The 54,664-nt window shown below is 42.5% G+C and overlaps 1 protein-coding gene and 1 pseudogene across 1 annotated transcript; both read left to right on the forward strand.

Moving 5' to 3' along the window:
- The first annotated feature begins 14,697 nt into the window (after window positions 1–14,697).
- Window positions 14,698–54,453, forward strand: LOC119618168 (thioredoxin reductase 1, cytoplasmic-like). The gene is made up of 3 exons (XM_037996610.2): window positions 14,698–14,844; window positions 48,327–48,478; window positions 54,349–54,453. The coding sequence occupies exons 1-3, from the start codon at window positions 14,754–14,756 to the stop codon at window positions 54,430–54,432; spliced, it is 327 nt and encodes a 108-aa protein (XP_037852538.1). The 5' UTR covers window positions 14,698–14,753; the 3' UTR covers window positions 54,433–54,453.
- LOC103238987 (large ribosomal subunit protein uL6-like) lies at window positions 40,805–43,585 on the forward strand (annotated as a pseudogene).
- Window positions 54,454–54,664: the final 211 nt, after the last annotated feature.

Below are 54,664 nucleotides of genomic sequence, written 5' to 3' on the forward strand. Positions count from 1 at the left end.
ACATGGATAAGTTCTTCAGTGGTGATTTCTGAGATTTTGGTTCACCCAACACTTGAGCAGTGTGCACTGTAGTAAATATGTAGTCTTTTATCCCTCACCCCACTCCCACCCTTTCCCCAAGTCCCCAAAGTCGATTGCCTTTGTGTCCTCATAGCTTAGCTCCCACTTATAAGTGAGAACATACAATGTTTGGTTTTCCATTCCTCGGTGACTTCACTTAGAATAATGGTCTCCAACACCATCCAGGTGAATGCCATTATTTAATTCCTTTTTATGACTGAGTAGTATTCCATGGTGTGTGAGTATGTATATATATAACATTTTCTTTATCCACTCATTGATTGATGGGCATTTGGGCTGGTTGCAATATTTTTGCAATTGAAAATTATGCTGCTATAAACATGCATGGGCCAGGTACGGTGGCTCACGCCTGTAATCCCAGCACCCCGGGAGGGTGAGGTGGGTGAATCACGAGGTCAGGAGTTCAAGACCAGCCTGATCAACATGGTGAAACCCTGTCTCTACTAAAAATACAAAAATTAGCCAGGCGTGGTGGCACATGCCTGTAATCCCAGCTACTTGGGAGGCTGAGGGAGGAGAATCACTTGAACTCGGAAGGCGGAGGTTGGAGTGAGCAGAGATCTCGCCATTGCACTCCAACCTGGGTGACAGAGTGAGACTCCAACTCCAAAAAAAAAAAAAAAAGGTTTCACTCTACCACATGTCCTTAGGCAAGTCATTTCACCTCTCTGGACCTCATAGGGTTTCTGGGAGACATAAATGAAATAATAAATACAAAATGGCTGGAAAAACAGATAAAGAGTGAAGCAGGAATAATAATTGTATAGTTGCTTGACTCCTTTTCCCAGTCCCTGGCATGAGGGAGGCCTGGAACATCGTAAATGTTCAATAAATATCTGCTAAATAAATGAATTCTAGAGTCAACCAAGGTAAAATACACATGCTATTATATGGAATTAGATTTGTTCTTACTCGGTGCACGCCATGTTCTTCATTGGATGAATCAAATTTAAATACTACATTGAAAATTCTAGAGTCAACTTATTCCTCGATTGAGTTGATTCATTTCTTAAATTGCTTTCTTTGTAAGAGCATCATTAAATTGTGAAAACGATTATGTCCCATCTTTTTCCTTTTATTGCTGTGTAGATAAAGATTTCTCAGGGCTATTTTTCAGATAGCAAACAATATTGCTTTTAGTATAGAATCCAGTCACAGGAGTGTCTTTCCATGGGACACCTAGCTCCAGAAACTCAGAGTAGAAAGTCCATTTTAATAAAATAAAAATCAAATTTTTCCCCAAGCTGGTTGTCGTTTAGTCATTCTTAATCCTCAGTGTTTTTTTTTTTTAGGCTAATCTGATTTTCACTCCCAGAAGTTGACTGATTTGTTATATCATTGAAACAAATTCCTCATTTGCTTGACACAGGAAAAGCATCCTAATTTTCATCTTAAAGCTGTCTTTTGTTTGTAAATGCAAAGATTCTCTCTAGAAAGATCCATAAGAACATGCTAATAATAGTTGCCTCCAGGTAGAGGAATTTGGGGCATGGGGTAAGGTGGGAAAGAGTTATTTTTTAGTGTAAACTCGTGTGTGTGTGTGTGTGTGTGTGTGTGTGTGTGTGTGTGTGACAGAGTCTTGCTCTGTCGCCCAGGCTGGAGTGCAGTGGCATGATCTCGGCTCACTGCAGCCCCTGCCTCTGGGGTTCAAGTGATACTCATGCCCCAGCCTCCCGAGTAGCTGGGATTACAGGCATGCACCACCATGCCCAGCTAATTTTTGTATTTCTAATAGAGACGGGGTTTCACCATGTTGGCCAAGCTCATCTCGAAATGATCTGCATGCCTTGGCCTCCCAAAGTGTTGGGATTACAGGCGTGAGCCACCATACTCGGCCTCTTTTGTATATTTTGGGGGAAAAAAAAAGTATGTATGTATTACTTTTTTTAAAAACCCACTATTCTTGAGGCAAGAATCAGTACTAGCCATGTGTTTAACCAACTCTGAGTCACTGGGGGGAAAAAATTAAAATGGCAGAGAAAATTGTTGTTGTATTAGAAGACAAAGCCAGGCCCTAAGAAAATTATAAACTATATGAAGTTTCTTTACAGGGACTCATTAGTAGGATTTCTCAACACTGTGGGACTCAGAAAAAATTGCAAACAATTTCTAGTTTTGTTTTGTTTTGTTTTGTTTTGTTTTGTTTTGTTTTGTTTTTTGAGACAGTCTTGCTCTGGTGCTGGAGTATAAAATGGTGCGATCTCGGCTCACTGCAACCTCTGCCTCCTGGGTTCAAGCAATTCTCCTGTCTCAGCCTCCTATGTAGCTGGGACTACAGGTGCCCGCCACCATGCCTGATGAATTTTTGTATTTTTAGTAGAAACAGGGTTTCACCATGTTGGCCAGGCTGGTCTTGAACTCCTGGACTCAGGTGATCCACCTGCCTTGGCCTCCCAAAGTGCCAGGATTATAGGTGTCAGCCACCGCACCTGGCCTCATTTTGTATAAAGGAAAAACATATTGTATCTCGGTTGTTAACGTTTAGAGATTAAATCAACCAAGTAATTGTGGAACCCTTCGTTTAGGAGCAAAACGTTTTGTCCCTGTTTAGACTTGAAGTCTCAATTTCCTCACTTGCCAATAGGGGTAATGAAATGGGAGAAGCTTCCTTATCCCCCTCTCAGGGCATGCGACAGGGATGTGGCTCACTTCTTTGGTGTCCCACTGCTCAAACCCCTAGTGGGAGCACGCAAATGGGCAGATCCTGGGGAATGTTTTTTGGGCTCCGACCCTATGGCAGCATCCAGGGTTGAGTGTTTACAGCTCCTGAAGCCCCAGTTGGCGTATGTTACAGTGCGCTCTTTCAGCTTTGCTGTCTGTAGGTGGCTTGTGTTAATCAGCTCAGTTAGACCCTTTCCTTATCCCAAGGACAGAGGGCTTTCTGTATCCCAGGTCTGTGCTCTAACGTACTGGAAAAATCAGATCACACGGGGGCTTGGAGGATGAGTGCAAGATTTTATTGGGTGGTGGAAGTAGCTCCCAGCAAGATGGATGGGAAGCCAGAAGAGGGAAGATGGATGGGAAGAAGGGGGAAGATGGATGGGAAGCCAGAGTGTGAAGGTTGTCTTCCCCTGAAGTCAGGCCGCCCAGAGGACTCTCCTCTGACTGCCCTCGGCCGAATTCCCCTTGGCGTCCATGTCGTTCTGCTGTCACTGGCCTGCTGATGTCTGCTGGTGTCTGTTGGTGTGCTCCTCTGTTCCTCTTGATGTCCAGCCACTTGTGCGTGTGCCCACTACGATCCTGGGTTTTTATGGGCACAGGATGGGGGCGTGTGGTGGGCCAAAAGGCAAGGCGTGAAAACAGAAATGCCTGTCCTTATCTAGGCCTGTGGGCACAGGCCTGAGAGTGGAGCCCTTGCCAGGGACCCTGCCCTTTTCTACCCAGCATTTCCCTGCCCTCCTCCCGTATCAGCAACAATGCCAAATCCTGTAAGAGTATTTGGAATTTTTCACAGGAGACCTTTGTAGAACACAGCCAACAGGGAAAGGCAGAAAACATTCATTTCTTGAGTGTCTACTGTGTGCCATTTACCATGCTGATTGCTTGCTTTTAATTTTTTATCTTCACAGCTATCATGCCACATAGGTATTATAATAGTTCCCATTTTATTTTAGAGGCAGGGTCTGGCTCTGTCGTGCAGGCTGGAGTACAGTGGTGCCATCATAGCTCACTCCAGCCTTGAACCCCTGGGCTCAAACTGGTTGGCTTTTAATCACCTCCAGGGTAACTGGGACTACAGGTATGTGCCACCACGCCTGGTGAATTGCTTTATTTGTTTTTTTGTTTTTTTGTTTTTAAAGACAGGGTCTTGCTATATTGCCCAAACTGGTCTCAAACTCCCGGGCTCAAGCAATCCTTTTGCTTTGACCTCCCAAAGTGTTCAGATTACAGGCATGAGCTGCCATGCCTAGCCTATAGTTCTCATGTTATAAGGAAGATGGAACCTCAAAGAAGTTCAGTAACTTACTCAAAATCACAAGCTAATGAATGCAAGAAGTAAGACTCCAATTTAGGCCTGTATGATAAAAAGAAAAAGCCTGGCTTCCTGGGGCTGGGCATAGTGGCTCACGCCTGAAATCCCAGCACTTTGGGAGGCAGAGGTGGGCGGATCACTTGAGGCCAGGAGTTTGAGACCAGCCTGGACAACATGGTGAAACCCTGTCTCTACTAAAAATATAAAAATTAGCCAGGAATGGTGGCACATGCCTGTAATCCCAGGTACTCAGAAGGCTGAGGCAAGAGAATCACTTGAACCCGGGAGGTGGAGGTTGCAGTGAGCCAAGATCATGCCACTGTACTCCAGCCTGGGCAACAGAGTGAGACTTTGTCTCAAAAAAAGGAGAGGAAAAAAAAAAAAGCCTGGCTTCCCACTCTGCTTCCCTAGGATTTCAGTGGTGCCAGGACAGGCACCTTTTGAGGCACAGACTGATCCTGACTGGACTGCATTAGGTGCAACAAACCCTTCAGGTTCCTCTTCCATTGACCCACCACAGGTGGTTTGGAGTCCACCTTCCCATTCATCAAACTATAATAAAAGAAACCAACATTCATTTCATCTTTATGTTGTCTGCATATTTGGTTGAGTGACTAGACCACAGATGGTCTTACAAATAGGTGACTAAGTTTTACAATCACTTTTAAAATGTAACACAGTTTGTGTGTGACTCAAGCAAAAAATTTGAATATTAGAGAAATTAGATCTAGGGAAATGGCCCTAAAGTCTAAATTTCGGTGCAAAATTCAAACAACCAGAAAGTTCAAATAACTAGAACGTTTTGTTTTCTTTTATTCTCCTTTCCTTTCCTCTCCTCTCCTCTCCTCTCTTTTCTTTTCTTTCCTTTCTTTTCTTTTCTTTTCTTTTCTTTTCTTTTCTTTTCTTTTCAGACAGAGCCTTGCTGTGTCCCCCTGGCTGGGATGCAGTGGTGTGATCTTGGCTCACTTCAGTCTCCACCTCCCAGGTTCAAGAGATTCTCCTGCCTCAGCCTCCCGAGTAGATGGGATTACAGGTGCGCACCACCACACCCAGCTAATTTTTTTTGTTTTTAGTTTGTTTGTTTGTTTGTTTGTTTGTTTTGTTTTTGAGATGGAGTTTTACTCTTGTTGCCCAGGTTGGAGTGTAATGGCGCAATCTCAGTTCACTGCAACCTCCGCCTCCCAGATCCAAGCGATTCTCTTGCCTCAGTCTCCTGAGTAGCTGGGATTACAGACATGTACCACCACGCCTGGCTAATTTTGTATTTTTAGTAGAGACGGGGTTTCTCCATGTTGTCCAGGCTGGTCTTGAACTCCTGACCTCAGGTGATCCACCTGCCTTGCCCTCCCAAAGTGCTGGGATTACACGTATGTGCCACCACGCCCAGCCTAGAATTATTTTCAATATATAATTGGTGATTAATGTTTTGCTGTAGGCTGTTTACATAATTCTCCTAAGCACTTAGCTGGGTCCCAGGGACACAAGATGAATTAGACACAGGCTGCCCTTAACAAGTTCACAATCTTATAGGTAAAACCGTAATGGTATCACAGGGTAGCTTGGGGGAACTTTAGTTGTTCCCTCCTCCCAGCCTCCCAGCCACAGCTATTTCTTGATATAGAGTTTTCACGATCTCATGTGAAGTACTTGGTCAACCCAGCTTCAGGTTCTTTCTCTATCCAGTCTCTGCCCTTTGAAGTCCTCTATAAGAGACATTCTGCAGCTGCTCTGAGGAATAAATATCATGCAGCCCAAGTGCAACGATAGGAGGACAGAATGTTCTGGAAGCACCTGGCCCAGCAAGCCCATTGCTGAAAGAGGGGTAGAGATAAGTCAGCCCAGGAAGGGCAGCCCACAGGTGATGTGGCTTTACAGTACACTTCGCTTTAGGGAAAGCAGTGGGAGACGCAGACTAATGAAGGGTCAACTCCTGTGCCATGCTTAGGAATTCACATGTTGGTTTTTGTGTCTCTCCTCTCTTCCATCCACACTAAGATGGCAGGAAGCTTGTTTTGTTTTATTCTCCTTTGGAGTCCTGGCTCTTCCCACAGTGACTTATTGGCCTGGAACAGGTGTTGAATATGCGTGCTGAATGGATGCAGGTTTTGGGAGCTGCATGAGGCAGAAATGTCACAGAAGGACTTGTGGGCATCCACGCAGAGGAAGGATGTGATGGGGACAAGACTGAAGGTGGAAAAGACACTGTGGTTAGGACTATCATCAAGGTGGGGTGTGGGGAATGAGGGGTGGGGAGACCAAGATACTGGCTGTAGGGCTGGGGAGCAGCAGAAGGATTAGAGAGAGATTTAGGAGGTAGAATGAGCAGAACTTGGCTGGCTAGGGATAACTGTAACCATGAATGATGGTACAAGGAGCAGGCAGGAGGAGGGAAGTCCATGTAAGGCCAACAGATTTAACTAGAACAGAGTATTCCTCAAACCCATTCCAGGAATGCACTGTATCTGAATTGCCAGCACTTAGAGATTAACCAAGTAATCGTGGAACCTGATCTTGTTGAGACTTTAGGGTCTTATTGATAAAACTCCAACTGTGGAGAGGTCCTTTGAGGTGTACTGATGGTTTATTTTAAATGGCATGTTCTGAATATGGTCTGATGGTGGCTTTTCCATCAGTCATCTCATGCTGAAAATTATGGTAGAGGTGGAAGGAGGGTGGTGAATTCTATAAAGTATTATCCTGTGGCAACTAGAATAGTGGCCTGCACACAGCAAGGGCTCCATAAGTAATTTTTTTTTTTCTTAGAGACAGGGTCTCACTTTGTCACCCAGGCTGGAGTGTAGGGGTGTGATCACGGTTCACTGCAGCTTTGAAATCCTGGGCTCAAGTGATCCTCACACCTCAGCTTCCCAAGTAGTAGCTGGGACTACAGGCAGGTGCCACCACATCCAATTAAGTTTTTTTTTTTTTTAAGTTTTTTTGTAGAGATAGAGTCTTATTATGTTGCCTAGGCTGGTCTTGAATGCCTGGGTTCAAGCAACCCTCCCGCCTCAGCCTCCCAAAGTACTGGATTATCAGGGGAACCCACCCCCGATAATTCTTCATGGGTTCTTTTCTATTTCCCTAAGGGTCAGCCAGTCTGAGAAATAAAGGGAAAGAGTACAAAGAGATAAATTTTAAAGCTGGGTGTCCGGGGGAGACATCACATGTCAGCAGGTTCCATGATGCCCCCCAAGCCACAAAACCAGCAAGTTTTTATTAGTGATTTTCAAAGGGGAGGGAGTGTATGAATAGGGTGTGGGTCACAGAGATCACATGCTTCACAAGGTAATAAAATATCACAAGGCAAATGGAGGCAGGGCAAGATCACAGGACCGCAGCGAAATTAAAATTGCTAGTGAAGTTTCGGGCATGCATTGTCATTGCTAACATCTTATCAGGAGACAGGGTTTGAGAGCAGACAACCAGTCTGACTAAAATTTACTAGGCAGGAATTTCCTTGTCCTAATAGGCCTGGGAGTGCTGTGGGAGACCGGGGCTTATTTCATCCCTTATCTGCAACTGTATAAGACAGACATTCCTACAGCAGCCATTTTAGAGACCTCCCCATAGGAACACATTCTCTTTCTCAGGGCTATTCCTTGCTGAGAAAAATAATTCAGCGATAGTTCTCCTATTTGCTTTTGAAAGAAGAGAAATATGGCTCTGTTCCATCTGGCCCACAGGCAGCCAGGCTTTAAGATTGTCTCCCTTGTTCCCTGAACATTGCTGTTATCCTGTTCTTTTCTCAAGGTGCCCAGATTTCATATGGTTTAAACAATTTGTGCAAGTTAATGCAATCATCACAGGGTCCTGAGGCGACATTCATCCTCAGCTTACGAAGATGATGGGATTAAGAGGTTAAAGTAAAGACAGGCATAGGAAATCACAAGAGTATTGATTGGGGAAGTGATAAATGTCCATGAACTCTTCACAATTTATGTTCAGAGATTGCAGTAAAGACAGGTGTAAGAAATTATAAAAGTATTAATTTGGAGAACAAATAAATGTCCATGAAGTCTTCACAATTTATGTTCGTCTGCCGTGGCTTCAGTCAGTCCCTCCATTTGGGGTCCCTGACTTCCCGCAACAGGATTATAGTCATGAGCCAATGCTCCCAGCCCACAAATAACTTCTGAGTGAATGAATGCTGTTCCTGCCCTGACGAGTGTCCATTATTTTGGGGAGGGCAGACAATAACCAAGATGGTTATGTAAAATGTCTACAGCATAACATATCAAATTATTATGCTATATTACAGGTTACCTTATGTTGTTATAATATTATTACCATTTTGCATTATATAGAAGGTCTTTTCTTCCTTCCTTCCTTCCTTTCTTTTTTTAGATAGAGTTTTGCTCTTATTGCCTAGGCTGGAGTGCAATGGTACGATCCCGGCTCACTGCAACCTCCGCCTCCTTGATTGAAGTGATTCTCCTCCCTCAGCCTCCTGAGTAGCTGGGATTACAGGCATGCACCACCACACCTGGCTAATTTTGTATTTTTAGTAGAGATGGGGTTTCTCCATGTTTGTCAGGCTGGTCTCGAACTCCCGACCTCAGGTTATCCACCTTCCTCAGCCTCCCAAAGTGCTGGGATTACAGGCGTGAGCCACCACGCCCAGCCAGAAGGTTATACTTTCTAAGGAGAAAATTAAAGCCTGGAAGAGGAAAGAGGGGCATTGGAGTCAGCAGCAGAGCTGGGGGGCTTTCAAGTTTAAAATGAGTGGCCAGGGAAATCTTGATTGAGAAGGTGCATTTTGAGTCATATCTGAAGAGGGCAAGAGAGTGAGCCATGTGGATATGTGAGGGAAGAGCAGTTCCGGCGGAAGGAACAGCCAATGCAAAAGCTTGAGATGGGAGTGTGTTTGGTGGGTCTTAAGGAAGAAAGGAGTCCACTGCGGCTGGAAGCGGGTGAGCATAGAGGAAAAAGCAAAAAGGAGGTCGCTAAGGGACAGGCTCGCGATACCTCTTATTAGGACCTTTTAGGCCACTGGTTTCACTTTAAGGACATTGAGAGCCATGGAAATTTCTAAGCAGAGGAGTGACATAATTTTAACAGGATCCCTCTGGTTGACCTACTGCAATAGCAGGAAGGGAGAGGGGAGAAAAGTGGGGGGCAGGGGACAGGGCAGAAGCAGAGACCTTCAGGAGGCTGTTGCAGTAGGCAGGTGATGGGTGACAGTAGCAGCGAAGATGCTGAGAAGTGATCAGGTTTTAGATACCTTTTTAAGACTTCTTATTATGGAAAATGTCCAACATATAAATTAGAGAAAAAGTGGAATGAATCCCCATGTACCTAGCAGCCAATTTCAACAACTACATTTGACCAATCTTATTTTATCCTTATCTCCACCCAATATATTAGATTATTTCGACTATTTTTTCTTTCTTTTTTTTTTTTTTTTTGAGATGGAGTTTCATTCTTGTTACCCAGGCTGGAGTGCAATGGCACAATCTTGGCTCACTGCAACCTCTGCCTCCCAGGTTCAAGCAATTCTCCTGCCTCAGCCTGCCGAGTAGCTGGGATTACAGGCATGCACCACCACACTCAGCTAATTTTGTATTTTTAGTAGAGACGGGGTTTCTCCAAGTTGGTCAGGCTGCTCTCAAACTCCTGACCTCAGGTGATCTGCCCGCCTCGGCCTCCCAAAGTGCTGGGATTATAGGCATGAGCCACTGCACCCAGCCTTTTTCTTTTCTTTTTTTAAATTTTCTTTGAAATAGAGTCTCACTCTGTCGCCTAGGATGCAGTGCAGTGGTGCAATCTCAGTTCACTGCAACCTCCACCTCCCAGGTTCAAGCGATTCTCCTGCCTCAGCCTCCTGAGTGGGTGGGATTACAGGCGTGCACCACCATGCCTGGCTAATTTTTTTTGTATTTTTATTAGAGATGGGGTTTCACCATGTTGGATAGGCTGATCTTGAACTCTTGACCCAAGTGATCTGCCTGCCTCAGGTTCCCAAAGTGCTGGGATTACAGGCTTGAGCCACCATGCCTGACCTATTAGATTATTATTTTTTAAATCCTAGGTATATAATAATTTCAGTTGTGACTATTTCAGGATGTATCTCTAAAAGAAAACTACTTTTCAAAAACCTTACTACAAAAATAGAATCACAAATAAAACATTAACAATATTAAGTATCCAGTCCATATTCAAAATGTTTTCATATATAAATATACAATTTTTTTTTTTTTTAAAGACAGAGTCTTGCTCTTGTCACCCAGGCTAGAGTGCCATGGTGTGATCTCGGCTCACTGCAACCTCCGCCTCCTGGGTTCAAGTGATTCTCCTGCCTCAGCCTCCCGAGTAGCTGGGATTACAGGTGCGTGCCACCACGCCTGGCTAATTTTTGTATTTTTAGTAGAGATGGGGTTTCATCATGTTGGCCAGGCTGGTCTCGAACTCCTGACCTCAGGTGATCCACCCACTTTGGCCTCCCAAAGTGCTGGGATTATAGACGTGAGCCACCACGCCCAGCCAATTTATTCATTTTAAAATATCATTTGTCTCCCAGGCTGGAGTGCAGTGGCTCAGTCTTGGTTAACTACAAGCTCCGCCTCCCAGGTGCACTCCATTCTCCTGCCTCAGCCTCCCGGAGTCGCTGGGACTACAGGCACCTGCCACCACGCCCGGCTAATTTTTCCAGCTAATTTTTTTGTATTTTTTTTTTAATAGAGATGGGGTTTCACTGTGTTAGCCAGGATGGTCTTGATCTCCTGACCTTGTGATCCAGCCACCTCAGCCTCCCAAAGTGCTGGGATTATAGGTGTGAGCCACCGCACCCAGCCAATTTATTCATTTTAAAATATCATTTGAAGGTAGAGTAGACAGGACTTGCTGGTCAATTGAAGGTGGAGTGTGAGAGAGAAGAATCAAGGATGATGCCAAGGTTTTTGGCCTGAGCAACTGGAAGAATGGAGTTGCCATTTTCTGAGATGGGGAAGACCATGGGAGTAGGTTTGGGAGGGGACAATCTGCTTGGACATTTTAGGCTTGACATGTTTATTAGACACTCAAGTGGAGATGCCAGGTGCCAGTGGAATATGTGAGCCTGGAGTTCATGGAAGTGGCTGCGGCAGGAAATATAAGTTTGGGAGTTGTCAGCAGAGAGATGACATTTAAAGCCTTGAGACTAAAAGAGATCACCAGAGGAGCAAATGCAGATTTTAAGAGAGAATGGAGGGGAGAAGTTCGAGGACTGAGCTTTAGCACTTCAATATTAAGTGCCAGGAAAATTGAGGAGGAACAAGCAAAGGAGACTGAGGAGGGGCATCCAGCACAATAGGAGAAAATCTAGGTTAGTGTGGTACCCTGGAAGCGAATCATTCTAAGGAGGAGATTATGAAACATGGGTCATATGCCATGGATAGGCCAAGTAAGATGAGGACTGGGAATTAATTATTATTGGGTAGAAAAGAGATGCCCTCCCCCAGGCACGGTGGCTCATGCCTGTAATCCCAGCACTTTGGGAGGCCTAGACGGGTGGATCACCTGAGGTCAGGAGTTTGAGACCAGCCTGGCCAACATGGTGAAACCCCGTCTCTACCAAAAATATAAAAACTTAGCCCAGTGTGGTGGCACACACCTGTAATCCCAGCTACTCAGGAGGCTGAGACAGGAGAATTGCTTGAACCCGGGAGGCGGAGGTTGCAGTGAGCTGAGAGTGTGCCACTGCACTCCAGCCTGGGCAAGAGTAAGACTCCATCTCAAAAAAAAAAAAAAAAAGAGAAAAAAGAAAAGAAAAGAGATGCCTTCCCTTTTGACGCTCTTTAAACAAATCATGTTTAATTAAATTAAAACTAAATGGCCAGGCACGGTGGCTCACGCCTGTGATCCCAGCACTTTGGCAGGCCAAGGCAGGCAGATCACCTAATGTCTGGAGTTCGAGACCAGCCTGGCCAACGTGGTGAAACCCTGTCTCTACCAAAATACAAAAAAGTAGCCGGGTGTGGTGGCGTGCACCTATAGTCCCAGCTACTCAGGAGGCTGAGGCAGGAGAACTGCTTGAACCTGGGAGGTGGAGGTTGCAATGAGCCAAGATGACGCCAGTGCACTCCAGCCTTGGTGACAGAGTGAGACTCGATCTCAAAAAAAAAAATTTCCCAGAGAAACATTCTTTTCATGTATAGGAACTAGTGGAGTGCAATGTCATAGTAATAAGAGAGGTCAGTGGTTAAGAGCAGAGGCTTGGAAATCAGGAAACCCGGATTTCAGTATCAAGCTGTGTGATCCTGTACAATTAATCCCCCGAGCATCAGGATTCTCCTCTGTAAAACAGGAATAATAAGAGACCCTTCTAAATGTGGCTCTTGCAGGAATAACATGAGATGAGCATACTTTTATGCCAGTAAAGGACTTAGCAGGATGCCTGACTCATCTTAAGTACCCAACAAATTGTTGGCTATTATATGTATGATAGGATGACAAAGGTAGGCACATGACTCTCAGATACTTTTGCCTAGGTATTTAAAAAAACAGGAAAGCCATCATTTTAGTTAAATATATGTACTAAATAGAGAAAAAGACATGACAGCCACAGCTGGAATTTTGATGATAAAATGGTAATTTCAACAAACTGAATAGCATATTTTTAAAAAGATCTCTGAAACAGTCATTCCAATGAAACCAAGGAATTGTAGACCTGGCTTGCAGAGGGAGAGAACTTTGCTTTTAAAGGGTTCTGGCTTAGTTGCATTAGTTACTAGAGACAACAACCACTTGGAAGAAGTTGTTATTAGGATTTACTTTAGGGCCAGGCACAGTGGCTCACACCTGTAATCCGAGCACTTTGGGAGACTGAGGCGGGTGGATCACCTGAGGTCAGGAGTTCGAGACTAGACTGACCAACATGGTGAAACCCTTTTTCTACTAAATACAAAAAATTAGCCAGGCATGGTGGCTGATGCCTGTAATCCCAGCTACTTGGGAGGCTGAGGCAGGAGAATCACTTGAACCCGGGAGGCAGAGGTTACAGTGAGTCAAGATCGTGCCATTATACTCTAGCTTGGGCAACAAGAGCGAAACTCCATCTCCCCCCGCAAAAAAAGAAAAAAGAGATTTACTTTAGCTTTATGCAATGTCTATTATTAAAAGCCTTTGGTTCAGTTTTATTTGTTTTCTGTGTTTAAGCAAATAAACACCCAGTGTTTTCTAAGAGCATTTTGACTCTGGGCTTCTCTCCAGAGAAGCAGGATACAAGCTTGTCCACAAACCCAAATCAAAACAAAGGGCCCACACCATTGCCACGCATCTGGTGACCGGACAAGTTCACTAAATCTCAGCTGGGGTGGAAGTTCCTTGAGACCAGGGAATTTGAGTTAGTCATCTTGTAACCCTAGAACAAAGCCAGGCATAAGGTGGATGCTTACCATATGTTAGTTAATTGAAAGAACGAAAAACAGAGCACTGCACTGATTGAGAACAGTGACTGTGCACCTGATGTGCTGCAATGGGTTTTGGTGTTAAAAAATCACTCTCATTCATTAGTAGTAGGAGTTCAAATGGGAACTCCAGATAAGCAATTTTGGCAATGTGTAACGAAAGCCTTAAAACTGTAAACACAAAGATGTTCCCTGCAGCCTTATCCATAATTTTTTAAAATAAAAAACAAACTAAACATCTAATAATAGATTACATAATCATCCAGTAGCTCTATTGGATGGACTATTACATTATTATAATTATTCAAATTAATGTTTCCCTGCTTCTTCCCTGCTTTCCTTCAATACTGAATTCCTATAATGGCTCAGGCACTATTCAAGGAGGTGGGGGAGGCCACCTGGCCCAAGCTGAAGGCCAAGGGCATTTGGGATACAAGAAAATAATGCAAATGTGCTATTTTGGCAGCGTTTACATGGGCAGGGTGTCGTGGGGAGGCTGGCGGAGGGAGTGGGAGCAGGTGACAGAGAATATAGGGTAAGTTAGAAGGCTCTCAGTGCTGGTAAAAATAAAATAGAGTAAAGTAAAGGGTGGGGGTAGAGTTGAGGGTGCCATGACCAGATTTCTTTTTAAATAGGATGGTCTTTTTGCTGTGAACTTAAGATTGCTCTAAAAAATAAAGTGTATTAAAAAAAAAAAAAAACTACGATGTTCAGTGTATGCTTCATCTACGGTCAAAGAGGCAAAGGCTGAAGTGAGAGTGGAAGCCAGGTGGTTATCTGGGAGGCTTACAAGACTATGTAATAGTATGGAAAATACTAGTATTAAGTGAAATGCTGGATGCCAAACTATGCATTGAGGTGAAAAACTTCAAAGAAATAGTAAACACAGCAAAAGTAGTTTGTTTGAAGGATAAATTTTTTAAAATTATTTTTTGTAGAAACGGGGTTACCCTACATTGCCCAGGATGGTCTCGAACTCCTGGGCTCAAGCTATCGATTCTCCCACCTCGGCCTCCCAAAGTGCACAAGCGTAAGCCACCACGCCCGGCCGAAGGATAAGATTTTGGGTAGTGCGCTTTCTCTTTTCTCTTTTCCATTTCTGCATTTTCCAATTTATCTTTAGCAACCGATCTTTCCTGTTTTAAAAAAATTCACGACCTTGAAGATACATGGGCTGTTACTTCGGGGATGTCACCGAGCGCCCCGCCCACCGCGCGCCCCGCCCACGGCGTTCTCCGGCCCGCGGCCGGCAGGGGGCGCGCGGCCTCCGCCAGGCGTCCTTCGTCCCCGTCAGTTCCCACAGGGCCTTGTGCGATATGGGCTGCACCGAGGGCAAGGCGGTGGCGGTAGCCGCCCCACCGGAGCTGCACACCAAAGGCAAGAACGGTGGTGGCCGCCGTACGTCAGGTACGACCAAGGGCGAAGGCCTGGTCCCAGGTCGGTGGGCCGAAGCGGGCCTTCCGGCCGGGGTTGGGGATAAAATGCCCCGGAGCCCTGGCCTTGAAGCCTCTCACTGGAGTCAGTGACGGACCGCACGCCACGCTGGAGACCCCCGAAACGCTCCCCCGGGTCACCGCGGGAGACGGAGGCCGGCGGCCGGCTGAGGGCTGCCCCGCCCGCTGGCTGTGAGAGAGGTGGGAGGCGGAAGGAGGAGTGGGCCCGCCGCTAGGACCTACCCGGAAACCTGTCGGAAACCGAACCGAGAGGCAGCGACCCGCCTGATTTCGCTCAGGGGCAGTGAGGGTGTCCTCTTCCTACATGCACCGTGTTTCCAAAGAAACGTTACGGGGGAAGCGCCCAAACCGCCAGCCGAGTCCGGGGGTGCCCTTTCACCTCTCCAGAAGCCCCCGGCCCACTCCCAGCATCCTCCTCCATGGAGAATCTTGTCCCACACGCCTTCCCTGCCCCCTTTCTCCATCCCCTTGAATTTTGGGCACATTTGCCCCACGATCGTCCTGCTTTATCCTTTCACTTGTTCTTCAAGACAGAAAGCTCCCAGTCTCTTCTCCGTTGTCCGGATAATGCCAATAATGGCTAGTGGTTACTAAGCACTGACATGAGAGGGGCCTTTGGTGGACGTGGGTAATAATCTCGGTTCATCTTTCCAGCCATACTGAGGGATTTATCATAAACCCCATTATACAGAAAAAGAAACTGAGAAGCAAAGAGGTTATAAAACTTACCCAAAGCACACAACTAGTAAGTGGAAGAGCTAGGATACAAGTTGAGGCCATCTGACTCCAAAGCCCTGGCCATCATCATATTGCCGCCTCCACCTTTTCTATAGCCTTGAGAAAGTGAGTCTCCAAAAAGTGCCTTGCCCAATGGCTGGAATTATTAAATGCTGTAGGATCTGTCTCTTTCAAGGGCTTACAATTTGGTTACAAGGCAGCATATGGTGGAGGGCTAAGAGTAGTGGTAAAAACAGCCAAGTGGGGATGGCAGCTTCCATAGATGAGGCACGATTTGGCAGAGGTGTCTGAAGGAAGAACATTCTTGTTAGGGGAAGCAGCCAATGAGACCATGCCAGAGATAGGAGAGCCTGCATATCCTCCTGGAGTTGAGGACTTGGATTGCGGGAAGGGAAGAATAAAGGAACAGGGTAGGAGCAAGGTCAGGCAAGGTCAAGGTCAGGCAGCTAATTTGTGGCCATTAGTACAATGAAGGAGTTTGAGCAGGTGCATCCCAAATTGACCTTTCATGTACCGTCCTCAGGATCTTCTTGATATCTATGTCCTGCCATTTATTTACTGTTTTTCATTAGCTACATTCTTTTTGTGTTGGTAAAACAACACAAAAATTTACCATCTTAACAATTTTTTTTTTTTTGAGACGGAGTTTTACTCTTGTTGCCCAGGCTGGAGTGCAATAGTGCTATCTTGGCTCACCTCAACCTCCACCTCCCATTCTCCTGCCTCAGCCTCCCAAGTAGCTGGGATTACAGGCATGCACCACCATGCCTGGCTAATTTTGTATTTTTAATAGAGACAAGTTTTTGCCATGTTGGTCAGGCTGGTCTTGAACTCCCAACTGCAGGTCATCCGCCTGCCTCGGCCTCCCAAAGTGCTGGGATTACAGGCATAAGCCACCGAGCCCGGCCCATCTTAACCATTTTTAAGTGTACAGTTCATCGGTATTAAGTATATTCACATTGTTGTGAAGCAGATCCCCTGAACTTTTTCATCTTGCAAATCTGAAACTCCATGCCAACTTGGTAACTTCTCATTTGCTGTTTCCCCCAGCCCCTGGTATCCATTCTACTTTCTATTTCTGCGAAATCTGGCTACTTTAGATTGCTTATATAAGTTGGTATCATACAGTGTCTGTCTTTTTGTGACTGGCTTATGTCACTTAGCATACTGTCTTCAAGTTTCATCTATGTTGTAGCATGCAACAGGATTTCCTTACTTTTTAAGGCTGAGTAATATTCCATTGTGTTTGTGTATATATATATATACACACACACACATATATATACACACATACACAATGGAATATATATATACACACACCACTTTTTTATCATCCCCCGAGATGGAGTCTTGCTGTGTCGCCCAGGCTGGAGTGCCATGGCATGATCTTGGCTCACCACAATCTCTGCCTCCTCCCTCAGCCTCCCGAGTAGCTGGGATAACAGGTGCCCACCACCACGCCTGGCTAATCTTTGTATTTTTAGTAGAGACCGGGTTTCACCATGTTGGCCAGGCTGGTCTTGAACTCCTGACCTTGTGATTCGTCCGCCTCAGCCTCCCAAAGTGCTGGGATTACAGGCTTGAGCCACCGCGCCCGGCCTGAACTATTTTATACAGAAAAGCTTACTCATTATAATACAACTTGCTAAATTTTTACAAACGAAATATATGCATGCAGCCCACACTCAGCTGAGGAAATAAATGTTTCTAGCACCCCGGGAGCCCCTCTAATGTCTCTTATCCACATGCCAAGGGCAACCACTACTCTGATATCTAACAGCATAGAAGAATTTCACCTATTTACATTTACTTTTTGAAACTTAAATTTAGGCATATTTTAAGCATTAATCTATGAAAGCACTGCTTTATTCTAGATATTTTTCTTTTTCTTTATTCTAGATATTTTTCTTTTTCTTTATTCTAGATATTTTTCTTTTTCTTTCTTTCTTTTTTTTTTTTTTGAAATAGGGTCTTGCTCTGTTGCCCAGGCTGGAGTGCAATGGCCCAATCATGGCTCATTGCAGCCTCAACCTCCTGGGCTTAAACAATCCTCCCACCTCAGCCTCCTGTGTGGTAAAGTGTGCCACCAAGCCCAGCTAATTTTTTTATTTTCTGTAGAGATGAGGTCTTGCCGTGTTGCCCAGGCTAGTCTCAAACTTCTGGGCTTAAGCGATCTTCCCACCTTGGCCTCCCAGAGTGCTGGGATTACAGGTGTGAGCCACTGTGCCCAGTACACATATATATATGTGTACTATATATACACATACACATATACATAATTATGACGATTATTTTTCTAGAGATGGGGTCTCACTCTGTTGCCCAGGCTAGAGTGCAGTGGCATGAATCATAGCTCACTGCAACTTTGAACTGCTGGGCTCAAGTAATCCTCCTGCCCCAGCCTCCTGAGTAGCTAGGATTATAGGGACACACCACCATGCCTAGCTCAATTTTTAAATTTTTTGTAGAGATGGATCTCACTAAACAATAGCCCAGTCTGATCTCAAACACCTGGCCTCAAGTGATCCTCCTGCCTCAACCTCCCAAAGTATACCATGCCAGGCCCATATTATACATAACTATGACATTAAAAATGTTCTTTTGTGTGTCATCTATAAACACTCTAGCCACCTTCCTTAAGTACCATATGATCTCTAAGTTCCTTCTCAAATTAAACTCTGTGGTTAGGTTTCAAGAAACTAATTTTGCTTGAATGACTCTTCAACCAAGCATCTATTATTTATCAGGCACTGGGAACTCAGGGATAAACAAGACCTCATCTCAGTCCTTGAACATAGAGTCTCATGGAGAAGAATGGCATAGAAAATGCAGTGTCATAATGTGTAATCATAAAAGTAGATGGGTACACACTTCAGGAGAATGGCAGAGGGAGTTAACATCTTGGCATTTAGCATTTAGTATTTCTTCTGTGACACACATTCCATTCTATTTTAATGAGCTTGCAAACATTTTTCCTTCTGGATGTTTGAGGAGCACGAATGTGTCTTGTTCACTATCTTATCTTCCGCAGTCCTTGGCATACTGCCCTACAAATCAGTAAATGTGTTTATATGACTCATATGGCAAAGGGCAATTTTTTAAATAAGTGAGGAATCTTCCAAAAGCCAATGCTATTAACATTGACCAGCTTCTCTAGTAAGGAGAGGAGATAGTATTTTTTCAAAGTGTGGTCCTAAGACCACCTGCAAGAGAATTAATTACATGCTGGAGATGTGTAGATTAAAAACTCATTTTCCTGTTCTCCATTTCAGACCTACTAAATCAGCTTCAGGGTGTTGGGCCAGGAAGCTTCATTTTTGGTGTCTCAAGTGACTATTTGAACCAAGGCCTGAGAACACTGCAGTGAGGTGTTTAGGCCAGCATCAGATCACCTATTTCTGGGCAAAGGTGCCTATCCTTAGCAATGGGGTTGAGTCTGGGGTGGAGGTGCCTACTGCAGATCATTGAGGCTGATAAGGGTGAGTCAGACGCCCCAAGAAGAAATTGAAAGCTTTGCAGTGGAAGCAAAGATCGTGACTGACTTGCAGTCATGCAGTCTGCAGTCAGAAGTTAGTATTACACGATGTGCTAGATAATTGTAGTGTAATCTTGCCTTTTGTTGGTTTTAACCAGGTAAATTAAAGTCATTACTCATTATTTGGATTTTCAAACTTGAATGTTTACTTCTTTGTATTAATGTGTACTGAGTATTTAAAGTTTTTTAATTAGCTTTTTTTAAAGTGTATTTTAGGCCAGGTGTGGTAGATCATGCCTGTAATCCCAGCACTTTGGGAGGCCAAGGCGGGTGAATCATTTGAGGTCAGGAGTTCGAGACCAGTCTGGCCAACATGGTAAAACCCCATCTCTACTAAAAAAAATACAAAATTAGTTGGGTGTGGTGGCACACGCCTGTAATCCCTGCTACTCAGAAGGCTGAGGCAGGAGAATTGCTTGAATCTAGGAGGCAGAGGTTCGCCATTGCACTGCAGCCTGGGTGATGAGAGCAAAACTCTGTCTATAAAAAAAAAAAAAAGGGTATTTTAGATTTACAGTTGGATTAAATTCTTGAAAGAACTTGCAAGAAGGAATTAATCTGTTAATGCCTTTTCTTTACCTTCATAAAACATCAGGGAATATTTCATGAATATTCCTTATATCCTACTTTCTAGCTCTGAGCATTACTTTGCTGGTAGAAACTAGTCTACATGTATATAACTATAAATGACTATCACAAATTACTCTTTGGTGTTAAAAACAAACTATCTGGCTGGGTGTGGTGGCTCATGCCTGTATTCCTAGCACTTTGGGAGGCCCAGGTGGGAGGATCGCTTGACACGAGGAATTCAAGACCAGCCTGGGCAACAAAGTGAGCCTCAGTATTTGCAAAAACAAATAGCTGAGCATGGCGGCGTGCGCCTGTTAGTCACACCTACTCAGGAGGTTAAGGTGGGAGGATCGCATGAGCATGGGAGATCGAGGCTGCAGTGAGCCATGATTAGGCTCCTGCACTCCAGCCTGGGTGACAGACGGAGACCCTGTCTCAAAAAAAAAAAACAGTAACAAAACTACCTGTTGGGTTTTTTGTTTGGTTGGTTTTTTTTTTTTTGGTTTGTTTTGTTTTTTGTTTTGTTTTGTTTTGTTTTTTTTAAGACAGAGTTTCACTCTTGTTGCCCAGGCTGGAGTGCATTGGTGTGATCTTGGCTCACTGCAACCTCTATCTCCCGAGTTCAAGCGATTCTCCTGCCTCAGCCTCCCAAGTAGCTAGGATTACAGGCATGCGCCACCACGCCCAGCTAATTTTGTTTTTTTTTTGTTTGTTTGTTGAGACAGAGTCTCACTTTGTCACCCAGGCTGGAGTGCAGTGGCTGGATCTCAGCTCACTGCAAGCTCCGCCTCCCGGGTTCACGCCATTCTCCTGCCTCAACCTCCCGAGTAGCTGGGACTACAGACGCCCGCCACCTCGCCCAGCTAGGTTTTTGTATTTTTTAGTAGAGACGGGGTTTCACCGTGTTAGCCAGGATGGTCTCAATCTCCTGACCTTGTGATCCGCCCGTCTCAGCCTCCCAAAGTGCTGGGATTACAGGCTTGAGCCACCGCGCCCGGCCTAATTTTGTATTTTTTGTAGAGACAGGGGTTTCTCCATGTTGGTCAGGTTGGTCTTGAACTCCTGACCTCAGGTGATCTGCCCACCTCAGCCTCCAAAAGTGCTGGGATTATAGGCATGAGGCACTGCACCTGGCTACCTGTTGGTTTTAGTGGTAGTGCAGTGGTTTTCAGCTTTCAACATTCAAGTATGCTCCCAACTTTGACAAATACAGAAAAGTTATTTTTGCCACAATTTAGTGTGTTTATGGAAGAAACTTCAGATGACAGTGTCTGTTAGATGAAAAACTGAGCTGGGCAGGTGGTGGGAAGTTGTATAGACCCAGAAATAACTTGTTATGGGAAGAATTAAGAGGCCACAATTAATGGGTCAAAAATTAAAACTCTACAGGGACAGGCATGTCATATAAATGAGTGAACCAGGCAGGTAGTAAACAACAGGGCGTGGTGGGGACTGGGGTGCACTGAGGAGAGAATGCCGTACTGATGGGGCAACTTCTACTGAACTTCCCTTTCTTTGGGTGGGAAAATGAGTGTAGTGTTGCCAGACCTGCTTTTTTTCAAGAGAAACTACAAATCTCTATTTATTATTTTTGTGACTTTCCCAGTTTGTGAATGTCAGCAGTAATGCAATTAAGCAAAATACTGAGGGTCAAACAAGATGTGATTGCAGGTAAATATGGTCTGTGATTGCAGGTAAATATGGTCTGTGAATGTGTAGAATAATGTCAAGCTGGCTCATATTTAAAAAATGAGAAAAAGATGGTGTCTTTTGAATGTATAGAAGTGGAGTGGCTAGGACAGAAAACAGTTTTTCTTAGACAGTAACACACTGCAGAGAAGTGTCTGAGTGAACAGTGTAAATGACAACTGTCAAAGTATGGTTTTCAAAACGTTAAAAACATGATCTTTTACGGAAAAAGAACATGTATCAAAACTTATTAATTAAACCAATAAATGAAAGAACCAATAAAATGGTAAAGCTAATTTAAAGGCAAATTCAAAGACTAGGGACATATAATCAAAGAAATGGTTAATTGAATTTGCTAGTACAGTAGTTACAAAGCTGGTTAACGTCCCACAGAGCAGTAAAACTAACTTTTGGGCCAGGTGCAGTGGCTCACGCCTGTAATCCCAGCACTTTGGGAGACTGAGGCAGGCAGATCACTTGAGGTCAGGAGTTCGAGAACAGCCTGGCCAACATGGTGAAACCTCATCTCTACTAAAAGTATAAAAATTAGCCAGGTGGTGGGATGCACATGTAATCCCAGCTACTCAGGAAGCTGAGGCAGGAGAATCGCTTGAACCTGAGAGGCAGAGTTGCAGTGAGTCGAGATTGCCGCTGCTGCGCTCCAGCCTGGGCAAAATAGTGCGACTCTATCTCAAAAAAAAAAAAAAAAAAAAAAAGAAAAAGAAAAGAAAAACAACTAACTTTGGGGATTATTGAGCAGAAATGTACAAGTTCACATGAAACTTCAGTGTCTAGGCTCTAATAAAATAGTAAATAGGAAAGTCAAGTACAGATACACTCTCTTAAGAAAATTAAATGATCCTTGGGTGGGCTTGTTAAATATGGTACAGTATGACATTGAAAGGGCGTTTAGTCAACTTCCTTTATTTCCAAGTTTGGACATTTTTCTTAAGATTGTGGTTGTTACAGTGTAACTATGGCTGCCTTGAGATTATTGCTCACTTATATAGTAGTATTTTAAGCTGATTCATCCCTCAAATGTGCTGCCAAAATTCTACTTTTTCAAGTATGTGCAGCAGCTTTTCTCAAGTATGTGCATTTAAACTTCTAAAAATTTAAACTTTTAAAAATGTTTAAAACAACTGTGAGCAAATGGAAGGCTTTGTGTGACCTCTGTGTGGGTCAATGATTGTTTCATGGACTGCTTTATCACAAAGATTCGTTTAGAAATGGGCACAAGGCTCTTGGTCATCAAATTCGTTTTAGGTTTAGAGAAGTAATCTTACCTCTTGGAGCCAGAGCTAGATTTCACTCCTTTATGTGTAGAGTGAGATCAAGGAAGAAGGGGAATAGAAGGAATGTAACTTAGCAAACAACTCCCCACCCCAAGTTAGGTTTGTCAGAAATATAACTTTGAATTACCGTTGTTGGGAGAGCAAGGAGCATGGTTTCGCTGTACCATTCCTTTCACAGCATTCCATGGGATCTTTCTAGATATGCTGGACTGGTAAAAATCCTCAGGATTTGGCCAGGCTGATGTGGGTAGAGAGGGCGTGTCCAGTTAAAGCAGAATAAAAGGAAAGCTAAACCGGGATATGACCCTTGATCGAACACTGGGAAAAAGTGGTAAAAGCCGTTAAATCATTCACTGAGAGGCAGCTGAAGGTGGGGACTGGTGAGGAGGGAGCATGAACTGCTGCATCTTGCAGCTGGCTTTGGGCTCCAGTGGCTGGTGCAGACTTGCTAAGGAGTGTTAATGGTGTTTATTAAAACAAGAACAAAGGCAACTTAGTTACTCTGGCCCTGGGTGTGGGCAGAGTAGTGTGGGAAGGGGAGAGGGCAGATTGCAAAGGGAATATATGTGAGGTTGTTTCTTTTTGCATAAGCACTGATGCATAATCATCCGCACTGGATTAGTCAAAGCTGTAACTCTTGATGAAATTTCCTTTAAGGATGAAGGACATTTGACAAGTTTAGGTCTCCTTTTAAGCTTGTGGCACAAGTTGTTTTTCCCTGTCCCCTGACCTTGCCAGGCTCCCTCACTCATCTGTTGAGGAATGCTTGTTCTCTTTTACCTAGAATATCCTTCCCTCTCTTTGCTGGGCAAACTCTCCTCATGCATCAAGACCCAGTTCAAATGACAGTTTTGTAATTCCCCAAGTAGAGATCGTTTTGCCCTTTCTGGACATGTGTGGCCCTTCTCATTTTTTTCATAGGACATATAGTGTATTGTGTAGCATTATACCAGACTGAGCTCCTAGGGGTAAGGATGTTGTGTTTGTTTGTTTGTTTGTTTGTTTATTTATTTATTTATTTATTTATTTGAGATGGAGTCTTGCTCCGTCACCCAGGCTGGAGTGCAGTGGCACCATCTCGGTTCACTGCAACCTCTGCCTCCCAGATTCAAGCAATTCTTCTGCCTCAGCCTCCTGAGTAGCTGAGATTACAGGCAGCCACCACACCCAGCTAATTTTTGTATTTTTAGTAGAGACGGGGTTTCACCATGTTGGCCAGGCTGGTCTCAAACTCCTGACTTTGTGATCTGCCCACCTTGGACTCCCAAAGTGCTGGGATTACAGGCATGAGCCACCGCGCCTGGCAGATGTCTTGTTTAGATTTGAATTTCCTGTTTGGGATAGTTCATAGCACATAGTAGATGCTCAGTAAATGTTCAAATATAGTTGCATCAAGTTATTCCCTCCTGATTTTCTCCCCCACTGTTTGATCAACCCAGGAATCTCTCTCCCCCTTGGAAACTTCTTTTATCTACCTCACTTGCCCCTGATTCATTGGAATCCCACAAATGGGACATCTCGGGCAGGGAAAATTGCCATTGTTATGAAGGTGAGAGAATGGAGTTTTTTTTTTTTTTTTTTTTTTGAGACGGAGTCTCACTCTGTTGCCCCAGTTGGAGTGCAGTGGCGCAGTCTTGGCTCACTGCAAGCTCCACCTCCCTGTTCACACCATTCTCCTGACAGCCTCCCGAGTAGCTGGGACTACAGGTGCCCATCACCACGCCCAGCTAATTTTTTATATTTTTTAGTGGAGATGGGGTTTCACCATGTTAGCCAGGATGGTCTCGATTTCCTGACCTCGTGATCCACCCGCCTCGGCCTCCCAAAGTGCTGGGATTACAGGTGTGAGCCACTGCGCCCAGCCAAGAATGGAGATTTTTTACAGGGTATTTCCAGCGTCCCATATGGAACACTGTATTTCCCAGTAATACAGTTTTTTTGAAAGAGGGGATAACACCAAAGTAGTCTTGTTAATTAGATAATATTTATTCATTTAATACTAACCATCTTCCATATGTTAGGCATTGTTGTAGGTGCTGGGATCTGTGAGTATATATGCCCATATGGAGTTGTTTTCTAGAGTAATGTAGAACTTCTGAGAGCTTTAACGAAAAGGAGTAACATTTACTGAATGCTCATTATGATCCAGGTACTGTGCTGAGTGCTTTATATGTATTAACACGTTTAATCCCTGCAACAGGCAAATGAGGAAAGTGAGGCCCAGAGAGGTAGCAAGCATACACCTGTTAAGTAGTGGAGCCAGGATTCTCATGCTGGAAGCTAATGTACTTAACCTACTACTACTGCCTCGCTTAATAGAATGATTGGGCACGTCTAATGAAAACCTTAGTGATATGGTTTGGCTCTGTGTCCCCACTGAAATCTCACCTTGAATTGTCATAATCCTCAAGTGTCAAGGGCAGGACCAGGTGGAGATAACTGAATCATGGGGGCGGTTTCTGCCATGCCTGTTCTCGTAATAGTGAGTTCTCATGAGATATAATGGTTTTATAAGGGGCTTCCCCCTTTGCTCAGCACTCATTCTCTCTCCTGCTGCCATGTGAAGAGGTGCCTTCTGCCATGACTATAAGTTTCCTGAGGCCTCCCCAGCCATGCAGAACTATGAATCAATTAAACCTCTTTTTTTTTTTTTTTTTTTATAAATTACCTAGTCTCAGGTATGTCCTTATAGCAGCGTGAGAATGGATGCTGGATTTCTCTATCCCTTCATAAGACCTGAACATAAAGCATTGTTTCCCATGAAAATAAGCAGTTGAATTAAAATCAAACTTTTTAGTGGATTACCAGTATCTGGAAACAATAGAAAAAGGGGCTTATGTGGGACACGGTGTCTCACACCTGTAATCCCAGCCCTTTGGGAGGCCAAGGCTGGCGGGTCACCTGAGGTCGGGAGTTCAAGATCAGCCTGACCGACATAGAGAAACCCCATCTCTGCTAAAAATACAAAAAATTAGCCGGGCATGTGGTGGGCACCTGTAATCCCAGCTACTCAGGGGGCTGAGGCAGGAGGATCACTTGAACCCTGGAGGGAGAGGTTGCAGTGAGTCGAGATTACGCCATTGCATACCAGCCTGGGCAACAACAGTGAAACTCTTGTCTCAAAAAAAAAAAAAAAAAAGAGAGAAAAAGAAAAAGGAGCTTATTCAGAACAGTTTAACCTTGTATTTAGGGACAGGTAGACCAAAAATCATTATAGGAATGCTGACGACAGCCAAAAATGTCCAGCTTAGGTCGTAGATGCTGAATGCTGTGGGCTTACTGACCCTTACCTATGAAGCACTGTAGAATACCTTTATCACTTCATTTCCATAAGTTCAGTCATGTCCCTGGAACATAATCTTGAAGCAGAAGAGCCTGATATAATAACAATTTAGCCTCTAAAGTTGATCCCCAATGGAAGATGATCTTTACAGAGATCTCCTATTATATTTCAGGCTACTTATTTAGATTATGGCTCCACAAGTCATTTGAAGCAAAGTGGAAAGAGTGAAGAGAACAGAATTCTAGTTTCTGTTATATCCTTAAATAGCTGTGTGATTTTAAATAAATTCCAAAGCACTATGTGCCTTAGTTCCCTCATTTGCAAAATAAAGTGAATGGATGAATATTAAGTCCTCTCAAACTGTAAAATTCTGTAGGTCTGTCTCCCATAAAATTAAAATTAGGCCCATAAATGCATAGAAGATGTAATAATTCCAAATAAAAATACCTAGCATTTTTGGATTCCACAATACGAAAGGTAATTTCACATGTATTATCTAAGACGTGTCTTTTTTTCCTGTCTTGGCTCCTGGAATGCATGCCTGAATGACTACTAAGGTTTTAAGCCATTCACTTTACTTTATATGGTAAGTCAGTAGCTCAAGATCGTAAGGAATAACTTGCTTTAAAGTAATAAATATATTAAGACCCAAAATACTGTCAATTGTATTTGGGAAAGATTTGGATAGAAGAATTTGCTACATTCAAGTACATTTCTGGAACCAGTTCTCTGAAAGCAGTGATCCTTAAATTCATGTCCTCCTCTTATGTATAGGATCTCTAGTGCAGTCTTGTCTTTTATAACAACTGCTGAGTAATGACTATATCTAGTAGGATATCTTTTTAATTTAATTTTTAAAATTGGTATACAAATAAAATAGACTTTTTGGTGTCCTCTTAATTTTTTATTATTTATTTTAATTTATTTCTTTTTGGAGAGAGGGTCTTGCTCTGTCACCCAGGCTGGAGGGCAGTGGTGTGATTATAGCTCACAGCAGCTTCAAACTCCTGGGCTCAGGTGATCGTCCTGCTTGAGCCTCCTGAGTAACTATGACCACAGGCGAGTGGTGCCATGCCTTTGTTTTTATTTTTGTAGAAATGAAGTCTGTTATGATAGCCAGGCGGCTGGTCTCAAACTCCTGGCATCAAGCCATCCTCCCTCCTGGGCCTCCCAAAGTGCTGTGATTATGGGTGTGAGCCACCGTGTCTGGCCTTTGGTGTTCATTTTATGAATTTTGACACATATATACACGATCGGGATACATAACAGTTCCATTACCCCACAAAATTTCCCCAATGCTATCCCTTTGTGGTTACAGCCTCCCCAGTTGATTAGGATACAACTGTATTCCAATCTCTGGAACCACTGATGTGTTCTCCATCAATATAGTTTTGTCTTTTCAGGAATGCCATATAAATGGAATCACAAAATAATGTAACATTGAGATTGACTTTTTCACACAGCATAATACTTTTGAGATTCATCTAATTCGTCTAATGTGTATCTATAGTTTACTTCATTTTATTACTGAGTTGTATTACATTATACAAATATACCATAATATTTTTGTCCTTTCATTCATTGAATGATATTTGAATTTTTTCCATTTTTTAGTGATTATAGAGTTGCTATAAACATTGGTGTAGGTATATACGTTTTTTAAAAGTTGATACATAAAGTTGAGTACAGTGGCTCACGCCTGTAATTCCAGCACTTTGGGAGGCCGAGGGGGGTCTCCCAGCCTGAGGTCAGGAATTTGAGACCAGCCTAACCAACATGGAGAAACCCCGTCTCTACTAAAAATACAAAATTAGGTGGACCTGGTGTTGCATGCCTGTAATCCCAGCTACTTGGGAGGCTGAGGCAGGAGAATCGCCTGAACCTGGGAGGTGGAGGTTGCAGTGAACCAATCCACTGAGGGCTCAGCGGATTGGTTTGATCAGGCATGTCATTCACGAAGCCCCTGAAAAATCTGGCCCTCCCACCCTAGCCTTTTAATATGCAAATACAGGGCGCCATGATGTTTCACATAGTGGGGATATATGGGAGTGACCATGTTGCCAGGCACATGTGGGGGCAAGGTCAAGAAGAAGAGGGTGGGAGTCACCAAGTGTGGGTGGACCTAGTTTCTAATGGCCTGCATTTGCATATCAAAGGTTGCCTGCCTGCTCTTTCCTGCTGGAGAAACGTTTCTGGAGCTGCTTTAAAAGAAAAAAAAAAAACTTCCCAAAGACCCCTTTTCTTGTCTCTCTGCCTAAAATAATTTCTTAACTCCTCTAACATTCTCCCCTTTGAGAAAGGACTGATACACCTGGATGCCTCCATCCCCTCATAAGACCTGAACATAAAGCATTATTTCCCATGAAAATAAGTAGTTGAATTAAAATCAAACTTTTTAGTGGATTACCAGTATCTGGTAATGTCACCCTAACTGCTGTTAGGGGGTTTTGGGCAACAACTCTTTCTGGCTACTTCCTGTTGAAAAGGGGTGTCAAATGGGGAACAGCAGCTAGGGCCCCTCCTGGGGTCGATTCAAGGGTCCTCAGAAGAATGGTGTGTTCATGCATGGTTCAGTTTGCAGCACCAATTGGAGTTGGATTGCTTCTAGGCAAGAGGAAACAATCTGAGTTATAGTATTGAGTATACAGGGTTCAAATATTAATATAAGACATAGAAGCAACAGAGGGCTTAATAAAGGGGTTAACCAGTTCCATAAAGAAGACTGGAATTCGTTAAAGAGGGATTGTAGCCACCCGGGGCTGAAGCCTGCATTTTCCCTCAGCCTGTCAATAATTTTGATTTGATCTTTAAGTACCTGTAACCCTATTGCAAATAGCAGAGTGAGTATAGCAATTCCCATCAGTGTAGTATAATAAATAATTTTCATCTAAAATTTTACTTGCCAAGATATAGAATTTCTCTCTGGGGGGTCTATGAAGTTCCTTGGTTTTATTTTCCCAAACAAAGAAACCTCTGGGGTATGGGCACCCTACTTACTTTCATTACCTGGCAGAATTTGCAGGATAGTTGCCCAGAACTAGCATATTGATCCAGATTTTTACGTTACCCATCCCTTTTTGTTTCTTCCAAGCTGCAGGAAATCACCACTTGATCCACAGGAATAAGCAGGGTTAGTTTAAAATGTAGGCAAAAAGCATAAAAACAATTAATGAGACTAGGTTTTTTTTTGTTTGTTTTTGTTTTTGTTTTTGTTTTAAAGATGGAGTCTCGCTCTGTCGCCCAGGCTAGAGTGCAGTGGTGCAATCTGGGCTCACTGCAAGCTCCGCCTCCTGGGTTCACACCATTCTTCTGCCTCAGCCTCCCAAGTAGCTGGGACTACAGGCGCCTGCCACCATGCCCGGCTAACTTTTTATATTTTTAGTAGAGACAGGACTTCACTGTGTTAGCCAGGATGGTCTCAATTTCCTGACCTCGTGATCCGCCCACCTCGGCCACCCAAAGTGCTAGGATTACAGGCGTGAGCCACCGCACCTGGCCAAGACTAGGATTTAATGACAAATATATGATAAACTTTGGTGAACAATTTCTCTCTCCAGTCCTTATTTTTGGTAAAAACAAATTATTATAGGACTGTGTGTGTTGTTCATAGAATAAACTTTAGTCTTATACTTGGCCTGATTATTTGCATAAAGTGCAGCAAGAATGGTTATTTCTGCGTAGGACTTTTGGATTGGTTTGATGAAACACTATTCCACAAGGAATTTCAGATAAGACTTTTAAAGCCAAGCCCAGCCATGGGATTGTATCCTCAAATATCTGTAAGTTCGGTGATCCTCTCCTCTTTGACGTCCCAAGATAAACTTGGAGCTCCTGGTCTATTAGAAAGTGACATTCTTAGGCTGGGCACGGTGGCTCACACTTATAATCCCAACACTTTGGGAGGCTGAGGTGGGCAGATCACAGGTGAAGAAATCAAGATTATCCTGGCCAACATGGTGAAACCCGTCTCTACTAAAAATACAAAAATTAGCTGGGTGTGGTGGTGCACACCTGTAATCCCAGCTACTTGGGAGACTGAGGGAGGAGAATTGCTTGAACCTGGGAGGTGGAGATTGCAGTGAGCCGAGATTGAGCCACTGCACTCCAGCCTGGGTGACAGAGTAAGACCCTGCCTCAAAAATCAAAAAAAGACAGTTAGGAACCCTGTGCCGGGACTGGGTAGACATGACATGAGGCCAGTTCTCCCAAAGGGCTTTTATTGGCTTTGCATGTCAAGCTTGATTCCTTAAAGAGAAACTCACCTTTCAGCCAAAGCCTTGGTCATGTTAGAAATAAATTTTCGGGCTGGGCGTGGTGACTCACACTTGTAATCACAGCACTTCGGGAGGCCGAGGTGGGCGGATCATGAGGTCAGGAGATTGAGACCATCCTGGCTAAAACTGTGAAACCCCTGTCTCTACTAAAAATACAAAAAATTAGCCAGGCCTGGTGGCGGGCATTTGTAGTCCCAGCTACTTGGGAGGCTGAGGCAGGAGAATGGTGTGAACCTGGGAGGCGGAGCTTGCAGTGAGCTGAGATGGTGCCACTGCACTCCAGCCTGGGTGACAGAGCAAGACTCCATCTCAAAAAAAAAAAAAAAAAATAGGAAAGAAATTTTCAGAACTGCAAATAGCACTCGAATATGAATTTACTCAGCAAGGTAACTTTACTTTTCTGCAGAAAGGCTGCTTCTAAGAAGCCTGATTGTCACGAGAGCATACCAAACAAAGAAAAGCAGAGGTTTTTATCCCTGATACATTGGGTCCTTACTGCTGTGTCCTACCTCCATTGGCTGGAGCTGGACCACACAATCTAGACTGATCCTGATTAGCTAAAAACTTAAAACTTTCCTAAATAGGTAAACACACAATAGAGAACAAAGAAAGGAAGGGGATTGTTTACAAACTAGGAGAGTATAACATTTCCAAGTAAGGAAGAGATGTAGGCTGTAAGCCAGGAATACCTGGGCATTTTTGGGCATGTCTGAGCAGCTTATAAGCCAGAACAAATAACTTGGTTAAAGTTCAAGGACATAGAATGTTCTTATTCCCTTACTAGATTTAACAGCTACACAGGGCTTAACAGTTATTAGCAAAAAGCAAGGAAACTTGAAGGAAGTTAGTTTTTAAAATAAACTTTTATTTCTAACACTTATTATTTATTCTTTAACAAAAAGGGAAACTTCGAAGAGGAACTTTCTGCTTTTCACAGTAAAATAACCAGTTTTTCCAATTGTCCTGTTGACAAAGAAAAATGGATTTTTGTTTCACTGATGCAAACAATTATATTGCCATAAGTTAAGAGTGCTCACAGAAAGTTTCTGAATTCTAGAGGAACCAGACAGAGAAAAATAAAAATGCTCCAAATCTTGTTCACAGGAGTATACTTTACTCATTTTTTTTTTTCTGGATGGAGTTTCGCTCTTGATGCCTAGGCTGGAGTGCAATGGCGCAATCCTAGCTCACTGCAACCTCCGCTTCCCAGGATCAAGCGATTCTCCTGCCTCAGCCTCCTGAGTAGCTGAGATTACATGTGCCAGCCACCATGCCTGGCTAATTTTTGTATTTTTAGTAGATATGGGGTTTCGCCATGTTGGCCAGGCTGGTCTTGAACTCCTGACCTCAGGTGATCTGCCTGCCTTAGCTTCCCAAAGTGCTGGGATTACAGGCATGAGCCACTGTACCTGGCCACCTTACTCAATTATTTAAGGCTGTAAATATTTCAAAATAAGTTTCCTTAACTCTGAAAGTCAAAACAAGGATCAGCAATATTTCAAGCAAAAGTCAAAAAGGTTGCTTTAACTTTCTGAGTGCAGTCCATTTAGTTAACTCTTATTCTGCTTGATATTTGTGAACATGTCAGTTCTTTATGAGTCCCATACATTCTTCTTCTATTTCAATATTACAATCTTCAAAGCTATTAAAAACCTGTGTTTGAGAACACCTGTTAAGGTCCTTAATATAGCTTGATTATAAACTGTCATTGAGAAGGAACAAAGCAAGACAATTGTCTGTCAATGACAAAGTTTGCAGGATTTACAGTTTAAAACATGGCTGTAAACTACCTATTTGCATTTTGATGACACTTGCATTTTACCAATAATCCTTGAGACTCTTTTTATTTCTTAAAGTCACATGAACTAAAAAATACTTGATTTAAGCACATCTTTTTCTTTTTTGGAGAAAAAGTCTCGCTCTGTCACCCAGGCTGGAGTGCAGTGGCGTGATTTTGGCTCACTGCAACCTCCACCTCCCAGGTTCAAGTGATTCTTCTGCCTCAGCCTCCCAATTGGCCGGGACTACAGGCACGTGCCACCATGCCTGGCTAATTTTTGCATTATTAGTGGAGAGGGGTTTTACCATATTGGCCAGGCTGGTCTTGAACTCCTGACATCATGATCCACCCACCTCAGCCTCCCAAAGTGCTGGGATTACAGGTGTGAGCCACCGTGCCTGGCCAAAAAGCAACTAATTTTTTAAAGAACAAACATTTTAAAGTCGGGGAAAATAAAAAGAAAGAAGCTTTCCAAGATTTAACTCAGGTATTTGACCTCTCATGGAGGAACGTTATTCTGCTCCTGAGTCAAACCCTAACTGAAGCTAAAACAGGCAGCTCTACAAGCAGAGGAAAATTTTGGAGATGAGCAGTATGTCTCCTATAGCAGGCCAGAAGGGAAAAGTAAAAATAGGGAAGGCAAAGAAATAGGGGGAACACTATTCCCAATAGGAAAAGAGGCAATACCTCTTGATGACCCTCAATTGGAACTCCTTTCTGTGGTGTTTTTCCTTCTTTTGCAGTTGAAAATGGCTTCTATCTCTGATATAACGTTCTTCCAACCTGGGAAAAGTTTATTTTCCAAATCTTAAAATGCTTGGCTTAGAGTTGAGCTAGGGGAAGGTGTTGGAAATAAGAACTCTGAGTCATAAAGAAAATGAGCACTCAAAGAATTTCTCAGCAAGGCAAATTTATTTCTGCAGAAAGGTGCTACTCATTCTTCTGGTCACTGTGAGAGCACACTGGACAAAGGAGGGAAGGGTTTTTATCCCTAATGCAGTCAGTCCTTGCTACTGTTTCTGATCCCCATTGGTCAGGGTTGGACCGCACAATCTAAACTGATCCCGATTTGCTATTTCAAATAGAGCAGGGGTGGGGGCTACAGAAGTAAAGGTGCCAAATAAGGAACAGATGTGGGTTGTTACAGATTGGGAACGGATGTGGGTTAATGGACATGGGTTACAGATTGGGAACAGCTGGAAGGTTGTTTACCATAACTAGGGGCAAGGAGGCAAGGAAGTTAGGCTTTGAAAATAGAGGACAAGTGGAACCTTTGAAGAGGAACTCACTGTTTCCAACAAAGGGAACCCAGAAGCCTGATATGCTGGCAAGAGGGTAAAAATGTTTACCAGTTGTGCTTTTGGCTTCTCTCTCCCTGTGCAAACTGGTAAAAGGGATAATAAGGATCATTGTTTATATTCTCTGTAAATTTATAATTAATGGAAAAGGATTTGTGAGGTTGGTCTTAATCTGTAGACAATCTGGTGTGCTTTGCATGTCTTTCTGAATGGTTCTGTTGAAGAAGGGGTATCTTAAGTTAAAATGCAGGCCCAGAAACCCATAAGCCTGCTGTTCAAGCCACCCCAACAAAGCAATCAGTAAAAAACCTGGCTACAAGCCTCCATGTTGTTTCATGTCCTTGGGAACATAACCTGTAACCACGTGGCAATACTTTATTTTAGTCCCTGCCGTTTTTATAATGGTGGCTGTCTTCTTGTGCTCAGTGTTCCTGGGTGAGGGCCACAAAAATCAGGTAAACCAGTTTGTCAATCTGGGTGGTGCCAGCTGATCCATCAAGGGCAGGGTTTATAAAATATCTTAAGCACTAATTTTAAGAGTGGTTTAGGGAGGGTCAAAATCTTGTAGCCTCCAGCTGCATGGCTCCTGGGCCATGGTTTCTAATCTTGTGGCTAGTTTCTTGGTCTGGTCCCAGGCAAGAGGGAAGTATATCTTGGGAAACAGCTGTTATCTTTGTTTTAGACTATAGACTGTAAAACCGACTACTCCCAAAGTTGGTTCGGCCTACACCCAGGGATGGGCAAGGACAGTTGGGGCTTGAAATCAAAATGGAGTTGTTTGGGTCCGATCTCTTTCACTGTCTCAGTCACAATTTTGCAATGACAGTTTCAAAAGCTTCCTATCGCTCCTTTGAAAATACCTTGTACACTTGCATTAAGTCATAACCTAATTAAGGCTCATTAGTTTCACCTGTGAGGTTATGTAAAGTTCAAAAGCCAAAAATCTTAACTGCTTGGCATGGCTAAAGTCGAGTAACAAGGGATTTTAAAGGATTTTCTTAAAGAGCGCTCAGCTTAATTAAAAGTTCAGGTACGGTGGCTCACACCTGTAATCCCAGCACTTTGGGAGGCCGAAATGGGAGGCTCACCTGAGGTCGAGAGTTTGAGACCAACCTGACCAACATGGAGAAACTCTGTCTCTACTAAAAATACAAAATTAGCCGGGTGTGGTGGTGCATGTCTGTAATCCCAGCTACTCGGGAGGCTGAGGCAGGAGAATCGCTTGAACCCAGGAGGCGGAGGTTGCGGTGAGCTGAGATTGCGCCATTGCATGCCAGCCTGGGCAACAAGAGTGAAAACTCCGTCTCAAAAAAAAATGTGGATATTCAAGTTACAAGGTTATAGGTATATTTAAAAGGCCTTTATGTTTTTCTCTTCTTCGATCTTGTTTTTCTGGAAAAAGGCTCTTTTCTTCTCAGTTGACTGAATTATTTTTCTCCATTTTTTGTCTTACCACTCTTAATGCATGCACGAGAGGCCCTAACTTCTGGTAACGTGGGACTCCTGGCGAAAAAGAGAGGAGGCACCACAGACTCCATTCTGGGGGGGAAAAAAACAAAAAACACAACAAGAAACAAATCAAAAAAACCTCTGTTTTCCTCATGAAACTCTCCAGATTAAAAGCAGATAGTTCCCTCAAAATCAAAGGCTCTGTTCTGTTATGTATTGTGTTATCTACCGCTTTTGAGTTTTGGGGATATCAAATTACTTCACATTGTGGGAGAGCTTTGGTGTGTAATAACTAGGTAGAAAATACACTGTAAGGGGTGGCTAATAGTAGTTATAAATCAGAGAAGCATGCTCTTGGCCACCTGAAAGATATGGAAGCATTCCCACCGCCCATTAAGAGATGAGACTCCCTTGGGGGATAGGCTAATTACAAAATAAGCCAATTAGCTTGGGGTTGCCTTGCAGTGAAATGCGTGGTAGAAGCACTACACTGTCTTCTCCCATACTATCTCCCTCCTTTTGGGGACCCAAAATCCAGTATAAAATGGCACCCTTAATTTTAGGGGTCTGTCTTTGCCTTCAGCTGTGCCTGCTTATAGGTCCTAAAAAATGCATGCTACCTGGCCCTGTTCCTCCAAGAGTTTCACCCTAAAGCCAGTAATACAATTAAGAAACTGGCAAATGAAAAATCTTAACAAGTGCTGAATATTCTGTCTGTGTTGTTATGTATGTGTTGTGTGTAATGTCTATAAAAAGAGCTCTAATTGATTGGCTTAAAGAAAAATAAGCAGTAGGCGAGGTGTGGTGGCTCACACCTGTAATCCCAGCACTTTGGGAGGCTGAGGCAGGCAGATCATGAGATCAGGAGTTGGAGACCAGCCTGACCATTATGGTAAAACCCTATCTCTACTAATAATACAAAAATTAGCCTGGTGTGGTGGCCCATGCCTATAGTCCCAGCTACTCAGGAGGCTGAGGCAGAAGAATCGCCAGAACCTGTGAGGCGGAGGTTGCAGTGAGCCGAGATCGCGCCACTGCACTCCAGTCTGGGTGACAGAGTGAGACTTCATCTCAAAAAAAAAAAAAAAAAGAAAAAAGAAAAATAAGCACTTAAATAAAATATTTTCTAGTTCACATGACTGTAAGAAATAAAAATAGTCTCAAAGATTATTGGTAAAATGCAAGTGTCATCAAAATGCAAATAGGTGGTCTACAGTCATGTTTTTAACTGTAACTATCCTGCAAATTTTGTCATTCACAGACAATTGTTGTCTTGCTTTGTTCTTTCTCAAAAGATGGTTTATAATCAAGCTATATTAAGGACGTTAACAGGTGTTCTCAAATGCAGGTTTTTAATAGCTTTTTTTTTTTTTTTGAAACCAAGTCTCACTTTGTTGCCCAGGCTGGTGTGCAGTGGCGCGATCTCAGTTCACTGCAAGCTCCGCCTCCAGGGTTCGGGCCATTCTCCTGCCTCAGCCTCCTGAGTAGCTGGGACTACAGGCGCCCGCCACCATGCCCGGCTAATTTTTTTGTATTTTTAGTAGAGATGGGGTTTCACTGTATTAGCCAGGAAGGTCTCGATCTCCTGACCTCGTGATCCGCCTGCCTCAGCCTCCCAAAGTGCTGAGATTACAGGCGTGAGCCACTGTGCCGGGCTTTAATTAATAGCTTTTAAGATTGTAACATTGAAATAGAGAAAGAATGTGTGGGACTCATAAAGAACCGACATGTTCACAAATATCAAGCACAACACAAGTTAGCTAAATGGACTGCACTCAGAAAGCTAGAGCAACCTTTTTGTCTTTTGCTTGAAATATTGCTGATCCTTGTTTTGTTTTTCAGAGTCAAAGAAACTTATTTTGAACTATTAACAGCCTTAAAAAATGATGTTGTGGGTATTTCATAGATGGCCTTTATCAGGTAGAAAATTACCTTTTATTCCTAGTTTGTTGAGTGTTTTTATCATGAAAGGGTATCATCAAATGTTTGCATCTGTTGAAATAACCATGTGGTTTTCGTTCTTTATTCTGTTAGTATGATGTATTGCATTGATTGATTCTCATATGTTTAATCAACCTGTGCAAGGTTTATCCTGGGACAAATTTCACTCAGTCATGGTGTGTAAAATTTATATATTATTGGATTTGGTTTGTTAATGTTTTGTGGATAATTTTTTTTTGTCTATATTTACAAAGGGCATTGGTCTGTGGTTTTCTCTTCTGTTTTTTGAGACGGAGTCTTGCACTGTCGCTTAGGCTGGAGTGCAATGGTGCCACCTCAGCTCGCTCCAATCTTGGCCTCCCGGGTTCAAGCGATTCTCCTGCCTCAGCCTCCCAAGTAGCTGGGATTACAGGTGCCCGCCACCACACCCTTTTCATGTGATGCCCTTGTCTGATTTTGGAATCAGGGTAATACCAATCTCATAGAATGAATTGGAAAGTATCCCCTCCTCTTCTGTTTTTGGAAAGAGTGTGAAGAATTGGTGATAATTCTGTGTTAGACATTTGGGAGAATTTATCAGCAAATCATCTGAGCCTGGGCTTTTCTTTGTGGGAACTTTTTTTTTTTTTTTTTTGGAGACAGAGTTTCACTCTCGTTCCATAGGCTGGAGTGCAATGGCGCAATCTCGGCTCATTGCAACCTCTGCTTTCCGGGTTCAAGTGATTCTCCTGTCTCAGCCTCCCGGGTAGCTGGGATTACAGGCGTGTGCCACTACACCCAGCTAAGTTTTTGTCTTTTTAGTAGAGATGGGGTTTCACCATGTTGGTCAGGCTGGTCTCGAACTCCTGACCTGGTGATCCACCCGCCTCAGCATCCCAAAGTGCTGAGATTACAGACATGAGCCACTGTGCCCGGCCGCCAATGATATCTCTCTCACAGATGAGAAAAGTCTGATTTCTATTCTTTGAGATGGAGTTTTGCTCTTGTTGCCCAGGCTGGAGAGCAATGGCAAATTTCGGCTCACCACAAACTCTGTCTCCCAGGTTCAAGCGATTCTCCTGCCTCAGCCTCCCGAGTAGCTGGGATTACAGGCATGTGCCACCACGCCTGGCTAATTTTGTATTTTTAGTAGAGACGGACTCTCCATGTCTCGAACTGGTCTCAAACTCCTGACCGCAGGTGATTCGCCCGCCTCAGCCTCCCAAAATGCTGGGATTACAGGCGTGAGCCACCACACCCAATCAGTCTGATTTCTTTTTAAATTTTACTTTTATTTATTTATTTTTGTAGAGCTTGGTTCTCACTATGTTGCCCAGGCTAGTCTTGAACTCCTAGACTCAAGTGATCCTCCTTCCTCAACCTCCCAAACTGTTGGGATTACTGGCATGAGTCACCATGCTCAGCGAAAAGTCCGATTTCTTAAATCATTTTTAAAAGGTGATATACTAAGAAAAACTTTAACATTTTATTTTTTCATTTAACATCTTTTATTTTTTATACTAATGATTTTTTTGTTTTGTTTTTTGAGAGGGAGTCTCGGCCGGGCGCGGTGGCTCAAGCCTGTAATCCCAGCACTTTGGGAGGCCGAGACGGGCGGATCACGAGGTCAGGAGATCGAGACCATCCTGGCTAACACAGTGAAACCCCGTCTCTACTAAAAAATACAAAAACCTAGCCGGGCGAGGTGGCGGGCGCCTGTAGTCCCAGCTACTCGGGAGGCTGAGGCAGGAGAATGGTGAGAACCCGGAAGGCGGAGCTTGCAGTGAGCTGAGATCCGGCCACTGCACTCCAGCCTGGGCGACAGAGCCAGACTCTGTCTCAAAAAAAAAAAAAAAAAAAAAAAAAAAAGAGAGGGAGTCTCACTGTCACCCAGACTGGAGTGCAATGGCACGATCTCAGCTCACTGCAACCTCCACCTCCCAAGTTCAAGCAATTCCCCTGCCTCAGCCGCCCGAGTACCTGGGATTACAGGCACATGCCACCACGTCCAGCTATTTTTTGTGTATGTTTGGGTAGAGATGGGGTTTCACCATGTTGGCCAGAGTAGTCTCGAACTTCTGACCTCAGGTGATCCACCTGCCTTGCCCTCCCAAAGTCCTGAGATTACAGGCATGAGCCACTGTGTCTGACCTACTAATGATTTTTTAAAAGCTCTGAAGTGGCCGGGCCCGGTGGCTCACGCCTGTAATCCCAGCACTTTCAGAAGCCCAGGCGGGTGGATCATGAGTTCAGGAGTTCAAGACCAGCCTGGCCAAGATGGTGAAACCCTATCTCTACTAAAAGTACAAAAATTAGCTGGGCATGGTGGCGCACACCTGTAGTCCCAGTTACTTGGGAGGCTGAAGCAGGAGAATCACTTGAACCTGGGAGGTGGAGGTTGCAGTGAGCCAAGATTGTGCCATTGCGCTCCAGCCTGAGCAACAAGAGCAAAACTTCGTCCAAAAAAAAAAAAAAAAAGCTCTGTAGTATTGCTTTTAAAATGATTTTCTTATCTTATTAACAGCATCAATATTAAATTTACAGCTAGGTGAAAGAAAGGATATGTTTTTCTTCTTCCATTTGGTGCTTCAGTACCTTTTCCACATTCCCTGTGGTAGAGCCCAACCCTGACAGGAGACTCGTGGGACCGAGTGATCCAGTAAACCAAGACTAACCCCTACCCCCTCCCACCTCCTCCCACCTCAAACACACAGTGTCTAGTTCCAGTGGTAGCGTGCTTGTATTTCCGGCGTAATTTCTCTTATCATGAACCATTCCATGAACCGGTTCTCTGTGGAAGACAGAGTTCCTTTCAAATGTGTATTCTCAGGCTCACACAGCCACTGAATCCTGGACCTGGCATATAATCATGTTAGAATACAACTGTGGAGTGAGGCAAGTGGGAGTTCTTGGCTAGGACCCCAACATAACTAAGGTTTAATCTTAACCTTAAATAAGACTCCTTTGAAGGAGGTACAAGCACAAGAGCTATAACCAGGATATTGTAGTCCTTTTTATAGCACTTAAGTCCTTCGTATGACATTTATTTGTAAAAACTAAAAATCCTTTTAAGGCTAAAAAACCTTCCTAGCATTTTATTTCAATTTGGTAAATAAATAATACTAATAACTAAGATGTACTTATTATTAATTTCAACACTAGAAATTCGTTATCATGTCCTTTTAGGGAGTCTTTAGTTTTCCTTCCTTGTGTTTCCATAAAGACTTCTGTTTTGTTTTTCCAGCTTGTCTCATACCCTGCAGACTTTCAGAAACACGTATAACAACCTTCCTTTCTTCACTTGATTTATAGGCACTGTAATGGGTATAGCTTACCCATTTAAGCTTCCCCACTCTTAGGTCTTTTATGGAGTAACTTCTTTACTTGATGGGGTCTTGTCAGACCCAATAGTAATATTTGTCTTGTGGGTTGAATAAAATATTGTAATAATTATTACTTTGTTAAAAGGAGTCTTCTGAGAGTGGTGGTGTGTTTGCAATACCCTTTGCGCTTGAACTGAATAAGTTTTGTTAAGAGGTTTGGGGTTCTGTGGAAATCCTTGATTTCTTCTGACTTGCAGTCCACATGCTTTTAACCACAGGCAACGAGTAAAAATATGTGCATGAAAAACCTGTAAACCAGAAAGTGATGACAGCAGGCAGAGTGGCGTGCTGTAAAATTTTTATCATCACACTTGAAGTGATTATGCTGCTTATGAATGGCGAAAACTCAAGTTCTAACACGTGGCAGTTTTAGTCTGTGTTTAGCCTTGCCATGTGCTTTCATCTGCCAGACTCCTCTTTGCTTTCCCCTTTGTTTCCCTGCTTTGAAGTTCATTCATTGTCCTGGTTTACTGTGAAATGCCACTTGGGGATAACTCAAAATTGGAGAGTGGCTTTATTGACCTGTGCTTTTCTTATTTCATACTACGTTTCTGTTTTCCAGTTTCCCCCAGTTACGTTGCACTCCTTACGTACCATGATGTTCCTCTGTTGTCAAACTAGAGCTTCTTCCCACAGCTAAGTGGCTGATCAAGATTTCTCCAAAGAGATAAGTATCAGTTATATAGCTCTCTAAGCAATCTGTAGACTGAGAGCCACTCAAAACCTGGATGTCTGCAGGCTTTCAGGTGGCAGTAGTCATGGGTGAGAGTCAGTGGTTTTGGCAGGTACAAGCACATATGAATTGTATGAAGATGGGAACCTTGTTCTTGAGGAGGAGTGTCCTGGAGTGAAAGTGTTTTCCTTTAGTAATCCCTTTAGTAATCCCACAGTTCAAATATCTTGCTTTATTTCTCTAAGAGTACAAAGATTTCAGCGAATTTCTCAGTTTAGTGAAGTCAGAGACAGGAACAAATGTGATAGGCTGGTATGCAACTTTAATTTTTTTTTAAGTTTGGGAAATACAGGAAAGAAAAGTCATGAATGATTCTGTCACACCAATATAACTCATATGACCATTTTGCACATTCTTTTTCAGGATACCTAGATGTTGAGTTTCACAGAATTGTAAAACTATGGTACATAGGACTTGGTATTCTAGGTTTTTAAAAAACTAACATTGTGTCAAACTATTTCCACGTTATTTTGAATCTTGAATAGTATGCAGCCACTAAATAAGGTTAGAACAAGAGAGCTACTGTACTTTAACCATTCCTCTAATGTCAGACATTTGTTGTTTCTAATTTTTTGCAATAGCTAAAGATGTTATAATGAAATTGTTTGTAATAATTAGATTAAAAGAAGGGATTGAAGGTAAGGAAAAGAAAGGGGTGTAGGCTGTAGAGCAGGGATAGAACCTCGTTGCAGCTTAGCCTTGGGAGAGAGAAAGGTTGAGGCAAGGTATAACTTTGTCCTTGGATCTAGAAAGGTTATGGACATGTTCAGGAGGTAGGGAATGCTGAGTATTGATAGGCCTGTTGCCTGTTTTGTTCCACTGGGTTTTACAGAAAGTTAACATGATTGATCCTAAAGCTATATAGCACTTTCATTGAAAGGGAATTTGGGAATATCCCCCTTTAACTAGGTGGTAGTAGCTATGTTAACAAAAACTACTGAAAGCTTTTTCTAAGAGAAGGCTAGGAGGTGTAGGGGTCTTTCTTATGAATAAATATTTTCATTATTTTAGATTTTTTTTTAAAGGCCAATCGTCACAAATAAGAATACTGAGTTAAGGCTGGGCGCAGTGACTCACGCTTGTAATCCCAGCACTTTGGGAGGCTAAGGCAGGCAGATCACCTAAGGTTGGGAGTTCGAGACCAGCCTGACCAACATGGGGAAACCCCATCTCTACTAAGAATACAAAATTAGCTGGGCGTGGTGGTGCATGTCTGTAATCCCAGCTGTTCGGGAGGCTGAGGCAGGTGAATCACTTGAACCCGGGAGGCAGAGGTTGTGGTGAGCTGAGATCGCACCATTGCACTCCAGCCTGGGCAACAAGAACTAAACTCCGTCTCAAAAAAAAAAAAAAAAAAGAATACTGAGTTAAAAGGTATAGCCATCTCAGGAGGTTGCAGTGAGCCGAGATCCGAGATTGAGCCACTGTACTCCAGCCTGGGTGTTGGAGCAAGACCCTGTCTCAAAAAAAAGAGAAAAAAATGTACGACCATTTGAGTTTTTTTAACCCACACTGTCAAATTGTTTTCCAAAAGAATAGTATTAGCTTGTGTTACACAGCCCTATGGACTCACTTCAGTGTACATTTATCAGCAGTGGGAGTTTTCTTTTTTTTTTTTTTTGTATGTAAGAAATAACATTCCATCATGTGAATCTGCATTTCTCATTATGATGTAAAAATAAAATAAATAGATCTTTTATTCTATTTTCTTTGCTATTTTCTTTCTAATGAGTTGGCTGTTTTTGTTCTTTATTCATTTTATCATTTGTGGTCCTATTGTTTTCTTACCAATTTGTTGGAGTTCTTTTTGTTGTTTTATTCCTTTTTTTTTTTCCCATAAGTATTTTCCCTATGCTGCTCTTTTACCTTATACAAAACTATTATCTATCTTTGCTGCATCTACTGCAAGAATGAAGATCATTCTCAGCAATCAGACTGTTGACATTACTCTGAAGGGACACACAGTGATTGTGAAGGGCCCCAGAGGAAACCTGGGGAGGGGCTTCAAATCACATCAATGTAGAAAGAACTCAGAAAAAAAAAAAGAGGCACCAGGTTGACAAATGGTGGGGAAACAGAAAGGAGCTGGCTACCATTCGGACTATTTGTAGTCATGCACAGAAGGGTGTAACAAGGGTGTTACAATGGGCTTCCGTTACAAGATGAGGTCTGTGTGTGCTCACTTCCCCATCAACGTCCTTATCCAGGAGAATGGGTCTCTTGTTGAAATCCGAAATTTCTTGGCTGAAAAATACATCCGCAGGGTTTGGATGAGGCCAGGTGTTGCTTGTTCAGTATCTCAAGCCCAGAAAGATTAATTAAGCCTTGAAGGAAATGACATTGACCTTGTTTCATATTCAGTGGCTTTGATTCAGCAAGCCACAAACAGTTAAAAACAAGGATATTAGGAAATTTTGGGATGGTATCTATGTCTCTGAAAAGGAACTATTCAGCGGCTAATAAATAAGATCTAAGAGTTGTCCAGCTATAGAAACAAGATGCTGGATGATTTCTAAGACCTATCTGTGATATTTAAATGATACAATAAAAGACCTATTGATTTGGGGGAAAAAAACCCAAATAACTATTATTATTTTACAGTATACTCTGTTGGTCTTTTTGTTTGTATTTACTTCTGAGTTTGGAAGTTGTTACTCACTAGAGATATAGAAAAGGTTCCATTTAATATGCTGTGTTATATAATAATATAATAATAAAGTGAAAAAACTTTTCCCCAAATTATCAAGTCATCATTACCATACTATTTTGAAATTATATTTTATTGCTTCATGATTTTTTTTTTTTTTTTTTTTTTTTTTTTTGAGATAGAGTCTCGCTCTGTAGCCAGGCTGGAGTGCAGTGGCATGATCTTGGCTCACTGCAACCTCTGCCTCCCGGGTTCAAGCCGTTCTCCCGCCTCAACCTCCTGAGTAGCTGGGATTACAGGCGTGCACCACCGTACCCACCTAATTTTTGTATTTTTAGTAGAGACAGGGTTTCACCATATTGGCCAGGATGGTCTTGATCTCCTGACCTCGTGATCCGCCCACCTCAGTCTCCCAAAGTGCGGGAATTGCAGGTGTGAGCCACTGTGCCCAGCCACGTGATAGCTTTCTTTAAAATCATAACTGATTCTGTATTTGTCTCTTTCTGGTCTTATCTAATCTCTTTTACTGATCTCTGTTTACTTGTATAAAAACAAGTAGGGAGCCTATTTTATTATTACTCTTTAGTTTCAGTTTTTACAAGTGGACAGTAAATACTTCATGGATCCAAATATTAGGAATTGATCTTAGGCCAAAAAGTTGGGGCAAAATGGAAGCAACTTATCATTACAGTTTTTTTTTTTTTGAGACAGAGCCTCACTTTGTTGCCTTGGCTGCAGTGTAATGGCGCAACCTCGGCTCACTGCAAACTACGCCTCCTGGGTTCAAGTGATTCTCCCTCCTCAGCCTCCTGAGTAGCTAGGATTACAGGCACCCGCCATTATGCCTGGCTAATTTTTGTGTTTTTCATTATGATAGAGTTTCACCATGTTGGCTAGGCTAGTCTCAAACTCTTGACCTCAGGCGATCTGCCCGCCTTGGCCTCCCAAAGTGCTGGGATTACAGGTGTGAGCCACCATGCCTGGCTCGTTACAGTTTTATATGCGTTTTGCTGACTACCTGGTTCTGTGCTGTTCTTGTAACATTTACTTAACGTATTTCTTTGAATGCTGCTTCAAATTTTATTTCAAAATTGAGGGGGAAATTATAAGCAAATGATAAACATAAACAAAATTTTATTTTCCTTTTTTGTTAAAGGCAGAATTTAAGGAAAAATTCTGATGATTTTGATTACAGGTAGTGGCTAACCTCTTATGATTTATTTACTTATCTATTTATCTTTCTATCTATTTGTACTTTTTTTTTTTTTTGATAAACAGTCCCTCCCCAGTAAGAATGCAGTTCTTCTTAATCACAGAAGTTATTCCTTTCCTTGTGATGGCCTTCTCTGTTCTGTGTCTTGGCAAATATCTGAGCCTAATAGTTGGGTGGTGCCCTTGGCATAGATGTTATGTAAGGAATTGTCATCTGCTTTTAGAGTCAGTCATCCCATGAAATCGAAGGAGTCAGTAAGGCGTTATGGAATCAGGAGGCTTGTGTGACAGCTCTGACGCTGATACCAATTAATTACCTGACTGGACCTCAGTTTCCTCATCAGTAGAATGAACACAGTTGGCCTAGTGACCCCAAATGTCTCTCCCAAGCTAACATTCTGTGATTCTCATTCTCTGAGATGTTACCACGAGGAATGTTTACTTCTGCATTACTTTTTAAAATAAGACAAATGGAGAACAGAAAATGAGAACTAGAGTTTAATTTTAAAATTTTGAAGTGTCATCGATGAGGCTATAGTCATGTGTTATGTTGCTTTAGTCCAATAGTTCTTAAGAGTATGCATTAGAACTACCAGTGAACATTTAAAATATATGCATATGCATATGTGAACATATACAAATATATACACACATAAATATGTTTGTTTGTTTATTTATTTACTTATTTATTTACTGGAGACAGAGTCTCACTGTTTTGCCCAGGCTAGAGTGTAGTGATGCAACCTTGGCTCACTGCAACTTCCACCTCCTGGGTTCAAGCAATTCTCCTGCCTCAGCCTCCCAAGTAGCTGGGATTACAGGCGTGTGCCACAACACTCAGCTAATTTTCATATTTTAAGTAGAAATGGGGTTTCACCATGTTGGTCGGGCTGGTCTCAAACTCCTGACCTCAGGTGATCCAACTGCATCAGCCTCCCAAAGTGCTGGAATTACAGGCGTGAGCCACCGCACCTGGCCACACACACAAATATGCATGCTTAGGCCCCTGCCTTGCAAGTCTGATTCAGTAGGTTAAGGATAAGGATGAAACCTAGGAAGTCTTGCTTATTCAGATGCAAATAAGGGTTGAGAGGCTCCCTTCCACTTATGGAAAGCAGATACTATAGGTATAGACTGGTCTGGTATACTCTGTGACAAATAAGTCCCATTGCTCTTCTGGGATCCTATAATTAATTGGCACAAAATGTTAGTTTTTCTTTTTTCTTTTTTTTTTTGAGATACAGTCTTGCACTGTCTCCTGGGCTGGAGTGCAATGGCGCGATCTTGGCTCACTGCAACCTCTGCCTCCCAGGTTCAAGCGATTCTCCTGCCTCAGCCTCCCAGTGCTGGGATTACAGGCATGAGCCACCGCCCCCTGCCCAGAGAAACTACAACAAACAAGAAATTACAAGAAGCTAGTTTTTCTTTAAGAAGAACCCACTTCTCATTTTCTTATCTGTTCAGGCTGGTAAAACAAAATAACATAAACTAGGAGGCTTATCAACAAGGGAAAACAATTTCTTACAGTTCTGTGACCTAGGAAGTCCAAGATCAAGGTGCCAGTAGATTCCATGTCTGGTGAGGGCCCACGTCCTGATTCTCAGTAGGTACCTTCTTGCTGTGTCCTCACATGGTAGAAGGGGAGATGGGCTCTCTGGAGTTTCTTTCATAACTGCGCTAATCCCATTCTTGAGGGCTCCTAATCACCTCCCAAAGGCCCCTCCTTCTAATGCTGTCACTTTGAGAGTTAAGATTTTGACACAGAAATTTTAGAGGTGTAGAAGCATTCAGATCATAGCACTTATATCTCAAAGATTAGGATATTACTATGTTCCTTTTCACTTTTCTATCCATATGTTAAGGATTAGTAACATTTGATTGTCTGGTATATAATAAAACAGTCTCTTGGTTGTTGACCCTAAATTGACATTGTATGATAGAGGTTATTTAAAAATTTCTTAAATTAACTACTTTCTAAAAACTATTTTTATAAAATAATACATGTTCATGGTTTAAAAACACATAGTACCAAAAGTATGATGAAAGTGAAAGCTTACTAGAGATAATGATTAATAATAATAATGATTAATAATAAACATTTTGGGAATTTAGCTGATTTTATTAACACCATTTAAATATCAGTCTAGGTGTAGTGACAGGATAACATACTGGTTAAAAGCATGGGCTCTACCTTTACATTTATGGTCAATTGATTTTTGACAAGGGTGGCAAGACATATCAATAGGGAAAGGTTAGTCATTTCAACAAATGGTTGAAATGAGACAGCAGGTTATCCACATGCAAAAGAAGAAAGTTGGATGCCTGCCTCACACAACAGATTAACTTAAAATGGATCATAGTCCTAAAGTAAGAACTAAAACTACAAGACACTTAGAAAAAAAGTAAAATCCTTGTGACTTTGGAATAGGCAATAGTTTCTTATATATGACAATGACACCAAAAGCACAAGCAAAAAAGAAAAAGATATATTTGACTTATCAAAATTAAAAACTATATTTCAAAAAGACTTCTATATTTTAAACCTTTTTTTTTTTAAAGTGTAGGTTCTAGAGAATGATAACCTAACTTTGAATTTTAGCTCCATTACTTATTGTAAACTGTGCAACCCTGAGGACGTTGCATAACCTCTCTGAGTCTGTGTCCTTGTTTGTAAAATGGGGATGATGGTAGCAGTACCCACCTAACGATATTGCTAGAAGGATTAAATGAAATGGAGGCATACAAACATTAACCCTCTGTCTAGTTCTGGATAAATACACATCCCAACTATGAAGACGATAAGGAGATTGAAGAAGGATGAATAGCTTACTTGGATCAGCAGAAATGAGAAGAAATCACCTAAGGAGCGAGTAGTAAGGGTGGGCTTGAGCTTGGTTTATTTGTGGGTCCTGAAGAAGACAGCTAATTTAAACATTTTTACAAGCTGGAGGTAGCAATCTCTTGGTGGTTTTGACTGGTGATGACGCCCAGGATGACAGTGCTGTCATGTGGGGATAACATACCACTAAGCTGGATCATGTTTGTTTTGATGCCTGATTGGGCCAGCACAAAATCCTGAGGAGAAAACAGAGAATCCGCAGAAAGTATTTTTATTGCAATCTTGCTGCATCTTGCCTGAAGATCCTGTGTCTGCTTATCCAGGAGTTAGCCTGGGAGAAAATGTGTAAACCTTGCTTTGAGTAGTCTGCCCCTATGTCTGTAAGCAGGGTTGTGTTGGAAGGGGACATCTGTCTGACATTTGGCCTCTCTGCATTTAAACCATGGTTGGGAACAGAGATGGCATAAAATGTGGCCTCAGTATTTCGAGCCTGTTACTTATTTTCCTGCGATCAGGGAAGCTTCCGATTATGGCTTGTTACTTGGCAGGATCCCCTGAGAACATATCTTGAGTGTGATCTGAGTCAGGAATATTGAATAATTTGTCAGAGGTTCCAGTCAGATGAAAGAACTAAATCTGTAATCTTCATTAGAGTCCTTCCTTCCTCAGATTCCTTATTTTGGCCTGTGGGACTAAAATGGTAATGCTTTTAGAGTGAACCTAATATTAGAAAACGCATCATCATGTTTTCCTTTGTGATAATTACCATCCTTACTTCCACTACTTCCAGCTAAAGATCATCACCCTGGTAAAACTTTGCCAGAGAACCCAGCAGGATTCACCAGCACGGCCACTGCAGACCTCAGAGCCCTGCTTCAGGCCTATATAGACGGTCACTCTGTGGTCATCTTCAGTAGGTCCACATGCACACGCTGTGCTGAGGTAAGGCTTTAAACTCAAGGGGTTTAAATGGAATTGTAGCAATTTGACAGACTTTTGAGCTCAAATGTAAAGAATTGGATTTCACCTTTAGGAAGAGTGTATGCAGGCTGGGCGCAGTGGCTCACACCTGTAATCCCAGCACTTTGGAAGGCCAAGGCGGGCGGATCACAAGGTCAAGAGATCAAGACCATCCTGGCCAACGTGGTGAAACCCTGTCTCTACTAAAAATACAAAAATTAGCCCAACATGGTGACATGCACCTGTAGTCCCAGCTACTCGGGAGGATGAGACAGGAGAATCACTTGAACCCGGGAGCAGAGGTTGCAGTGAGCTGAGATTGTGCCACTGCACTCCAAACTGGGCAACAGAGCGGGACTCCTTCTCAAAAAAAAAAAAAAAAAAGGAAAAGTGTATGTAGGTGTAACTTGCTTTAGAGTAATTGTAAAATGTGGTTTTGATAACAAAATACTGCTTGAATAATCTCTTTCTGAGCTTTTGGGAAGTATGAGGTATTTTCAGGTAGTCAAGTTCAGGGAAGGTTAGGGTGGGGGAGTTACCAAACCAGTTGATTTGCTGTCCTTTCAGATATGTCTGTAGGGAATATTTCATAAGGAACGGTTACTTAGGGTACTATCAAATTTTGGTAAATATCTCTTCATGCTGTGGTTTATTATGGGGAAAATAACTTCACAAAGAATAAACTGTTTCCTACTTGGTTCTTAATCTTAGATTATCAAAGAGAAAAGGTCAGTGGTTACAGCCATGGGGAGGATTAGTTTAGTCCACCCTGGTTTATTCAGGAAGAATTTCTTCTCACATTAATGAAGGTGAGAATTGAAAGGCAAACGTGATCTGTCTGGTGCTTCATAGTAAGGCTGAGGGCATTTACATGTCACGAAGTTTAGCTCTAGGCCTACACAATGGAGCCTTAGGTAAACATAAGTGGCCATCAGTCCAGGTTCACTGGGAGGTTAATTTATTATTAAGTTTAATTTTTTCTCAACTTGTCTGCCCCATGACTGACTTTCCAGATCTCAAGGAGCTTGAATTCAGAAGCCTTTTTATTCTGGAAGCCTTATATAGAAATAAATGGGCTTATGGGCTTTTTGGATTCTCTTTCTCTCTCTCGTTTTGCGCGCGCGTGTGTGCCTGTGTGTGCCTGTGCACACGCGCACTTTTTTCCCAAGTAAAGAAAAAGGAAGGTGGGCAGTGAAAACACTGAAGTAGGGAAACCCTTTCCTTTCATCCTTGTCTCTCTCCTGAACACATTATGCAACGATGCCACCTTAGGCTTCATCCCAATCAATGTGATAGTGATGCCTTTCCTGTAGGACATCATATTGGGAGTAGGACTGCAAAGAGGCGGAAGACACAGGTCCTATCCCTGGGGATTTAGCTCAACTGAGAGGGCAGAACATAGGCTTAAGAAGAAAAATGATCTCAGATAACCCTTGCTAAATTCTACATGATTGGACAGGCAGTAAGTGTTAGAGAATTTAGAAGAGGGCTGGGCATTAGAAAACTGCTCTGTAATTCTTGTCCTCTAGGGGCTTAGTTATCTAGTTCTGCAATTCTTGTCTGCTTTTGGGACCTACTGCCCCCACCCCCACACTGCCCACCACTTCCTTTTTTTTAATCTTTAAAATGAAGGGCTTGAACTAGTTGCTTATTGAGGGTTTTGTTTTTGTTTTTGTTTTTGAGACAGAGTCTCACTCTGTTGCCCAGGCTGGAGTGAAGTGGTGTGATCTTGGCTCACTGCAACCTCCGCCTCCTGGTTCAAGCAATTCTCCTGCCTCAGCCTCCCAAGTAACTAGGACTACAGGTGCAGGCCACCATGCCTTGCTAATTTTGTATTTTTAGAAAAGATGGGGTTTCACTATGTTGGCCAGGCTGGTCTCGAACTCCTGACCTTGTCATGATCCTCCCGCCCCGGCCTCCAAAAGTGCTGGGATTATAGGCATGAGCCACTGCGCCCAGCCTGAGGGTTTTCTTAGTTCTGAAATTATGTGCTTGTCTAGTCTTTTTCATTACCAAACAATGGTTAAGGGCCTAGACTCTAAAGTCAGAGTGTGGATCTTGGTTCTGTGATTTATCAGGCATGTGACTTTAGTTGTTTACCTGTGGTGCCACAGTTTTCCCATCTGTAAAATGTGGATAATAATAGTACCTATATCATAAGTTTGTTAGGAGGATTAAATTAATATTTATAAAAGCCATAGAATATACTTGACACGTAGTAAACACTATATCAGTGTTTGTTAAAGAAAATAACTACTTGCATTTTTTTCCTTTTCCTATCAGGACTAACCTCGGGTGGTTAATCTTCCTTCTGTCAGTACTACTTCCTTCTGAGGCTAGATTAAATGGTAATCAACAAATACCTGACTTAATGCTAAGTACAGTTAATCCTATCAGTGGATTAATAGCTACCATTTGAGTGCCATCTATGTGCCAGGCATTCAGTCGCTCTGCTTATATTTTCAAACATTATTAAAGAATTGAGAGCTGGGCACAGTGGCTTATGCCTATAATCCTAATGCTTTGGGAGGCCAAGGCAAGAGGTTCACCTGAAGCCAGGAGTTTGAGACCAGTCTGGGCAACATAACAAGACTCTATTTCTATGGGGGAAAGAAAAAGAATATATATATATATATATATATATCTTGGCATGGTTTGCATGTGCCTGTAATCCTAGCTTCTCAGGAGGCTGAGGTGAGAGGATCACTTGAGCCCAGGAGTTCAAGGTTACAGTGAGCTATGATTATGCCACTGCACTCTAGCCTGGCTGACAGAGTGAGACTCTGTCTCTAAAATAAATACATATGGTCGTGGTGGCTCACACCTGTAATCCCAGCACTTTGGGAGGCTGAGACAGGCAGATCACTTGAGGCCAGGAGTTCAAGATCAGCCTAGACAACATGGTGAAACCCTGTCTCTTCTAAAACTACAAAAATTAGCCAGTTGTGGTGGTGAACGCCTGTAATCCCAGCTACTCAAGAGGCACAGGCATGAGAATCACTTAAAACTCAGGAAGCTGAGGTGGCAGTGAGCCAAATCGTGCCACTGAGCTACAGCCTGGGTAACAGAGCAACACTCTATCTAAATAAATAAATAAATAAAATAAAAATTAAGAAATGAAATCAATAAGTAAACAGAAAATTCCAATTTTAACCCTGCCCTAGTTCTGGAATGAAGAGTTGGGCTAGCGGTCAGGATTGCTACTAGTGATAGATAGTCAGTGTGCTCCTTGCAATTCCAGGTCTCTTTGACCTATCATTTTTCTTTTTTTCTTTTCTTTTTTTAGTCCCCATTATGCCCCAGAATGTTCTTATTCTTACTGTTATCTCTGAAATCTACTAACTCCCTCATTTCCCAGCTCTCCTGCCTATCCCTGAAAATGTAAAGCCTTGCCTGTATTTCCCCAGTTTTACTTAATTAAAACTAGCCTGGGAATGAATAACTTTTCCTATAACATTTGTGTTAGTTATTTGCATGCTTATTTAAACATACAGTTGCCCAGGCGCGGTGGCTCACACTTGTAATCCCAGCACTTTGGAAGGTCGAGGCAGGCAGATCACCTGAGGTCAGGAGACCAGCCTGACCAACATGGAGAAACCCCATGTCTACTAAAAATACAAAAATTAGCCGGGTGTGTTGGCGCAGGCCTGTGATCCCAGCTGCTTGGGAGGCTGAGGCAGAATTGCTTGAACGCGGGAAGTGGAGTTTGCAGTGAGCCGAGATCGCGCCATTGCACTCCAGCCTGGGCAACAAAAGTGCAACTGTCTCAACAACAACAACAACAACAACAGCAACAACAACATATAGTTATCCTGGCAAATTTATTTAATGTCATTATCCAAACATTCACTGGGTATGTCAGGTCTTCTAGATAAATATCCCCTGGTTTTACTTTGTTGATTTCAGATTGTTTTCAGATTGATGCCAGTTAATTTGGAAATTAATTTTCTAGTCTTTGGCCGTGAAAGATGATTGGGTGCTTTTCCTGGTAAAGTGGTGAATTTCTTCTGAGGGTATACGACTCATATACTTAGCTGTTCACATTTATTTATTTATTTAAATTACCTTGAAGTAGAATTTTCCCAGGTTATTTTATTGAGTTTTTATTTAATCATCTTATTTAACGAGTGGGATATGAGTAAATCAGAGCTCCGCCTCCCGGGTTCACGCCATTCTCCTGCCTCAGCCTCCCGAGTAGCTGGGACTACAGGCGTCCGCCACCATTCCCGGCTAATTTTTTTATATTTTTAGTAAAGACAGGGTTTCACTGTGCTAGCCAGGATGGTCTCGGTCTCCTAACCTTGTGATCCACCTGCCTCGGCCTCCCAAAGTGCTGGGATTACAGGCGTGAGCCACCATGCCCGGCTGAGAAACTTTATTTTTATATTGGTACTTGGTCTGATGAATGCGTATTTCTCTCTGGGATGAGTAATGTCATTTGCATTAATTCAAGCTGGGAAGTGCCCATAAGGAAACTAACTTCTACATAATGTAGCTTTCCACTCTTGCATAACACATTAGTTACCGTATGTGTTTTGCATGCATCTGGCTGTGAAGAGGTTTTAAAGTGCAAAGATAATCCTCTCCACCTTTTCAGAATTGCAATATTTGTTTCTTATAGCTGTTTCAGAGTGGTGGGGGGAACTGAATTCAGATTCAGACTGGGGCTTAGGTGCCATCTAAAAGAGTTTAAGAAAAAAACTACTGGCTGGGTGTGGTGGCTCACGCCTGTAATCCCAGCACTTTGGGAGGCTGAGGTGGGCAGGTCACGAAGTCAGAAGATTGAGACCATCCTGGCCAACATGGTGAAACCTCATCTCTACTAAAAATACAAAAATTGGCTGGGTGTGGTCCCACCTAATTGGTTGGCTGAGGCAGGAGAATTGCCTGGACCCGGGAGGCAGAGATTGCAGTGAGCCGAGTTAGCGCCGCTGCACTCCACTCAAAAAATAAAAATAAAAAAATAAAAAGAAGACTAATGATGTTGTTTGAATGCACTTATTTTCCCATTTTATCAAAATGTTGAATTTGGTCCTATAAAAATGACAGAAATCTCCCAGTGTACTTCTATACAATAGGAAGTCTACTGTTTTAGTAGTTAAGGTTAGAATGAGACTTTTTTGGTTTTTTGTTTTTCAAGAATACATTTTCCTCATTGATCATCTCTGTGAACTTCAGGCTACTCTGGCCTTTTAAATTTTATTGTATAACTAGAGGAATATGGTTCTAAACTTTCCTAAATTATTGACAGGCTGTTTGTGTCTTGTACATAAAAGTCTCTTGTGTCAGTAGTTTAAATGTTATCTAGTGGTAAAAGTAACTTTTAAATAAAATTTTGTTTTTTACCGGTATGATTTGTATAACCATGAGTGTATGATTTTTTGTTTGTTTTATTTAACAGTCTCAGGGCATAATAGCTTTTTTTGTAACTGATTTATTGGTTGAGGATTACCCAGCCAAAAAAGAAATAATACTTTGACTATTGTAAGAATATTTTTCTCAGGTTTGCCACATAATGCTTTGGAAACATTAAGTGTTCCAATGCTTTTTTAAATATAGTATTAAATCCATTTTATAATGAGGTAGACTGAGTCACTAAACATATAAAATGTAACTTATGAAGCGATACAGATGAGTCATTGACAATTGAATAGAATCAACAGACTTCAAATACTCTTTTAAATATCATTACTGTCAACAGGGAGAATCTTATGGGTTACATAAAAGTGAATTGGAAAGTTTTCAAAGGTGAAGGCTGGTTGAGAAAGGAAGTAATGAAGCTGGATAAGAGATTCTCCTGTTGGTTATAACCTCATTTTTCATTTTCCTCCTTGTTTTTCGACTTCTTCCAGGTAAAGAAGTTATTTAAATCTCTGTGTGTTCCTTATTTTGTGCTTGAACTTGATCAAACAGGTAAGTTTCTGTTTAATATGTAAATCATAGCTGCTGACTGTACATTTTATTTTATTTATTCTACCTGGCTTTAATTTGTCTTCCTTGAGGTTTTTATTGTTTAGTGAGCACTTGCTAGCTCACTGGTCATTTAGATAGGGTACTCTCCTGGAGTTAATCATATTTACCTTTAGCCTTTACCTAGTTTATAGCCTTGATATTACCTAGAGTTTCCTGTTACTGAAATTATTCTTCTTATTACTCATGAATCTAGTT

This window comes from Chlorocebus sabaeus, chromosome 11 (assembly GCF_047675955.1).
Source record: "Chlorocebus sabaeus isolate Y175 chromosome 11, mChlSab1.0.hap1, whole genome shotgun sequence".
NCBI classification, from domain to species: Eukaryota; Metazoa; Chordata; class Mammalia; order Primates; family Cercopithecidae; genus Chlorocebus; species Chlorocebus sabaeus.

What these genes read in the sequence shown, in the direction of transcription:
- LOC119618168 (XM_037996610.2), top strand. Translation starts at nt 14,754, where the DNA reads ATGGGCTGCACCGAGGGCAAGGCGGTGGCGGTAGCCGCCCCACCGGAG. An exon ending in TGGTGGCCGCCGTACGTCAG is followed by an intron (nt 14,845 to 48,326) that starts GTACGACCAAGG and finishes CACTACTTCCAG; the next exon opens with CTAAAGATCATCACCCTGGT. An exon ending in CATGCACACGCTGTGCTGAG is followed by an intron (nt 48,479 to 54,348) that starts GTAAGGCTTTAA and finishes GACTTCTTCCAG; the next exon opens with GTAAAGAAGTTATTTAAATC.